Raw genomic sequence first — 72,089 nt, 5'->3', positions numbered from 1 at the left:
AGAAACAAATAGAAAGCAACTTGACGCAAACACCAGATGCAAACTAAAGTCTAAAACGCTACGTGTTTTACATCTGGCTAAGTTTGGCCTTTCATGCTGAGCCCGCCGCAGGCTCCACCGGATGCGCATTTCAATTACAATTAATTGCAGTAAGTGACACATCGCTACACGCCTCTCTTGGCTTCACCTTCGGAATAAAACTGCAGACACATTAGTTTTGGCTAAAACACTTCCACTTCCATTCAGATACCACTTCAAACCACGAAACAGAATGAGGCTTGTTCTCTTACGTGGTGGCCAAGTCCTGCAAACCCCCAGCTTACATCTACATAATCCTACGTTCCCTTTGAGAGAACATCACAGTAGCAACTCTCAGGCACATTTTCTAAGTGCAGGATTTAAAAATGGGAGTTTGCAATGCAGTGTCCCCAGCCCAGCGACAACCCTCACAGTTTCTAGCGATGGAAGCACATCCTTCCGTACAGCCCCAGTTTTGCGGAACTGAGACCGCACGTTGTCGCACCACGTGTGAAACAGAAAAAGTGGACACAAGGGGTTTACTTGAGTCTAAAAATTAAAGCCCCCCAACAAATATTGATCAACATCTCATAAGTTTGGAAAATTTTCCAGGCTTCAGTCAAATTTCTGAGCTGTCCTGGACTCCTCACATCCTGCTCATGTTTACTGTCAGAATGACCAAGTTTCTCTCAAATCTTTTCCTACCTCTCTCTCTAAAATAATTGATTTTCGCAGTTATCAGAATACTGTCCTGTTCTCCAGCAACGTCTATTAGCAGTAGCTGGACAAGTCAGCTCTTCTAGGTGGGTAATGGCAACTACAAGTACAGTCACCCTATATGACTGGATTAGGAGTAGTAATTCTATTTAAGGCAGCCTTTGGTCACCACTCGAAGCCAGCAGCTGTGGCTCCAGGCGGCAGTCCTGACCTTTGATTTATATAGCGATTTCTGGCTTAGACTTCCAGACCCTTGGCTGCTGTTTTGGTTCCCGTCTGGCTCCAGAGCCTCAGCTCTTGAAACACCATCTACAGCACGGTTGCCTATAACCCAGCCCTTCACCTCAGCCAAAGGATTTACTACTTCTTCCTGGGAGTTCCAGTCGGAAGAACGGTTTTGTCCCACTCACTCACTCACAGTGTTTTGTTCAGTTACTATTTTAAGTTAGAAATCATCAAAGTTGCTTCCATTGTCTCACGTTCTGAAGATTTATTGTGTAGAGTTGATCTGATGCAGCTGACCTCACATTTAATAAAGCCCTGAGCATTACTCAGTTATGGAAATGCCACAGCTAAAGTTCCTAAGTTCTGCATATAGCATTGCATTAGTGACATGGTCCGAAGGTGCAACTCCAGCCTCTGAAACCTAGAAATGGTGTAAAATCTACAAGAATAAGTTACTCACCTCTGTTTTTCAAGTTTTTTTAAGTGCATTTGCATTGCTTCTAACCTTTACTGTACAACCCTGAGTACTAGAAATGTAATTGAATCAAAGACCATTGATGTTCACACTCACACATTTCTAGGAATTAAATTGGGAACTACCCACTCACCTTACTTATCCCCAGAAAGAACACTTCAGAAAAATCTGTGCACTTTGCCTCCGTAACGGACAACAGAAAGTACAGCAGTACCCTGGATATTTAAAAGGAAACAGGCACCTCTTTGAAGAGTGCACTGTGAGCTCCCTGGGCCCAAGCCTTTCCCGTCTTCACCAGTGATGGTATTTCTACAGTTCAAAGTTGTCTTTCAGGGAAATTTTCATTCCATGAAAAATGGAATGATGACCTCTCGAGGTCCCTTCCAACCCTGGACATTCTGTCATTCTGTGAAACAGAGGTAGACCATGGCTACATGGTTTAGAAGTTAATTCTTCAGTGGTCTAGTGTGGTATCTACGGTTTAATACAGAATGCGAAGAGGAAGAAAGGGGCTTTTAAAGGCAAATATTTCAACTTTTTTCTTTTGTATGCCATGAAGCATCAAAATGACTGCTACTCATATCCTTCTGCAGAAGCAGTTAAGAATACTGCTTCCTCCTTCTTTACAAAACAACTCTCTTACAGCGTTCTACCGCAGATTAAGTCGTGACAATATAAACGCAATGGAGTTCAGAGTCACGCTATTGAAATGAGGATTCACTCCCCAGTTCAGCGATGACAAATGAGCTCTATAAGCTGACATTCCTAGCTTTTGCCAAAAAGAAAATCAATAGCATCTTTAATGACTAGCAATCCTCTTTAATCAAACCAAACAACTGGTTGAGAACCCTCCTGTGATAGGAAAAGGGCTCTGTTAATATACTAAAATATACACTAGAAAGTAGAGGAACAGCTCTGCAACTCCTGCTCTAAGGAAAAGCTCCACTGCTGCCGAAGAGACAGCTGCCGTGTGTTAAACTGCAGAATAGGGAGCTTTGAAGGCTCGGGATTCAGTTTATTGTAAAAAAAATTAGTAATAAGATGATAGACGAGAAGAGAAAAATCACACTCTAGTTTAATTTTTTCTAAAAACTCAAATGCAGAAGTAGGTAAACATGAATCTCTATTAAATCCCTATTTTCATATTTTCCAAATCCAGGCTGTAAGGAAGTACAGAGCGGAGGAAGTGGGTTTGGTTAATTAAAAAGGAAGCAATACAAAACTGCAGCTGTTCCTGCTTAAGCACACAGCTTCAGAAAACTTTGTTCAGTTTTGCAACCTTGATCTCAAGGCATTCCATCCTGGTTTCCTTCAGAAGAAGATTAAGAACTTGGATAATGTTCTGCAACATGGTTAATCTTTCATCCAGAATATCTTTTGTGGGTTTTGTTTTGTTTCAAGAAGTGCATTTTAAAAAGAATTTTGGAAAAAAAATCTGGTATATAAAAACAGATAGCTGCTGGACTAGAGTGCCAAATTGCTCCGACAGATTTTTATTTTAGGATTCAGGGGTGCTAAGGAAAAACTGTAAGAAGTAACATATTGCATCTAGATTATTTTAAGCAAACAAAAAAAAGAGTGACTGTGCCTGGTTTATGTGGAATCTAATGAGTGTTCTTAATGCAAAGGTCTGTGCAGGAATCCTAAAAGAGCAAGTATCAAAAAACTAGTGAAATGTGCAGCCCAGTGAAAGGTTCAGCATCTAATGATACCAGCACAGCAGTGACTCAAAAGCAAATAAATCCTGCTAGAATGAAAAATCAATGAGCTTTGAGAACTTCTGACAATGAAAAGGTCTCTTCTCCCTGTGAGATCAAGTGGAGAAGCCCCATTAGCAGAGCAGCCATCTGCTTTTTCCTGCTTGTTACATCCTGTACAACCACTCGGGCTACTTTCTCCTTCATCGATATGAGAGGATTCGAGATTGAGCAAGTTGGCCCAAAACTTGGGGAAAAAAAGAATCTTGGCTGATGGAAAAACACCTTTAAACCCAACCCAAATCTAGTGCAGTATCTGGAAACCAGAGAAACACCTCCTTGCTGCACAGCCACCAGCCTGATGTACATCCTACCGAGAAACTGATTGTCCACGTGCAGAGATCCAATGGGTGTATGAATTCTTCTCTAAGAGTATTTGGCACGGCTGGCAAAAAGCTTAAAGAAGCTAACAACACATGAGTATGATTTCCCTGCATGCTGCTGAATAAACTTAGAGAAGAAGGACAAATCTGCATTATTTATTGACAACTGCCTCTCTGGAGTCGTCTCCTTTGATTCCACGCCGTGTTAGGGTCTTTCTAGACAGGCTCAGTGTTTCTATTAGAAGGGAAATAGAGGAAGAAATTTTACAAGAGACGCCACCGAACAAAGCGGCAGTAGATAATGTAAGTTTAAAAGAGAAAGGAAGTAAAAAATTCTACTCTCTTGAAGAGAAATTTGGCTCCAATTCATTCCCCCGAAGGTGACACTCCAAACAAAACCCAAAGCAACAAGTGGTTTGGATTTGGGGTCTGTTTTATCAGCTGATAGTTGAAATCTATTTAAGAAAGGAAACATTCTGGTGCCATTCATGGTATTCTCTTGTTGCTCTGCATGACTTTCACAGCAACAAAATAGATGGGAAAAAATTTAATAAAAGAACTACAAAATAGAATTAACATTCTGACATCTGCATTTACCAAAACACCAAAATAAAGTTTGGTTCTTAACCAGAGTAAATCACACGGACTGCAGAGGAGTGCAATGAATGTTTTGGCTAATTCTTTTCAGTGAATAAATATATTTGCTTTAAAAGTAATGCAAAACATATATTCCTTTCCAAATTCCCCAAGTGCCTTCTTTTCTTTTCCCCTGTCCTTTCTGAAGGGCTGTATTTAATGGACAAACATTTCTCCAATTTAGTTGTCTCACAGCTAATTAAGAGGCCATGGGAGCTCTTTACCACCGGAATTCAATCTGTTTCTCTTCAGCAAACCATATTCTTCATCACAATTTATACTGGAAGTATAGTATGAGATGACTGACTTTGCAAAATGGCTCTCGAGTTTATGACACAAGAAAAAAGTTTTCCCTATTATTATAAATTCTAACGATTTATTCTAAACCAGTAAAATGTGGGGTTTTAGCTCCACTGGTGAACTTACATAGACGATACTGATTAATCTTTTAAAAAGCATAAGTAGCGCAAAGCATCAGAAAAACCAAACCAAATCATTCACCAGTTAGTGGCACACTGATTCTACGAGTTGAAATAAAAATAACCTTATTTTTATATATTTTTCTCCCTCACAAATATCCTAGAATGCTAAAATTTGGCACAGAATATATATGTATATATATATATGCACCAGGCAAAACAGTATTTTACAGCGATAAAAGGCATGACAGCAGTTTAAGAGACAATAATGCCTGCTTGGGTCCCAGAAGAATGAGGTGCAATATCTTGGGAGGGTGGTGCAAACAAAATGGCATTTAGTCAAAAAAATCCCAAAACGAACTGCTCTGTAAACTATGTATTTCTTATTTTTAAAAAGAATGCACAGTACTATCATGGCGTACTATGATTTCTCAGATGATTTCCAAATGTTTCATTACTACATAGTATGGGATACAATTTCTGATCCAGATGCTTAAAGGAACAAATCTAACAAAGAAACTTAATCTGAGCTAGACTTGGCAAATTTTCCAGAAAAAAAAGTAGAACGAAGTTTTGGAAGACGCTCAAACAAAAACCAAAATGGAAATATGCCTCTTTCAACCATACCCTAGGCTGCTGTTAAAAATAAAAGGACACTTCAGTTTCCACAAGTGCGAACTGCAGCTGAAGTTTATATAATACAAAACTTAGATGTCAAAACTGCCCAAGCTTCATTCTTCACTTTTAGATAAAGCTAAACCAACCATTTTCTACCCTGCAGTAACAAAAGAGACATAGAAATGACAGTTCTTACATACACAGAAAGGATTCTATATCAATTAGAATGAAAAGCTTCATTATTTTTAAATTATTACATCTCACAAAGTAAATCACAGAAGTGTGTAAATGGTGGGAAAATGACACAAGTCCCCGAAGCTCTAATAATGCACGTGTCTCTATAGACTTGAATCTGATAATTTCAAAGCACCTAATGAACATGAGCTAAAAGGCTTTTCCACCTACATACTAGGAAGCCAGAGAGCTCAAATACGTCCGGAGTCACGTATGATTTCTGTGAATTCAAAGGTGCTGAGGTACTGCTTTATCTGATAGCCTTGTTCCTCCGCTGAAGAAAGACACGGCTAAATCTTTGTATAGCCGCGCATCTACCTATAAACACCATCACAATCGCTAAAATCTTAGCCAATTTTTATTATTATTATTATTTCAAGCCCTTCAGAGAGAAGAAAGAAACAAATTTATCCTTGGCTCCACTTCCTTCAGGCAAAGAATTTGGCCAAATGTTTGTATTCCATCAAGAGCAAGAAACTATGAACTTCAACAATAAAAATAACCAATACCATACACAAATTACACAGGGGAGAATGGTGGTAATTGTCTGTTTTTCCACCCCCTACCTTATATTATTACTGTATGGTTGCAATTTAAGAAGTAGAGAAGTTCCCAAACCAGAATTCCTACAGCGAGCTAGGCAGACATAACTGCTCCAGAGATCAGGCTGCGTGCTCTGATACACGCCACGGAGCTGAATTATGTAAATCTATAATACTGTATTCACGTTACAGAAATCGATTTTATTCTATTTGCCTAGAAAGGAGGAATGGCTTACAGAACTCAGAGGTATCTGATTTAGAAAACATCTGCAACAAATCTAATTCGCTCTTTTGCTCTCCTACAGCCGTGCTTGGCTCTCAAAGTGTGAAAAATGGCTATCGCGTAGTAACCTAAGTGTCAGAGAGAGTACACTCACTTTAAGAATAAAAGAAAAGTTAAATTACAAACGTTCTTACTTCGACTGCAGAGTTACGTTTTATAGTAGAACAGAAATCTACAGGAAAGGAGAGTTCAGCATACAAAAGTAACGATGTGAAGGTTAGATGCATCTAGTGAATCAAAGTTCTACAGCATTCGGATGCTTTAACTGCCTCATGTCTATTTTAATTACGTAACAAGGTACAGTAAAGCACGATTTCAAAAAACCACTTGAATGCCATCATGTGTACATGACATTTAGGCTCCTGTCAATGCATCGTGGAGCTTTTTAATTTTTCCTGTGCACGATTGCTATTCTGTTTAGAATTCACACCCACAATGGCCAAGATATTTCCCAGACCGATAACAAAGAGGGGGTTTGTTACTGCTGATGGAGGGGTCAGTGGCAGCTGGACGATGTGGCTGACAATCACTATAAAATACTAGCCTGCAACAACGGCTGCTCAGTAGAACATAAAACAATCAGAATGCGGAATCTCTGATTTCAGCAGCTGCTACTGTACGTTTTCCGTAACTTTCAAGCATCTATCAGTGCATTAACTTTCTGCGTCTTCGCACCCCAGATCTCGTTTTAGGGATATAAAAGCCGTTTGTGGGACTGTAACCACAAATCAGATGCCTGAAATGACCCAGGATAAAAATAATCCCACAAAAAGGGCAATATTCTGAATCCAAACCATTCCAGAGACGTATTTTGCAATGCAGCTTCTCAAAGAGTTGCCCTAACGTAGCAGAGGATCAGATCGAGGCAAGACCGAGGAGCAGGGGAAGGACAAACTTTCCAGCTCAGCCCAGCCAAGTTGCCCTGCAAAGATAACCTTAAGGTTATATAAAGCAAAATTTATTTTTACATCGGTAGAGCAAGTAAAGGAAGCAAGTAAAACGATTGCATTGTGCCACTCACAACTTCAGTGAGCATTGGCCTTGTCCAAAGAGCAATCGCTTGATTACCAGTACCAGGCTGACAAGAAATCCCAGTGCTGGTGACTTTCTCAGCACTTGAAGAAAATTTTAACATATGTTATGTAAGCCTAACATTAGTCTTTTTTCTGTATTTTTAAATCTCTCTCTAAAAAAATATTTAAAGAAATTACATAAATGGCAACGCAAACTTCAGTAAAGTGGAATTCAAGTAAGCATGATGACTGACCTAGCAGAATTTTTCTAGCAGGAAGAATTTTAGCATGAGCAGGGAGGTAGGAGATTTAATTAGTGCTTCACTTATCCATCTAAAAAAAAAGAAAATAAAAAGACTATATAAAGTGGCTTTGAAATTACAGCCTTGAATTTAAAAAATAATTAGCTTATGAACACCAAACTCTTCTTCCTCTCCTGTACAGATTTTCTCAGAAGCCACTTTAGCAGCAGACTCCACGCACAGACACACTCTCACGCGTGCCTGGAGGCTGGTTCCCAACCCAGCCCAGTCCCTTTTAACAGGGCAGTCCTTAAGCGACAGAGGCATGAGATTACGGACACAGCATCACATCTAAACGGCAATAACCTCGCTGCCAGCACCAATGATAAAAACCACCCTCAGCTGAGAGCTCCTCCTGTTAAAAGCATGTTATATACCAGGTGCTATGAAATCATCCTACAGTACTGAGGGGAACCTCACAGCTTGTCTCTAACCCAGACAACAAAGGAAAGAGCAACTTCCAGGTTGGAAAGATAACGTATTAGTACATTTACTGGCTTCCCGTGCAACCGCTCGCACTCTTGTCTGCTCTGATGGGCAGCTTTCTCACTCACACAGAACATCTCCTGGCACTCGGCAAGCTCTAACACGGCTGGCATCAACCTGCTGCAGACCTTGCAGATAATATCTTCTTATTCATCCTCCCAACAACACCCTACATACATGCACACACTTCTGGTTAACGTGAATTAAACTGTGGAAGGAGAAGGAATAGTACTTTATGAATGTAAAAATCGGGTTGGGTAAGCACTATAAATCGTATAATGCGAATATCCAGGAGAAAGAATATATTTGAGGATCTAGGAGTTAGCTTCATTCTCGTGCTTCACACTCCAGTTTCTGCATCCCTCCTTGTATTGGGTTCACGGGGCAATACACTCTGTAACTAGCCCACAGTTACTCAAGAGTTATCCCTTCTTGACAGTGATCACAGAAATCTGCAGTTGTACAAGTAAGCTCTTAAGTACCTGCTACTATAATTCAAGAGAAGAAAGAAAATTCACATCTTAAATCAAAAGCCCTGGTAACTACAAGATGGCATTCAGAGGTTGACCTGTATTTCTCACTGAATAGGATTTACTACTGCTTAAATGTAGCTCTCAAGGAATTAAAGAATAAAACATACAGTCTCTGACACCTAGAGCTTTCAGTCTCATCAAAGCATAGTGTACGCATGGGTATGACGATCGATCCACTGAAGATTTTGCAATGACAACATGGAATACACCAGCATCCACAGAGCCATTTGCTAAAGCACCTTCTTCACAGAACTATAAACGCACGTTTTCTTCTCTCATAAGCAAACAGCACTCACACAGAGTCTGCAAACAGTCCCTCAACGAGAAAGGCAGAGTCCACCTGCGAGTGCTCGCAGTGCGTTTCCCACAAACCCCAAAGCGGTGACCAGGGCGAGGGTTCCCCCCTCGCCGCGAGAGAAGGAACGGAGGCAGTTTGGCCCCGAGAAAACAACCACAGTCAGTGAGAAGTGTAGGTAAAGCAACTCAGAGAGGTAATTGCTGGGAGGGGACCGATTCTGGCACCAGCAGAAAGCAGCAACACAAAAGGCCTTTTCCAAGGTCATCTATGGCTCCTCCCTTCTGACAGTTTGTGTACAGACTCTCTGAAAACCTTTAAAATATTTAAACTTAAACTTGGGTGCCAATATCCCCTGGCCTGTCAGTACGTTATTTCTTGAGAATTCTCAAGAAATCTCACACAGGTGCTCAAGACTTGGCGTGGTGGGGGTGCAATTTTCCATATGAAATAAAATCACGGACTGAAACTAACACAGATTAGATTTAGTTATGATTATTAACTAAAATCCATAACTAAACAGATCGGTTAAAGTAGCAGGGAAATAAATAAGGCAGAACAGAAAACATCACTTCATAGAAATAGAAAAATGTGGGCTGTGAAGCAAAAATGCCGCGTCAAACCACTGCAGACACAAGTGCTTTGCAGCCTGATTTAACAATTACCTGCAACCCTTAAGCATGCTTTTGTACGAAGGAGTGTGTTTACACGCACTTGTTTCATATTACAAGCACGCTCCAGTGTGCAATATTATCACTGAAAATGTAGAAAGCATTTATCAAAAATTACGATAATCGTGGTTGCAGAACTTCTCTATTAATGGTACACCTGTGGCTGTTCATAGCAATATATTCCCAGTCATCTCAAATAATCCAAAGAAAATAAATGATTATTTCTGTAAGGCAACACCAATTTTTATCAGTCAAGTGACTTATCAAGTAAATATCCATATGTCTAACAATGCAGGGAAGAACAATTTCATTTTATTTTTTGGAAGTGTAGGATATGTCTGTACTTCATAAATATCCAGTAACTATCTATTACATGGGGAATGCTTAAAGAATATTTTAGAGCTAGCACGCGCCATTTATTGTGACTCAGATTGCACAAAGCCCTCACTGCATTTAAATGGGGGTGTCAGCTGACATCAGCAAATATTTAACACCAACCAAATGCAGTCAGACTCTAAAATCATTTAATGTAACTAACATCAGATGAATGTTCTGACCCCCTTAACTCTCAAAGATATCTGTTTCGGGGCTCGCCTGTAATAAATAATTGCCAGTCATGACTTTTCTTCAGAAATAGTGGCTCTAACATTTAGGTTATATTGTCAACAAACAGCTGATGTAATGGTTTTTGTGGCATCTTTTCGACAACAAAGCTTATATCTAAGATCTGACCACTCACAATTTCTAAACCAGATTATAAAGCTAAATCCACGCAAACCCTTAACGGATCAGGATTTTATTTCTAGCGCTGCAAAAACTTCAGCCGTGGCCAAGTCTTATCAGCTCCAGTGGCAGACAGATTACAAAAGATGTGCCATGGATAAGTACGAAGCACTACCAGCTTAAACCAATTACACACTTAGCGCAAAGTTGTCAAACTACAGATGAATGCCAAATCCTAACATGTAATTTCTAGCCTGCTTACAAATTTTCAGGAAAATTATACTGAACAGAGAGCCTGTCAGATATGCAAAATGTAGCTGGGAAAACATATGGTAGAACGAACAGGATTTGGAAATATGGAAGATTTTAGCGGTGTGTAAATAAGGAAACCATACCAACCCAAGATTTACTATTTCAAAATCTACAGGATTTTTTACTAGAGTCCACAGTTCAAATTTGGCTGTATCTATTCACTGGCAGACATATCTATTAAATTATTTGCCAGTCGAGAGTCATTTCCTTTACAATACGAAGCGTGGGGAGAGGTAACTACAAAGCAATCCACGGCTGTCCTAATTACTCTTTAGAGGCAGGAAAACGTGTGATAAAATGCACGTTTTGTGATTCACTTCCTCTGGTTTACTTGCTTCGGTACTGTTAACCTGGAGCTTCTGATGGCCTTCTCCAGTGCTCTTAAACCATATGAAAAAAATCGAGACAGACAATCACTGTACAATTTAAGGCACATAATTAGCAATTATTTCATGCACACTTCACAATAATAATCTGTTATGTACTAAAGGAAAGAAACATTAATGAGCTACTTCTGGTGCTGCTCTGTGTACTGTGTTTGCATAATAATGAGGTCCAATCTGCTGGAAAACACATAAAGGACAAATTAATAAGGTCGTCATTTTTGTCTAATGATGCTTAATACAGTTTTAGCAATCTGCTCAAGACAAAAGACGGTCACTCAGACATAGCCGATTATGCATTCGCGTGGCAGATGAAATCTTTATTAAACAGAATGATGAATCTGATTAACATGCGATAACAAATATACAGTCTGCGAAAATGACCGTGCCACCTCCTGGAAGCATCCCTCACGTCGACTATTAAGGCTTTACTCAGATTGAGGTCAGACTGGTATTCCCGATAGGCGCATTAAGATAAAAGTTTGCCAAATGTGGCAACATGATGAACAAAACAATATCCTGTTATATAAAAGCGACTGTCTCAACAGCTGACTGTCTAATCGGTTATAGCAACAACTCCCTAATAAGTTTAAAAATTTAATTGTCAGAGTTTCATTCACCTTTTAACAAATGAAAAGACAATTTATTGCATTAGCTAAGCTAGATCTTAATGCACCCTGAGTCCTCTGCATTTATCGTACCAGAATATTTTCTCTAAGTGCCAAAGTGCTGTCTTCTACGGAGTTGTTGCCCTTTCACAGAGAAGGCTGCGAAGAGGAATAGATGATTATTTAGGGTCTTTTAAGGAATGGAAATAATAATATTAATTTGCATGCCACTGATTTCACATAAGCCTGAGTAAGTTAATGGAGGTTTCTAGGTCAATGGCAAACACAGGATGTAATTGAATTTGTAGAAATGTAGCAGTGAATGTAAGAATCCAATTTTCGATCTAAATGTATAATTGATAAAAAGTAGGTTTAAAAAAGACGATTTACAAAGTGTAATTTGTTAATCACACCTCAAATTTAAGTGGTGAAAATACAGAGTTACCTCTTTAAATGACTACCAAACCTAGAGGTAAATTACAGATATTAAATCCAGTAATTCTATTTTAAACTCATTTTGCTATAGCAATGTGATTTCTTTTAAATGAGCAGTTCCTTGCCTTCCACAACCAACTGTACTTGATTTACAGACAGCACACGACATGAAGTAATTTAAGATGACACAAAATACCTCACGACAATGTACAGGGTTTAACACAGGGGAGGTAGCAGTAAAGACGATAGTGTAAATCGATTTTATCTCTACAAATATATTGCTCGATAGCAGTAGGATCTTGTATTCAAGAATATACAACGGGGAGCTAAAACTGACATAATCACAACCTCCTTACTTCAATACATGTGTTTGCTTGGGTATATGATAGCATACAATAAATCATCATTTTAAAGTCCTTTTACTCATTCTGTATGTCTTCATTTCCATTCACACATTCCCAACTACAGGGAAAAAAAAAGCCATTTGATTTAAAGCAAGGAGATGCTACAAGGAAAACTGTATTTACACCTCTACTATCATACATGCCAGTTCACTCTACCTTTCTAAATATGTAACATTCTTTTCACACACATACAAAAAAAAAAATTAAAAAATAGTAGCTTCGTTCCTCACTCTCACAATTCACATTCAAGCCATCTGGCATATTAATCTGGTCCTGGGATATCCGGTTTGCAACGGATCCAAAGCAGAGATGCCAGGTCTGACAATTCTTTCACAGGTCAGCTGAAGATGATGGGATGTATTTTTCCTCTAGTCTCTCTTGAAACAAAGACATGCATTAAGAGATGAGATGTCTCCCTACTGAAAGCCACTGGCTTTCAGAGCAACTCTCCAAAGCCAGATGTGGTCTTTTTTAGCCTATGTTGTTCTTCCAAGCCTAGAAGTTTACTGAAATTTCTTTCTAGTGGGTGGAGAGAGAATATAAGAGAAGAAGAGGAACGAGAATCCCATAAAACCTGCAACAACTAACAGCGTCTGTCTAGCTACGAGAAACAGAAGTTAAATCTACAGGCAGGCTAAGAACATAACACTTGTTTGACGCTAGGGAAAACACAACACTCGTAAGCCTCCCAGCAGGTGATGGCACATTTATACCTGCTGCACCTGGCAGGAGAGAGAGCCAGTGCCCCCTGACAGCTGCCCCCCTGCTCGCGGCAGGAATAAAACCACTGGCAGCGTTTGGTTTGCACGACCAGGCCTGGGAAGCAAAAGAGCAGCGGAAGACAACACTGCTGATCTGCTGGCAATGCTACCAAGCCCCTTATTGTAAATGTACAGAAAAAGACTGTTAAAAAGACAAACCAAATCATTTTATTATACCTCAAAGGATGCCATTATTTCATATTCTTTCAGTACACATTCCCTCAGTGTAACATTTCATTACCTTTGATATAAAATGAATGCTCAAGTACCATGAAATGTTAGTAAGAGAGTGTGAAACACCAACAGCACATAATGCTTCAAAATTTGTTCCATCCTCACACTGTCATTAGATGAATCACATACAGCTCATCTAGATGAAAAAAATTTTTCATTCTACCTTTTACAGAAATGGTATTTTAATATTTACTGTACAAGTCAGTCAGTAATAATTTTAACATACAAAATAAACTAATTTGACTTACCCATGACTGTACTTTATTACTGAAATGAATAACCTCAGCTCCTATCAAAGGACACGGAGAAATCAACTGAGTGACACAGCTCCTGCACTGTAAGTAACTTGTCAGAGAATACTCCTTTTCATTCCAAATAGCATTTAAAGATAAACTGGCATTCAAGTCTTGCAAAAAGAAAGAAAAAGTGCTTTACAGAGGCATTGAGAGATATTTTAAAATAAGTTAAAGATCACAAGTTGCACTTCACATTTCTAAATTTAACACTCTTATTTTGCCAGAAGGTACCACAGTAAAGAATGTTTACTGATCCCCACAGACTCGGTAACTTTTATAACAGAGTCCTTGTGACAAAACCCACGTATGCTCAGTTGTGCCGTCCTAACACTGAGCTGCTCAGACACAAACAGGAGTGAGTATTTTACATTTGGTCTCTGTCACCTGAATGCTGCTCAAGGGCTACACATCATAGAATCCTAGACTGGCCTAGGCTGGGAGGAACCTTAGAGATCATCCAGCCCAACCTCCCTGTCATGGGCACGGACACCTCTCAACTAGATCAGGCTGCTCAAGGCTCCGTCCAACCTGGCCTTGAACACCTCCAGGGAGGGGGCAGTGTTCGGGTGGTCCAACACTGCTGTTGCATTTAATTTATAGCTAAAGGACCTGACAAATGTTACGCGGCATTTCTCCCTCAGATTTACCTTCGCTTTTCACTGGCAGCTGATAAACTGTCAAAGTTTCTTTAAGATGACCAAGACTTGCAGCATCCGAGATGATCACCATCATATTATCAAGCTCTGAAATCGCATCTAGCTCACACGTGCAATTATTAATGGATTCTTTCCTTCTAACTTGAGTATTTCTGAAGAGTTTCCAGATTATTTGCATTTCGCTATTAGTGTAGCAAGCTTTTCTCAAAATTCCTACAATTTAAAAAGTGGAGTGTAAGACATATATATACATGGGTTTGAATACAGTACTGTTCAAACATTCTGCAGACTTTCCACATTTACAAGATGGTAATTTAGGCCCCGATCCAATACCCACCAAAGGCAGTGAAAAGACTTCTATTGATGTAAATGCACAGTGGAAGAAAGCCTTATTTAAATTTTTTAACATGTCCAAAATTTACTTTTCAACGGATGATTTTCCCCTTGTTATTAGTCCCAAATTGACCAGTGAGTTTGAATCCACTTTGAATAAAGTAATTTATTTCTCATTTTCTCCAAACCATGGCAGATTTTTAAACTTTCATCAATCAACTGCCATCTGAGATTCAGTTTAAACAGCCTAAAACTTCTCGCTGACAACAGACACCTTGGAAACTGCAGGCCTTTAAGCACCTCAGTGATTCCGAATGCTTTCACTGAACACACAGCGGTTCCATGTCAAGATTCTATACCAAATTGCAAAGACATGAGGATGCTGGTTATGAAGGACATGAATGAAAACCTGCTGATGTGATTACACAAGACTTAAAGGAAATACACTGCGGTTGTTGTGGGAAAACAGAGAGGCAACAAGTGGCCTCCCTTCACCCGGCAGGCAGTGTGGACTTTGCCAGCTGGCGTACGACTTCAACAGGTCCGGAAGCAACAGGGATCTCTCCCACCCTCCCTCCGCTCAGGTTTGGAGTGCGAAAAGGACTTGTGCTTTCTTGATTTCATCCAGCCTAGATAACGAGTCACGAGCCGCTGGCACGCAGCTCCTGCCGACTTCCTCACTCCTACGGCTGAAGAGGATGGCTTTGAGAAGGTTCAGGTTTTTTTCTACTGTCACTTCTTTCATACCAGCTCATCACTTAATGGGCTTTTGGGGCAGTGGAAGGGACCTTAGAGAAGGGGAGGGGATCTTTAAGGGTCCCATAGCACAGGGGCTGCCAAACAAGACTCTGCACTAGAAACAGGACTCAGCTCTGTGTCTTATGCACACCTCTCCATCAGTTTATGGAGCTACCATATCCAGTGGAGAAATTGATTATTCTAAACTATCCCCCCTCCAGTCTCCAAACCAAAAAAGAATGGCCAGATACATAGTTCTTACCCTCTGCTTTTGGCAGTATTTCAGCTCCACAGACAATACAATAAAGCCCTTTCTTGCAAGGCTCGTGGTGATTTTCCTTGTAACAAGGCAATACACACATTCTTGTAAATACTAGTTTGCATACAGTAACTATGTACATCAAAAGCATTTAAATATGAACATGAAATACATTAAAACTGCTTCAGAGAAATATACTCCCTGAAATGCTCAAAGAAATATATTTGAATCACTGCTTGTAATTTATATTAGCTAATAATTAAAATATATATTATGCTAAAAATGCTTAACCTAACTTAAACAGAAATACTTTCATACAAAATATAAGGTATTTAATAGCCTATGACACTCAGGCTATTGAAGACATAATTTGCAACACTGCAAAGGAGCCTAGAAAGGCAGGTGCCCAACTCTTGCCGAGTTTCAGTGTGATTAGGTTCTTACACATCGCAAGTCCTGCCCTAGGAACTGCGTACCAGCCAGAACGTGGAAGCACTGCCTGTACTGAAATAGAGTCACACCCGTAATGAGCCACGAGGTGGACTCTGTCGGCAGCCCCTACCTGCAGCTTCTACCTGTGTCAGCAGGACTGGGAAACAGCCAGCTCTTTTGTTGCAAGAGCAAAGGCATCTATCGAGTGTGTAAACTGCAAAGATCTAGAGCAAATCATGCAGATCATGAATAAACAATGTCACCTGCATTACTTAAAAGATTATTTCCCTTGCACTTTAACATTCAAGAGCAGCCACTTCAACAGGCACTGCATTCAATATCTGTGGTACCTTTCTTCCACGGGCGCAGGCACTCTGCCTAACTGAAGCTCTTCTTCGTCTGTATTGTCTCTGAACCTTCAAACCTTTAATAAATTCAAGATGTTATGATTATTTTAGACAGAAGATATCTTACCTAGCATACCTTGAAGTATGGGAGGAACTCTTGATAATTCAGCTTTTATAAACTCAGCAAGTCCAGACCAATAATTCTAGGAAAGTTTGTACAGTGACTTCCCTTCTATTTGTAGGCTGGGGAGCAGAGTATTTGATTTCATACTGGGAATCACCATAAATACGTTAACTACAGCAATAAAGAATATTCTTACCACTAACATTAAATATCACAGTTAGTTAGATATAAAGAAAAATTAAGATTGAATTTACACAGCTTTTACACTGAAGGAAACTGTCCACCCCTCACCACCAGCTCTCCCAGAGCCCCAGCTGTAACACAAGGGATTATTGTCCCTCAGTTGTCCAAGCAACACAGCTACGGTCAGAATCAGGGAAATCTGTAGACAGAGACATTTCAAGAAAAATCTAGCATCTAGCAGACTAAATGCTGATATTTCAATGTGTATTTTAAAGAATAATCGTTCAGGACTAAGTTTATGTAAAATGCAGACGTTGTAAATTAATGGAAAATATTTAACATGAAGAAGGCCAAGTCTTAAAGGATTTCTAATCAAAGCAAGGTGCAACACAAGATCAAGAAAGGAACAATCTGCTCCAGATAAGGAAAGGAAGATGGATTTTCTTTTTTTTTTTTAATGTTACGGATTTAAAGACAGACAAATCTTCTGCAAGACAAACAAGAGACAGTGACCTATGAGATGAGCAGACAAGCCACAAAGCCGAAGTGATTTCTATTATCCATTTAGATATACATGAACATAAAAAGTGCTTTGGTACAGAAGATGTGTTTTAAGAAAACTGAGCTATTAAAGACTCCTGAGGAGCTACCACAGGCTGCCTCAGCTTTCACTGAGGGAGAGTTCTAGTCCAGAAGCCAGTCACAAACAGAACCATGCCTACCCCACTACAGCCTGATAATCAATTACCTAAATCTAAATTAAATATTTTTACATTTAGATGTTTAAATTGCAGTCACTACAAGACCTTGCTTCTGCCCTTTATCAACCAGTTCAAAACCATCGGCTCCAATGATTAAGTGAATACCAGGAAACCTAAACCAGGAAAACATGACCCTTACGTAGGATCCACATTACAAAAAGTTCAAACAAAAGCCTTACACTAAGCACCACAAGACAAGGCTTGTTAAATAAATTGAACAGTATTCTTGCCATTCTTGCAAACAGAGCACCTAATTTTATAAAGATGCATTTATTGTGTAAAAAAGGGTGCAATTAAACCCTATTGATATGAACAAAACCATTTAGATGAACTGTGGAAAATGACCAGATAACAATATCATCTCTGCTCTCAGTCAAAATATATCAATACTTACGAACCCATCATAAAATTATAAAAAATCCTGCATCTTCATATTAATATATGATGGAAATCTTGGAAAAATCAGGCATAGCATGTTTTATTACAGCAAAATCCTCGCTGGTTTGATTGCAATAAATGATGGAAATGTTTATAATACTTCAAAAAAAGTAGACTGAGGAGGATTTAAGATACTTTTATATACAAATTTACATTCTTGGATATTGCACAGAAAATGTGACTTGTAGGGCATACAAATGAGTACACGTTTTGATAGGAAAACATACGGAATCTGAGGAAAAGAAACACAAAAGAAAATTTTAAAGAAATCTCAAGCTGGTATAAAACAAAGAAAGCCCTCTGAAGGCAGTTCTCATCATCACTGAACTGTTCAAATACTACTACACTGCTGCTGCTACTGCACAGCTCCTGACAGACATTTTGACAAATGAAATTTGAGGGAAACAAAGTACTGAAGAATACATCTATTTCTGTATCTACCATATTACTCGATCTGCAAAGGCCTAACAAACACAGAAGACCATCATTTTATTATGTGGGTGTTTTGCTTTCTGAGAAAAACCTAATTTGTTTGATTGTATTTAATGGCAGATTAATTAAATCTGTAATAGACAAACCTCCTCAGCCTATAATTACCAGTCAAATGCTACTTGGGCTTCTAGTCAGAATTTCCACTCGTGACATCCTTTTGCCACACAGTTAGGATGAAGAATCTTAATCACACCTATAGAAAACTGCACGTTGAATAATTTTCACAGTGCAAAACCAAAAAATGTAATGAAAAATCAAGTCTGATAGTTGCCTATGTTAAAAGAGAACTGGAAAGCCCTCGCTGCTCTAGCATGAGGCTGTGCTGTCAAGGCTGCTCACTACACTTCCTCGAGCAGCTGTCCCTATGCGCTAGTATTGTTCAACAGAAAAGATGACACACCTTTATTTCGTGATCTGGAAAGACTGATTTTCCGTTTTTTGGTGTCCATCTCTTGAGATGCTATCTGCTCTGCTTCTACTCCACTAGTCATCTCTACATTATTAACTGCACTATTCTTACTCTTCTGATTTTGCATTATTCCATGTAAGCTTGTGCTTCTGCCCTCATCCTCATCAATCATTTTATTTGTCATATTTAGTGTTTCTGAGGCGTTGATTGCAACAAGATCATCAGCGACTGTGGAGTTTCCACATTCAATCCGCTTCTCATCTGGACTACAGGCTGGAACCAGAGGTCTGGTTTTCTCTTCCTCTGATTCTACATCATCATCATAGAGTTCTGGTGTGAAGTAGATACTTTCATCCTCATCTTCAGCTTCTGTGGAGACATTTAACACTGGAAGTTCAGATTTCCCTCCTGCTGATGGCAACTCACCACAGGGCTCAGCCTGAGCCTGTAGCTTATCAGGATGCTCCTCAGCAACTGGAGCCTCAGTACTTGTAACTGGAAAACCAGTTGTTTCGAAACACGATTCTGGTACACTTGGTTTATGTTCTGAAATTAATGATGACTGGCACTGATTTATACCAGCAGTAAGTTCACCAGCCCTATTCACATTCTTTTGTTTGCTACTCGCTGTGGACGTGCAGTTCTCGGCGACAGGCAAAGGTGTTGAAGCCAGCGGCTGACAGCAGCGCTGCTCTTCGGTAGTATCAGCATTAGTCCAACCAATCTTCTCTCTCTCTCCTTTAGTTGCTGGCATTTGGGGCGTGGAGTCCAAATGTTTTCTTCTCTGTGTTACATGGTGAGAATGACTCTCTACATCAACGTTCTGGCCACCTGTGAGAAAAAAATAAAATCACAAAACATTAATTAATTGTATATGCCTTCCCCCCACTGATTTACAGCATGTGTAGCACATCAAAATTACGACTGTTTTATTAGGTTTACAGTTATTTTATAATACTCATTAAGACCCAATACAAACAAAAGCCCAGATGTTACAACTATCTTTGCACACGAATTGCCGTAATTAAATTAATAGATTAACTGGCATATGTAAAGGTAAAATACAACTGGATTTTAAATTTGTTATTGTTTATTATTGTGCTTTTGTATTACTTACATCTCTCTTGCCTGAAATGAAATAAATAAGCTTTCCTAAAATTTAGGAATGGATAGATATTTATACTTGGTAAAGCTGGTTCCACAAAAGGTTATATGAAAGGTGTCTCACACCAACATTTAAACAATAGCTGTAGCTTGAATCAATCTTGCAGCAAAGCTAATCTTTATGTGTTTCAAATATATTTTAAATTATCTTCATAGTTTTCAATGGAAAAAGAAATGTAAGTAAAAACATTTTTGATTGCACTACAAAGTTATCAAATATTATCAATCGTTTCAAGACAACCGTATGGGAGAGCAACTCATTTCAGTCTGTTGAGCACAGCTCCTGTCCATGTGTGAATAATTATCATTTTGCACCATAGCATTTCTGTATTTTTAAATTTTAAAAAGCATTTGTTTCTTCAAAAAAAGATGCAACTTCACATCTTTAAAATCGCAGGAAGCGAACATACTTGGTTTCGTTGTTTCCATGCTGTTACTTGGCTGATTTGACGCTGTAGGATTAACTGAGCGTACGGTTTTAGTAAAATTAATTTCCGAATCCAAATTTGGCTCCTCACTTTTAGCAGGAACATCTGGTGACAGATGAATAGTTGCCTCCTGTTGAGAGGCTTGTGGCAGGTCTTTCGAATTTGAAGGTACGTGGAGAAACTCACTGCTGCCCTGTGACGAACAGTCGATGCCTTTCTGGTTTCTTAGCGCAAACTCCTGCAAGGACTCAAGTGCGCTACTGAAATTTTCATGGTGCTTGATTTGCTGACGTATCCATTTGGACAATCCTAAGGAGAAAAAAAAAAAAATACGAGTGCGACTACAAAACCATATGATCTAGACCAAGTGTTCCATATGAGTAACCAGTACCCCAACCCTGCAAACGCTCTGTACAGGCAGGTTGGTAACGAGTTCAGGCAGTTGCTGCGACAGACCCGTGAGCAAAGCGGTTCGACTCCCACTGCAGCAACCGAGCTCCACCTGCTGCCCGGCCCGCAACATTACCTGCGCACAGCGCCTGCCCAGCTCTCCTCAGCAGGGCAGGGAAAACGGGAACGTAACGCACTCCTAAGCAGCTGCCTGGAATGATTTAGCTTTACCTATTGATTAAGATAGTGTGCATAACTTGGTTTATTCTATCTGCATTTATTTCGAGCCAGTATAAAGCTATAAATAGAAAATACGTTCTGCATATTGAGCATTCGGTGGTTCCAAACAGCACAACCTTCTGCTGTTCTTCCTTAAAAGGTCAGAATGTTAAACTCCCATTGCTAATCTTAAACATTAAGGCTCCCTATAGGCAGAAAGTATACACTGACTTCTCCAAAACCCCAGTAAAAATCTAGTAACTGTTTTTTATACCTACATATATATACACGCACACATATGTACACATCCATTATACATTTAATACACAAAGATTAAGAGTCATTATTTAACAAACGTGCCATACACCAGGGTGCATTTTAGAGTTTTCAGTTTCAGGGGATATATTTCATTATGACCTTTCCTACTCATCTGGATTTGTATAACTATATTTCTGGTATCTTGATTTTACATTATTTGTTAAAATTAGGAACTTTCCCAGAAGGATTTTTACACCGTACCAGTTATGTACTTATTTGGGTTATTCCGGAAGCGGTCATCAACTAAAATAAGAGCACCCCAGTCATTCCTATGTCTTATACACCTGTAAGTGAACAACAAAAAAGAGTGTAGATATCATTAGAGTGCCTATGGAAAAAACCAAACCCCACAACTGAGGATCAGACAACAGGAATTGTAATGAGTCAGCTAGAATATACAGAAATACATAGGAAATGTTCTCCTACTGTTTTGCATTAAAAAATTGTTAGAAATGTCATGGCAGCTTAGTTTTCCTTCAATTTTTGAATTTACTATATGGAAACAGATAAATTACAAAATCCCCACACATATTCAGCAGTTAATCAAATCATGTCATCTGTTTTCTGCTCTCAGCTGGGAAGCATAAATAGTGATAAGAAAACATGTCACAGTTTAAAAGAAAAAAGGCAGATGCCACTGCAAGCTGTTTTTTGAATAACTATGTACTTTTTTGTTTCTAACCCACACGTTGTTCCTAACTCTCTTTAGTAAAGAAATGCTACAGATCAAAGTTGTGTGGAATCCATAATTTCGCTGTTAGAGGTCTACAGAAATAATCCCGCAGTCACTTCACATGCATTGATATTATTTCAGACATTGGTTGGATTTCTATACTGTCTCATGAATAAAAATATTGAAGACTAGTGATAAAAAATGAAATACGGAAAAGAATCCATTGGTAGTATTTTAGGATTAACAACTTCATTGCATACGAAGAGGGTAACTTTTGAAGAAGATGTTTACAAAGGTACGTAAAACCACAAGGGTATCAGAGTCAGGACTTAAAATAGGAGTCACGAGGCTGGCTCTCCATGATAAGAAAAGCTATCAAAACATCTTTAGGAAACAGATTTCTTCTAACTTCTCACTTTTTCATTGCTGTAATAAATGTTCTTTCAGTTGCTTTAATAAATGTTCTTTGAACTCGCAGTTTAGATGAATTCTGCCCACTGGACACACACCCCACACTTTTAGAAAAAGTAGTGCTGCGAGGAATTCACAGCACGAGCGTCACCTGGCCACACACACCACCTGCCGCTCGCCCCAGGCTGCTGGGTCACTTCCTGGACCTGTGGTGCTTCAGGTGATGTAACAGCACTAAACTAAGAGAATAGTGCCAGACAGGAGACTGCCGTGCTCCTGTTCAGCTCTGCAGTAGGCAGCTTGCCTCTCTGCTGTGGAACTTAGTAGATTGTTCTGGTTTTATAGAAGTAGTCCTCGTACGCAGTCCTCCTTCACCAGAGCTCCCTTTAGTAAGAGCTTAGCCTAATGGCACCGCGTACAATTTATGCATTTATGTCAGAAGAGAAGTCTACGTTCTCCATTTAAGTTTAGACTAACAATTTCATTCAAATGATAAATTATACAATAAGCAGTTTTCTAAAGTCAGATTTAATACTTATTTCACAGCAACAAAACCTCCAATTAATTTCTTACTACCACTATTCCACAACTCACAGATTTTTCTTAACAAATTTCAACGAAAGCTCTTACTCTCCAATGAAGAATCTAAGAGATCAGACCCGTAACAAGAGGTTACAATGAGATTTTGCTGTTGCAGACTATTTTCTCTCAATTTTCTTTCTAAACCTACATTTATGTCCTCACATTAGTATTAGGTCTAATTCAAACGAGCTTCCAGCTGATATTTCTCCTCTTGTCTATAAACCTGTGTCTGCACCTCTATCTATCTACAACAGATACATGGCATCTATGAGAGAACGGGCCAACAGCTAGCTATCTCTATCTGTGTATGATAAATTTTGTTGGAGAAGGATGAATTAATTCTATCCCGTTGATAAAATTTTGGGGGAATTTTTCCATTTGAGAGAGGAAGCTACAGCCCTTCTTCTAAACCTGGAAAGAGATCAGTGAGCATGATAATTGAACTGACCTTTGCAAAGGTCTGAGAACCCCCCCTGCTATTTCTCCCTTTCAGAAATACGTGTAGGCTAAACATCGAACAACTGTTCTGAGCCCACCAAGAGTCTGACCGATTAGTACATTTGAAAAGACCTAAGAATTTTCATTTGGTTTATAAGCTCAGGAAGTATTGGTCTCTGCAAATGCTTTCCTTTCTGCCTGTCTGGACTACAAGCAATAAAATCTGCAACCAAACCGAAGTGGATTTTAAATGTAAAACAAAAACTCCGAATTATAACAACGCTCCAGTTCACAACAGACTTAAAACCAGGCAGTTGCCAGTACAGAGGAGGTGAAGACCTGATTTCTGCAAAATGATTTTGCGGATCTGATTTATCCCCTTTGTGTTAACAATGAGCAATTAAACCCTAAAGATGTCGCAAAAGAAGTTCTATAAGTACATGTATTTTTACTTATGCTCAGTTCATCTCACCTTCCCAGGGCTTGGTTCAGAGCCCTATAAGCCTGAATTTCGTACCACTGACTGCCTGGTAAAAGGCCTCTTGTATTTTTGTGCTGGTCGTTGTACTTCCTCTTTAACTCAACCTAAGAAAGAAATCATAAAATAGTGCTTTTAATAACGACACTGAAAAGAAAATACTCTAAATATTGGAAAACGAAGCAAACATTGATTAAAGACATGCATATCTAAAGTGTGCTTCAGTGTTCTGCCTTTGTATTTTGCACATGAACCAATTACAGCTTTCATGCTTCTAAATTCATTCTTAACATGTGAACTATGTCAATAATTTATATGGAATAGCACAACCACCACATATTTATCCAAACGTCTGTGCTACCAAGAGAAGGATAAGCTGATCACACAAGCAAAAAACCCAGATAGAAGCAAATGGACTAACTAGACCACAGTTTTATTTGCTCATCTGGAAGTAAACAATACGATGGAGATACTTATGGGTTCCTTTATCACAATGCTGACTCCTAACCCATTGCTGGGACCAGACCACACTTTTCTCAAGTGAGGGTTAAGCAAACATAACCCCTTGTCCTTCAGAAGCTAAGAAAGTGCTTTAGGGACAGAGTGGCCTCGCCAAAGTACCAGAAGCCAACAGCCCCTACTCCAGGCTCGGCATCACCTTCAGTGGTTTGGAAACAAAGGCTCAATGTGAAGCAAAGGCAGCAGCCAGGGCTTGCAGGCCCATGGGCTAGCGCAAGGCAGACGAGAGCACGCTCCTCTTTTCTTTAACAATGCTCCTTCCTCGCTGCTGCAACAGCACATCTGATAGCAGCTGCAGAAGAAATCCTCTGCCTCCCTTTTCTAATCATATGGATAAAAACACGTGCAATGACTGATCTGAAGTTGAACATGAATTCGTATCTGGGCATTATACACGGTTCCAACATATACCAAAGAATTTGTTATTATTGAGAGGGACGTGACTGAAATGATTTTTTTTTTAATAAACAAACATAAAACAGCACCAAAAAGGGTCCTTCAGTTGCTCTTTTGTACAGTATTAACCTTTCTAAACTGACAAGTGAAAGGACACGCTTCAGGAGAGAAAACAGCAGACTTCTAACCTCTTCTGACAGGTAACTTTCAAGTTGCATTTGGAAAAGAAATTTTATTTTATGTACTTATGCCCTTTAAATTGCCTGTCAAATTTACAAATTCAATCTTTACTGCCAGAAAGGAAATTCATTTTGATTTCACAGATTTAATATTTGTTCCAGTCACTCAGAATTTACTGACTGGCACGTGAGGTTTCCTTTGTAATTTTCAAAGCAGACGACTATTTCTTCTGAACATTTTATGAACATTAAAACTATTCCTTAAAAAGGAACTTAAACATGTCTATGCATTTCTACAAAAGGAAATACAACCTGGAGAAACCAAACGATACTCCTCGCCATTTGAAATGAGGTATGATGTTGGAAAACTTCACTGAAGTCTTTAAAACGTAATCAATGGCCATATGCTCCCGTATATACTTTGCATTTGTCTTCTAGTCCTGGTAAGTTCTCTAACAATTTCCTCTTGGGAAGAATTTCCATTTTCAGTAAGATTTTGGCCAGTTTTGACAAAGGTAGCTTTACCACCGTTTCTTTCTTCGCTAGCAGGCTGCTCAAAACGGTATCAGAATAACTAGTTGCGTGTCTTACGCTGATAAAAACTACAAAATCTGTAATTATGTGCATGAAACCACTGAAGTAACAGGAGGAAACAAACAGGTTGGACCACCTGCAGTGTACTGCGTTACCCTGTGAACAAAATACAGTAATTCTGCATTCTTCTAATACATGTGAGCATTACGCAAACAGACACGGGTGTACAGAACATCAAGGATGACATTTTATTTCTCCAATTATATAAAAATCCCTACCCTCTCAGCCAAGATGTGTAATGTATCTTCAAATCCCTCCTTTTCTCTCTTAATTAAAAAAGGGTTAACAGAAAAGAAACGTTCTGTTTTCTCACTTAAATGATCATGTCTCAGCACGAGACAACAACTTGCGTTGCCGAGAGTTCAGTTTGCATTAGAAGCCTACTAAAGGTAAAAGGCCAGGGCATGTCATTTTAATGCAATCAGAATCTATTTCATTGTATAACCCTTACATTATCAAGCATCAAATCAACGCCCGATTCAAAATGACATGTTACATATGTGAAAAAGCCAGTCTCTCCTGCTAGCAAATATCCTAAATGTGCAGTAAACCACAGGCTAGAAGGGATTAGTTAAAATGTCAAAAGACAGCCTTTTACTTTTACCTGTTCATCCTTAAAAATATACTCTTAGCTATCAGGCATGCTTTACAGACAAATCGCTTCAGCACGCAGCAGCAGAAGGCCCGTGGCGAGCTCTGCCATCTTGTAGCTGTCAGACAGATTAGTCTTTGATCTATCTGGGAGGTCACGGTCACATTCGCATTAACTGGAGTCTAACAACATTATACCTGCTAACCGCTCGTTCTTTTAATGCTTAATTAGTTCGACATCTTTCGCTATGGAATATTAAACTGAGAAAGAGCCACCAACAAAATAAATGCCACAAACAAAACGTTTCTTTCTATGACTCGGAAAAATATTGTCAGGCAGTTTCTGCCACAGTTCAGAACTTTGAAGTGTGTTTTTCAAGCAGGATTAGCAATGCGGGTTTTTCTTCAATTAAAGAACATTCACTATATTAGAATTTAAGTGATAAATCACAAAAAAGTTACTTGTGGTAACATTGCTTCACAGGAAGAAACCCCGACAATTAGCCTTCAAGTGATATATAAGTACATAAAGTGGATTTATACCGTGATTCCCACAGACTACACAAAGCTCAGAAGACTAGCTCAAAAGCTAGAGCTTGTGCGAGCCTTAAACTACCCTGCAAATTCACATACAGAAGCCTTATTAGCAACACGCCAGGTTGTACCAGATTTATTCCAAATTAAAAAAAAACGGGGCTATATTTAACAGCAAGGCACACAAATAGCAATCTATTAGGAGATAATTGATTCCACAGGAAAAAAAAATCAGTGGTTGGACAATAAAATTAAAGCACCATTTTCTCCTTTAAATTGAGTTCTTTCTGTAACTACAAAGGTCTGTAAAAAGCTTCTTGTTTTGCAGTCGTAACTGCAGCTGAGATAAGGAAATCTGAAACACAGTTCCAGTATATTTTGGGTATCTTCAGCTCAACGTCTGCACAGCATCACGCAGGCTAATTTATCTGTGAAGAAGTTTTAAGGAGAAAGCATTTAACCTGCAAAGAATAAAAATTACCATGCTACACTATTAATTACTTTTTTAATGTTTTCCTTCAGTAAAAGCAAGTTTCAGCAGACACTCCTCCAGATTCGTTTTGTCTCAGCCAGAGAACAAGAGCTCAGATCTCGAGCGCAAAGCCCAGCAGGGCTGGAGAACGTGCATTTGGGGCATTTACCCCTCAGAGTCAGAGTACTGAAAACCTCTTTATCAGTACCAATATCACAATGCAAATGTTGAATGGGCTAAATCACAGCACACAAATTCTTATTCTAGGTGATTTAAGTCAGCAAAATAAACTGTGTTTTGTTTTACTTCATCTGGCAAAGTTTCAAGATTTTTCTAGATGCATTATTTAGCCAAATGTAGTGCTCTACTTGGCTTCTTAAAAACACACAAACAAATCTTAAGCTGTTCCTAAGAGTTAAAAAGCCAGGCCCGTTCTTCGACAAGACATCACTTCACAGACATCTTCAACTGTCTCCTATTTTCTCTGGTGGATTAAAAACCACCTCCCGTTTGTAACCTGTGGGATTACAAACCAGATCACCCAGAAGTCTAAAGACAAAAAACAGAAATTCATGAATACAATGGCACTATTGTGAGCAGTTAAACTGAACACTCATCTAAACCCGCAGTTCTCTTTGCATCAGCACGTCGCAATGTTGTGACAGCCCAGGTTAAAGAGAATTTCTGAAAGGAAAAAGGCAAATAAACTTGGAACTGTGTCAGTACATGCACGCACACACGCACACGTAGGTAGGTACATCGACACACGTGTGTCAACTCATGCCCTTCACTCCTCAGCACTCTCCTCCATCTATTCTCCATGGAAATAAAAGTCAGAAAACGGAAATAGATGTTTTCTGGAATTCCACTGACTTGTTTCTCTGGTTTTACGAGAGGAAAAATAGCAATGAAAACAAAGACCACTGTTCATATCATCCAAAAAACTTCAGAAGACTCATTCTTATTCAACCTCCACTAATTCTCCACCTCCTAAAAACAAACAAGCAAAAAATACCAGGTGGTCAATTCCCTGCTTCCATCCCCCTTAAAAGACATAAAAATGGTTTTTAAGCAAATCTGCCATCCTAAAAATCTCATGTGTCTAGTTAAGGGTCTCTCTTCCACCTGAAATAGCAATAATTAGAATTCTTCAAGAACATACTTGCCATCTACTTTCCTCCTGACGAATGCCAAGGAATCATAAAAGTTCGTAAGTACGGGAAAATAAGAGACATGAAAACTCATTTCTTTTACGTCTGAAAATCCTTAAATGGACGCAGCATTAAATAGTGCAGCATTAAACTTCCCCCACACACACTTCAAAAGCAGTAACAACGTCTGTGAGATTTAAGACTAAATAAAGCACGTGTAAAGATCTGGGTGAGTCACAGAATATGCTTCAAACATCCTCGCTCCTCAGCAGACCTGCTAAAAGTTGTATCTAAACACAAGGTCTCAATTTATTAGCCCACAGGAAAAAAAAAAAAACAAAACATTATGGCAGGCTGTTATCTTTAAATGCTCCAGGCATTCCAAGTTCAGTGTTATTACATACAAACCAATATGAAATACGCAAATGCTGATTACCCCTTATTTATCAAACTAGAATCTGTATACGACAATAATTCAAGGCCATTCTAACCACCTCATATGCCTGAAGATGGTCACCAGATGCTTAAACAGAATACACTCTTCTGCTTTCCCAAATACCCCATTTCCTTAAAAACCAAGAAAACACCAAAACTGTGAGCACAGCAATACCACATATACTGTGAATAAGTCCTTCTCAGCTAGAGATATGCTCAGTTATGGTGAAGATGCTCTGTTACACAGCTCCGTCCCACAAGAATCTCTTGAGGAGATGAATCACTGAATTCGGCTTAACTCCACACCCACCACCCTATCAACTCAGATCCACATTTAAGCCTCAAATTATTTGAGCCTCAAAAAAATATTCGAGGCTATCAACTCAAATCAATAGTTTGTGCATCAAGGCCACGTAAGCTTAAAAATAGTTCAGGTGACCTTTTCTGCCTGAAAATTTCCATGCGCGCTTCAAGATTTGCCTTCCTCAGACAATACTGAATAAAATAAGGGAACAACATCTCTGCGGATCAGACTAGCTGTATCTGGCAGAGTGTTGCCCTTGAACAGCACACCTGAAAAGATACAGGGCACCAGTGGAATTTAAATGTGTGTTGCCTGAATAAAGATACAATCAAAACCAGGAAAAGTTAATGAAAGTGGGGAAAAAAAGAAACCTGAACCTGTGAAGGTGGCAAGAAAGACACTCTACATGGAAGAACACTGTTAGCTTGTTTCCCCATAGCCCAGAATCTTAAAGAAAACCAGTAAAGCCAAGCAACCCAAGAGCAAAGCACTGCTCATCAGGGCCTGCTCCCTGGCCTATACTGCACCTTCTGGGGCAGAAAACCAGCACGACCACGCTCCGTAAAGCCGTACGTCTGATTTTGAACTCACAAGGTATTTTATGACTATAGGCTTCCCCGGTATTCTCACTCTTTGTCGAGCGTTCGAGAGATGGGAAGCTTATGTAACGTTGCAACCGCTGAACACTTTTAGCATTGTCAACTACACCGCGCGGCATCTCGGAGATCAGGAAGTTTTACGGTTTGACAAATCTTGTAGCACATTCACCCCAGGCCCATCTACTCATCTCAGCCTTGTAAGCTTGGAGGGGCCGTGAACAAGTGACTTGATTAAAATCTAATGCAACCAAAACTCTCCTCTGAAGAGAAAATTCAATCCATTTCCAGTGAAGCAGAAGTGAAAAAAATCAAACAGCTTCCCTTGAGGTACGACGCTGCTGCATACGCTCAGCGCTACCGCGGCTAAGGTGAAGTGTAAGTGTCAGTCATCCTTACAAATCCCCAAGGTGATAGCTTCACTTTTAAAGCTTTCAACATACTTTGACAGTAAAGTAAAAACTTAAAGGTCAACACTACTTGCTAAGGACAAGCTAAACCCAAGAAAATCACTTTGGAATTTTTTATGGATCAGAAAAGTAAACAATTAAACGTAAAGGAAAAGTTTTGATTTGCTGTATTATTTATCCAGAGGCTTCACTTCTGGGTATATTCGGGGATGAGTTCTGTGATCTGCGCCAACATATTGACATTAGCCTTGCCCAGGCAGAACAGAAATGCCATCCGCTAGGCATACCCGTGCAGCTGAACCAAAATGTTACCTTTCTTAGCGACAGGAATGCTGCATTCCATGGGATTCTACAGCCACTCCCACAACCTAAGCCTCTGCCATCAATGTAGTGAATGAAAGAAGAGCGTGGACTTAAAATCATTCTTATTTCTGGAAAAGTAAAAGACTTGAGATATCTTACTGCTTCAAACCGATGTAAGAAATTGCCAGATAGCTATATATTTATGGCTTTTTGCTCCCCACTTTGTATTTCTAATTTTTTTCACAGTAATAGAATGAAGAAAGTAAAACTGGCTGAGGTTTAGGCAGCCATTAACAGACAATCAAACAACAGCAAAAAAAAAAATCACTCACTTTTTACAAACATTTAAATCACACTGCAAATGATAGCACATAGAGCCTCAAAGCACTTACAACGAATGTCAGATTGGACTGGAAAGTTGTGGCAAAGTCGCTCAGAAGCATTCAGTCTGCTCAAAACATCACCTCCATAACAGAATAATCAGTCTTAAACCTCAAAAAAAAATCTTAACTTCACAGGGCATTCTCAAATTCTACTAAAGACAAACGCAACAATATCCTTCCCGTAAAACGTAATTTTTTGTACCAGTCTGTCCACACTTTAAAACAATATTTTCCTGTGAATAAGAAGTGAAAATAGTTTCTAAGCGATGCAAAACTATGACAAAATCCATCCTGTGTATGGTATGTTTCTCAAGCCTGGTTAAGCAGCTAAAATAAGAAAAATTTTCCTAGGATATAGTATGCAAGAAATTAATTATTTCAGCAATCACTTACCTAGCACAAGGTTCTCTTTCAATAGAGAAAAAGCATATGGGCTTAAAAATTGCCACAAGGACTGGAAATTAACTTAAACATTCAGAAAAAGGCCATTATTCTGAAATGAATCTCAGTTTGCTGAGCCCTCAAGAAAGGACAAAGAAACTTCAGCCAGACGGCTGTGAACTCTTCCTATCGTTAAGTTCCCTATCACCCAGAAAATTGTAATTGAAATGTTTCATTTCACAGATTACGTTACTGGAAACAATACAGAAGGTATTTGCCACTGTAGTTCATGTTCCCCCTACAGCAGCTGTGGGAAATACTTCTCCTAAAGGGCAAACTCAGTTCTCAGGTGCTCTCCCTGCACAGGAATCCCAGCCTTCAAGTTTATTTTCCTCGCACAGCTACTGATGTAAAAGAGTTTGCCTGCATTTTCCTCTGTATTTTGGTAGAGTTCTCTTGGCCGTGACACGATTAATACACTCGACTGTACTATGATCAAAAGCATCTGGAAAGGTGGAAGTGAAGAAATGCTCTGCGGGAAAGTTAGCTTAATGCTTGCACTTCAGAGCCACCCATTATCAACAGTTCACAGCGAGTTTCTTTATTTTCAGGTCCCCAAAGTAAGAACAGTAAATTACGACTTGAACTAAACAAGTCACACTTGGCTCCAAAATCAGATTTTCCTACCTCTAGTTTCAGGTCCCAGAGGTGGGCAGAGGAAATCCTGGTCACAGCCAAAGAAGCCGGTTTTGGCTCTGAAATAAATTTTCCTGCTTTACTAGAGCCAAACCCTACCACTGAGAGTACCATAGCTTTAAGCAATACTTGAACATTTCGTTTATATATTTTGCTTTAGCAACCTGACTCTTCAGCAATATGAAACCGTTTCCAGTAACACAGCTTTAGGGTTTGGGCCTCTCTTAAATCAGTATTTTTTGTTATCAGGAACACTTCTGAGCATTAATCGTTTCTTTCTCCGTAACACCGACAAAGCGGTTTAGACTCTTCTCTTTGTGCATGTGGGGGAACATAAGATACTACGTGCCTGAAAGCAAAACTAAATGATACTCTTTAAAGGTTCTACAGAAACTAACTTATAAAAACTTAGAGTTTTACTTAAAGGAACCAAATACTTTTCATTTAATACCAGAAGTTGTGCATATAGTTAGCAAGAACATATGGAGAAAATTGGATATTATACACCACACTTGACAATGAGTTTCTTGCCCAAGTAAAGACTGATGTCTGGATCCAAAATGCTGCGATTCAAAATATGTAACAGAAGTTAACAAATAGTATGTTAGCATCAGATAGCATGTGTGTGGGATTACACATCTTCTGCTGTCACATTATTTGCGTTCTCTAATATTACAGTTCACTGGTATTAGCATCAAGTCACAAATGATAAAATATATTTAGAAAGCAGGTTGGACACAGACAAGTAATATTGGTGGAGATGAGCCAACATCAAACTGCCCACGTAAAATAACGGGTCTCCGAAGGTACAATTCTACAAACACTTACGATTCCGCACAGTTCTAGAAGTACTAAAGGGATTACTCCCACAAGTAAAAGCTTTTAGATCTGACCACAGAGGTAGGGCTAGAAGGACGGATGGCACGAGCATCACTTAACCCCCTGGCAATTGGGCTGGTGACTTTTGGACTCTAACTGCTAATGGAACTGTAGCACAGCCAGCCAGGCTCCAACAGGTTAGTGCAACAGGTTAAGGCTTAACTGTACAACATCAGCTGTCTATAATGACTAAGTTTTCTGTCTGCATTTCTGGTAATAGTTATAACTATCTGGTACACGACAGCGTGGTTTATAGGCATCCATTCCAATCCCTGTCAGTTTCATGCTTTTTTTCCTTCTGGCCAAATTAATATGTCTTCAGTTCTAGGAAGTTTTACTCCCTAAAGGTAACTCCAAAGCATTTAGAAGAATTATAATAAAGTGTACAGGAATAAAACTTCATTTTTCCTTTCTAATGTGCAGGTAAGGTCTGTTGGTCTAGAGGGACTGAAATAAACAATAGTTTGCATTTGTTAATATACACAGACTATTAAAATTAGGTTTCACATTGGTTTTATAAAAAGTTATCAAGTTTTTTTTAAATATAGCATTTAATTTTCTGTACCCTTTTATGATACCTTTGTTTCATTCCATTCTAGAAAGCAATACTACCAACAGTTAGTTTTCCTTAAAAACGTAATTCCAATTCCTCCAAATTTCTTTTGTATTTATGCTTGTGTTTCTACAAAGCTACTAATCTTCAGCAAAGGGAGAGCCTCTCCTTCACGCTATCCTTCTTCACCCAGCTGGTGAAAGAAATGTGCGTTAATACAGAACTTTCTGGGGTATCTGATAAACCTAAAGCCTTAGACAAAACAAAACACCATTCAATTTAAAGGGAAGTACTGCGAGCTGGATATCACTTTGGATCCAATTTCTCGAGCAATAGACACATTTACAATAAAAGCCATTTCCTCCAGCATTATTCTAGGAGCTCTGCCATGCGCCAGACAGCTCCTCAAATGTGATGCTGAGAGACTGGTGCGTGCCCTTCTCTCATCTAGAATTGATCACTGCAGTGCTTTGTGCATTACCATAGCTAAATATATACACTCCAACCTTTAGCTGCTTGCACTTTGGCAGCTAGTGTTTCTATCCCTACTTAAAAATTTAGAGGTTTTCCTCTGTCTAATTAAAAAAATAGTTCAACACAACACTGATTTTTTTGAGTTTAATTATCAGTACCGGGATGTATTGCCTGTGATTCCATTATATTACATAGTTGCTTGAATTCAAGGTAAAATCAAAACCACTATTTTAATCTTAAGGAACATAATCCACTGTGGAGATAACTCACTCCTCACACATTCTTTTCAATGTAAGTTTGTATCATCTAGAACACAGAAATCCAGACTTTCTGAAAATCAGAGCAAATTTTAAGAGTTCCAGGCGTACTACTGAGCATGTAGTTCTAAAATATCATTTCAGCATATGCTTCTAATACAGAGCATTTTGAACTCGAGCAGAGTGCTAACTGAATGTAAATCATTTTATACTCAAGTATAAACCTGGGTAGAAAGTAACTCAAAGAACCCAAATGGGATTGAGGGGAGACCAACAATAAACGTTTATAAAAATATTTTGTGCATATTTGCCTTTTAAAATATGACATAAAAATAAAGTACAACTCTTTCAGTTGATATCCTACCTGAAGGTCTTTCACATTTGGAAACGGAATACCTATGGTTATAACTGCACGGGCATTCTCATCACAGAAATCCAAGCCTTCGCTAACTTTTCCTCTGCACACAGCTATAAGCAGTGCTCCATCTAGAACAAGCCAGAGAGGAATATATAAATTATTCCCAGTGACAAACCGAATATCAGAAGAAAGCTTCATCAAGAGTTAGACATAGTATTGCATAATATATTGTGTATCGGTATGGAAAAGGAGAGCTGATAAACAAACACAGACTTCTCTGCTAGAGGGATGAGATTAACTCCATTTCGATCAATAATATTGCGACTTTGAATACCAACTAGCAAAATAACTTTGCACTATACAATACAGTGGTACTTAACTGTGCAATAACCCTACGTACCTACAACAAAATTCTAAATTTCAAACATTAGATTTTGCTCTCCAGAAATTGTGCTATTTATGTTTTGACGTACTATCACTCTTCATATTAATATTTAAGTGGTTTTGAGGAGAAGCCCTATAGTGGCTATAATGTAAGATGGTAAATCACGGTTATGTAATGTACTGTACGTTGGATTCTTTGAGAAGCCACTCTGCACCTTACTGGACACACAACTGCCTAGTGAGGCGCCTCTCCAATACCACTGTTAGGATTATGCATTATTCTGTATTTCCTTAACTACTCATGCAACGCTATAAATCGCAGTTAATGTTCCTCATTTATAACATTAACTTAAGCTAGGGTTAATTTAATTTTTTATCCATACCTTATCCTAAATGCACTTTAAGAACCTTCTTTTTTTAAACATGAAGAGTCTGTATCAACCATATCATGTGTCTGAAGAACGTACCTTTTTCTCCTTTACATTTTATTGCATCATAGTATATTTTCAGCAGTTCATCAAAGTCACTCTTTGCCCCTCCTTGAGGCTCTGCAATGACTGTCTTAACCAGCTCCAGGTTCCTCCACAAGCCGGTGTGCATCCAGCGATCTTTCAGTTTGTCCAACAGCTGAAAACAAACAGAAAAATCCAGAAAGGTCAATGAAAGGTCCATCACTAGAACTGTTCAAATAAATGACACAAAGGCACTTACTGGAGTGAAATCATATTATTCAGTTTTTGTATTTATGAATACCAGTTTCCCTACTGTACACTGTTCCCCTGCTATGCAAGACTTCGTAAACATGATGGCCATTAATTTAAATACTTTATTTCACTCCTTTTACCGTTTGGTGATCATTAGTGTGTCACCAACTGTTGTGCAGTAGAGTTACCGAGCTTCGTACGCACAGAGATTTTAAATTCACAGATTTCTGTAATAAGGGTTATGCTCTTAATTTATCTGGACTTCCCTCTGCTCCACTCACTGAAGACTTCCTCTCTATTTTGCTTCAGGCTACATAAACTGCTCCATCTGGAACCTGTACTTACCCCAGTTAATTCCTCAAAAAGCCACAGTGTCCCTTAACCCCAACCCACTTGCTTTTCCTTGCACGCCAGCCAACATCTCAGGACCTTGAATGGTTAGATAGCTCCAAAATTAACCTGTTGCACGTCCAAATATGGAGTTTATGTATTCCTGTGAAGCAGGACTAACGGTAACCAATTGTTCTCACATTCAAGTTTACAGGGAGAACACTTGCAAGTTTCTAGGGAACTGCTTGTAAGAACCTTTGTGTACTTTGTGTTCTGAGCATTAAAGAGCTGCACTTATTCTTTGACATTAAGTATTTGGATCGGTTCCTTTTGAGGTACCTGTGGTTCAACGGAGAAACAAATCCTGTGTTATTCTTGAATTTTCACTAGCTCTGTTCAAGCCTCTGTTCAGGGAATTACACTCGTTTACACCTGATGTGATGCTATCAAACGAGCACAGAGCGGTTTCCTACACATATAGATGTTCTTGTAGAATAAACCATCTCTTCTAAAAGTGTCTGTCCTACTGTTGGTCCCTTTCTCTACCAGCTCCGTCATGTCCTGGCAGCAGCCTGTCTGCAATCTCTTTATATATAAAAGGTTCTAATACTCCAACTGAGCAATATCCGCCCATCTTGCCAGCCTGCCACTACACCTTCAGTTCCTGGACACGATATGGAGAGAATTCTGGTAAAGAAAAGAATCAAACAAATCATGCCTCTAAGTACATCCCTTTGGGTTCTGCTAGAGCTGCCAGGGACTGAAATATTATTAGCTTTCCAGATTTCATTTTTCCATGACACTCCTGTCTGCCTGGGCACTCACTTGGCAATCTACACTAAATTCACTTCTAGCACTGCCTGCTGGGTCTCGGCCATGGCAAGAGGAGCCCAGTAAGAGAATACAGACAGGATATATTTGGGTATAGCTCAGTGTGACACATACAAACATGAAACTATTCATGCTTTGACTTCTAAGGGTCACTTGCCTCTGGTTTTCTCCTCCTCCTCCTACAGTCTAAGCTACTGAAATCGACTGGTATTTTTCACAAACACACCCTTATGAAATGTTCTCAGCATAAAAATTATTTCTTATTTTAAGAGAACCAAAGTCTGTTGATCAGAAAGGGCACAGTTCCTTACAAAAATACTTAATTCTTGAATTCCACTGTATTTCTCTCATACTCAGAAGAAGTATAACTTAAATTCACATAGTTGGAAAGGCTGCAGTAGAAAACCCTCCTCCAAATCCTTAAGAAAACCTCCTTTTTCTTTTGTGGGTTCCCCAGCCCCCCGGGGTAAGTTTCTGCCAGACCATAATAGATTCAGGGTTTTTTGTCTAATTGACAGCAACCATTACAATAGAAAATCTACAAGTTTTGATGGAAACATGCAAATTATTCATTAAAGTCTTTGGCAAGAATGGCACAATTCATTTAATTCACACAAAAGCCATTACCTATTCCATTTAGTGGAGTTTGCTGGATATGGAAACTTTCTTCTACACAGGAAAGTAGGCACCAGCCCAACACCCACGCTACAGACAGACCCACTAAAACAACGAGAATCCCGGACATGACTGAATACAAATAAATAAAATATAGAACACACACAGGCCTCCTAAGACCAAGGAATCAAGTGCAGGTTTCTCATAAAAAATTATTTCACTCCGGGTTGAAAAAGTGCAAATGGGAGCAAGATATAATGCCAGGAATCACAGGAAGCAACCATTAATGCCCACAGCCAGTCACTTCTTCTACCCGAGGGAATAATAGTTCCCGCAGTGGAAGGCGGTCTGCGTATATTTTATTAAATCCCTTAAAAATGGATTCTCAGATGGTTTATTAACAAATGGTCTTCCTCCAGGAGAGCAGAAAATCTTGTTAGAAAGAATCTGTCATCTTCCCATGCACTGAAAGATGTTTACTTTGATAGCTTTTTCCTTTTTTTCCTTTCTGCAATTTCAAGACACCTGTAAGCTACAGCCCAGAGCAACTATGAGCTCAGTGCTTAGCTTGGCCCCTGCCTTGCACATGGTTGCTGCCGAGAGCCAGCGTTACTCCCGCTGACATGCTGTGTTTGGCTCACTCCTCTTCCTTCTGCTACAGAAATGCGCAGGTTCCCCTGCACGTGGGATAAACCGCCGTGGACCCCGTACTAAATCCTGTCGATGCTGTGTGGGTCTCTGTCAGCATCCCCCCTCCAGGCAGCTTTTGAAGCACTCCTGAAGTGTGGGAATGGGGAAACTGTTTTCTCAACATCTCTTGCGTCCACGAAGGAAGAGCTTTGCCCCTTTGTTTTATGTGGTGCCAAAAATTGCATTAGGCGTTTCCCATGTCGTGAAGCAAGACCGGAGATTTGTTTAATGTATTTTACCCTAAGGCAAGCTCACTGTAATTTCCAGGATCTTACCAAAGTTGAGAAGTTAACTTGCAGCAATCCAGTTGCTGGGGATTCACTTTTTCTGCAGTACTCACTACCTCCTGAGAGGGATTTCTGAAGTGGCAATTACCCCAGATGAGGGAAGGTCTAACAGAAAACACTGTAATATGATGAGATTCTTCCTCTGGTTTCCAGTTCCCCAGCTCGTCAGGCTACAAGCACCTGCTACTGAATTTCTTTACGCAGAATATTCCTGAAATATGTTAGCACTGATTCACATAATGAACGGACTGCACCTTGGCAGCAGAGTGAAAAAGCATCACAGAAATCATCCCTCCATGAAGAAGTGCTCGGGGAAGCAATGGAACACTTGAGAATATGAAAGTACTTTCGGGAGCGGGACAGACCGAAAAGGATGCTGACCTAAGCAGCACCCGACAGCAGAGCAAAGTAACCCTGGCTTTATTAGCTAGTTTAGCAAATATTGACAATTTAATAAAAACAACTTTCAGCCACATGTTCTCACGCACCTTTAAAACTATATGCTGCCTTGTTACCCACACACTGATATCATCATCATCATGATGGCTGGGCTTCACAACAAAGATATGGGAAGGGCTCTACCCACACTTGCTATAAGCATGCTGAGGGCTAAAAAAGGCCGATGCAGGATAGGCAAGTCCAGCTGCCAAAGGCACAGCGGAAAGTCTCCTTAGGCAGCGTTGGTGAGGCACGCACGGTTCCTTCTGCATTGTCTTTTCTCCTCGAGACTAATTCTACGTGCGTTCTCAAAGGAGGCAGCAGCGTTATGGCTGGTGTGACTCCACGTCTCCCGACTGGAGGCCAGAGTGGACACTGGTGGCAGTCAGCATGGCCAGAACTGAGGTGGTGTTTCAGAGAGTCCTTGTATCTCCTCTTTGGGGCTCCTCTGTTGCAGCAGCCACCTTAGGGAGGCGGTGATCCTCCATCCTGGAGACGTGCCCTGCCCAGCGCAGCTGCATCCTCAGCAGCATGGCCTCAATACTGGTCCCCCCGTCCCGTTCAAGGACAGTGACATCAGTCACGCAGTCACTCCAGCGGATGTTCGGGATTGTACAGAGGCAGAGCTGATGGAAGCGTTCGAGGAGTCACAGGTGGTGGCGGTAGATGACCCAGGATTCAGACCCATATCACAGAGCAGACAGTACAATGGCTCTGTAGACACTCATCTTTGTACTTTTCTTCAGGTGTTCTCTGCACCAGACTCTTTTCTGGAGTTTCCCAAAAGCTCTGTGTGCCTTTGCTCACCTGCTGTCTATCTCTTTGTCAATCTTACCATCCGAGGAAATGATACTTCCTAGAGAGTTGAACTGCTGGACTGACTCAAGCTCTGATTTGCCTGTGGGCATGTGGGGATGAGGGGAGACTTCCTGAGGTGCAGGTTGGTAAAGAACTTCTGTCTCCTTCAAGTTGACTTCCAGCCCAAAAAGCTCAGCAGCCTCTGCAAAGCAAGATGTTAAGGGCTGCAGAGCTGCTTCTGTGTGAGCAACGAGGGCGGCATCGTCAGCAAAGATCAGCTCGTGGACAAGGTGATTTAGGGTCTTAGTGTGGGCCTTCAGTCGCCTGAGGTTGAACAGGTTACCACGGGTACGACAGCGGATGTAAATGCCGTTATCTTCATTGAGGTCTGCCGTGGCCCTTTGGAGCATCATGCTGGAGAAGACTGTGAATAGAGTTGGTGCAAGAACGTAACCTTGTTTCACACCATTGGTTATTCCAAGGTGCACAAAATTTACACAAATAACCCTCTTAAAAGTCTGACATTAGACATTAAAAATTCCACTTCTCCAAACTTTGGTATTTTTCATCTTGTTTCTACAAATATTTTTTTAATGATACGAATTTCCAGTTTTCCTTGTTATTCAGATATGAAGGGCAGCTGAGGGGAGGAAACAGCCATTAGATTTTTCTTAATAAAAATCAAAATATTGGCATCACCATTAGTGCAAAAAGTCAGAGACCCCCAAGGGACTAACACTGATCTAAAAGCCTTTTCCCAAGCAGAGCTCTTCACGTGTTTGCTACCAGAATTTTCTTTTTGAATAAGCACTGCTTCAAATCAAAGCGTGTCTCCAGTGGGCTGGAAACGTGTTTGAAGGGTCACATAGAAGTTCCACACGCAGTCAGCATAAAACTTCCGAATTGGAAAACAGACATCGACGACCAGCCCAGAGGTTGAGCACCAGGACTTGCTTCACCAGAGTCTGTTTGGTAGAACTAAGAGGGCTGTGCTGCGTTTGGGACCAAAAAGGAAAATTTTTCACTTTCAGAAAACAGGGCTGGCGTCCAAGCCACCAACACGTACAAGCGACACACAAAGACGCTGAGTGCTGCGACACCCGTGTACTCGTGTTAAGCACCAGTCCATTAATGCACGTTCTACATCCAGCACCAAACCCCTGGGTTTTCATAAAACCGAGTCGGGGAGAGCCGGTGTTAGATCTGGAGACAGCTACAAGCTCACAACACAGACATGTACCCTTTCATTTCAAGGCTTACACGGTAGCGTGGTTTGGATTTTTTAAATGTAATCTAGACGTGCATCTCAAGATCATTTCCAGCTATGAGCTGTGAAACCTGGAAAGGCTGGCCTGAGCCATTCCCTGCTGAATACCCACAATTACAGAAAAGTAAATACCTACAAGTAATTACAGAAAGCATTTGCAAAGGGAATCTGGACTGAACTAGAACACTACAGATGTGCAGATTATGGACTTGAAACACCGAATAAAGGGAATCCCCTAAGCTCTAGCAGATGGAAAAGAATATACTTTTACATCTACGAAACTGGAATGCATCATGTTATTTTCCTAGTACACAGACTAGGTAAATTACAGATTATCTCATTAAACAGTCTCTTTTTCTATGTAACTTTGGAACCATCCTACAGATCTATTCTTTTTTAACTGTGCAAAAACATTTTAAGAAGCTCCAGCTGGGCATCTCTCCACATACAGGATGAACAACTGTTTCAGCAACCATAATTAGATTCAGAGAGAAACAAGAGAATCTGTCAAATTAAATTGTGCTCTTCTAGCCCTTTCACAACCTTACACTGTGAAAAAGGACCTAAGCTCTCCTCCTACACAAAATGAACCACACAAAGTAAGGAAAATGTATCCAAAGGCGATTCAAACCGCCTAGGAATCTACCTAGAATGGGAGAACAAAACTAAAACCTACCGATTTCAATAAAACTTCTCCCTACACATGGCACTCTAATTTGAAAATTAGTGCTTCTTCTGCTCTCTTGAGTCAAACTTGTGAAAATTAAGTGGGTATCCCCACATATTTTAAACATACATCAATAAGTTCTCATACTTTTCCAAAACAGGCAACATGCAACGTCTTACCAGCATTTCAATTTCAATAGCACATTATAATAGAGAACAAATACATCATAAAACAGACCATGGGAGATGCAAATCTGCAACTGATGGATATTGTGGTTCAGTAACCCCAAAAGGTAAATAACCTAGAGACAGTTCTCCAAACATCTAACAATAAAACTTAGAAGTGTTAATTTTTCTTTTCTGTAAAATCTTTTAATTGAAAGGGTTTTGTTTATCTTTAAGAACGTGCATGAACTAAAATCTTTTTAAGACAGATCTTACCAGCAGTGTGCTTGACATTTTAAATAGCTTTTCTTTAAATTTTATACTAGATGTAAATATAATCTACACCTTTATCAGTAACAGAGGATATGAATTTCTGGATATTTCCTCTCTTCCTCTTCCACTGATCTCATAAACTTCAAGACACTGAGTAACTCAGTCCTTCGGTGAGTGCTTTTATCTCATTAAGCAACAGGAGGCGGCAGTGGAGGAGGCAGACGAGTGCAGATACCACATTTATACATGGAGTTTTATCAAATATTTTCGCCTCAGTGCAGTGCTTGTATCTTGACAGAGAAATAGCAGGTGTCAAAATCAAACAAATCAGAAGTTCTTTTTTTTTTTTTTTCCCACCACATCTCCTGAAAATCCTTATATTCAGAGAGAATGTCAAGAAGAAATGCGGTTTTCTTGTCTTACTACAAAATGTTTCCCACCATTCGGGCTGCCTGCAAAAAAAGGCACGGCAGGTTGCTTCATATATCACAGGACAACCCACACCTACATCAGATGCCTCGTCTTCCTTTCAGCAAAATAAAAAAATAATAATTAAAAAGAAATCTATACACTCTTGACAGATTCTTCTGCAAATCTAAGCTCTTAGGATGGAGGGCATCATATTTTCCACTAAAGTAATCCTCTGCTGATGTCAAGACCCAGATGTTTTTATAACGTATCTAATTCCATACGTATTGCATTACCTTTAATAAGCTTCCAGGATGATGCAGTTTGCGGAGTCAGCTGTTACTACAGCTCTAACTTTTTGTTCCCATCACTCTCCCCTGGTCTCAAAGCTCCAGCCTGTTCAGCACGATGGTTAATTACCTGGCTGAATGTTCTACTGCCATTATGAAAGAATGAAACTGTCTCCATATTAGTGATAATCCCCAAAACGTATTCAGCCAGTAAATAAACGCATTTAGAATGTCGCTTAAACACTAGTGGCCTTAAATTCATATTATTTCAAGGAAACCCTGGAGAATTTATCTGGCCAGACTCCACCCACTTCTTTCACGTCACTCACATACTGGTATTACAGGCTCGTATTACACTTTTCAAGATGTTTTGGGAAAGTACAGAATTAGCAAAAGTCATTTGACGGTTCTCTGAAGCTATGGGGTTGCCAAGCCTCTGCACTAAATGATGCAGAACCCTACAGGTACCTCACCTCCAGGGCTACAGGAACTCCTCCATTTCAGAGAAACAAGTGTACAAAGCCAATGTGGTTGCATGGGATGAGCAATTAATTCTACCTTTGATTAAAAACAATACAAAATAAAACCAAACAATGACGACAACAACAAGAAGCTATTTGAGGTTAAAAGTGAACACAGAGGAAACAGCAGGAGGACGAAAATAAACAGAGTGAAGGTACATGCAGAATAGGCTGAAGGGACAGGAGAACTGCCTGGAAAGATTCGTGTGAAAGGAAAAAGCTGAGCTTCTTTCCAAAAACAGGGGGTAAAATATTTGGGCCAACTAACCAATCAAATCTAGTGCCTATTACTCAAATCTTTAAAATAAATTCGGAATAGCACTCTAGAAGTACTATAAAAAGCACAAAATCCCTTAACACAAATAAAAGGTCACATGTATTAAAAGAAAGCAATGCAACCCAATAACATTTACCAACATCGCTAAAAACATGACATGCTTTCACAAGGGCAGAAGTAATATGCACCTTCCAGCCACAGGTCACTCAGCATCATGGCACACCTAATACACATTCCATCCTTTTTCCTTCTTGATCAACCCATACAGTTTTTCAATGTTGATTTCATTCTTAATTACTTTCCCCATCAAAAAAGAAAACTAAACAAACCTCAGTGTTGCTTGACGCCCAGACACTGGCACTGCACGAGGCTGGGCCAAGAATAACGTAGCCCACTGAATTATTTAAGCAGTTGTTTGCACTGAATTAGGTTTTCATGAAAGGTTGAGCAATAGACTGATTCACAGAAACCTCTTCATGTTTAGGGGAGGTAATACGTAATAGAAGGAGGTATTCAGCATGACTAAGTTGATACAAAATACGTATCTATTCACACAAAAGGCATTTTAGGCTTCCAATTCCTTTTTCTCCCTTTCAATCCTAACAGATTTTATTAACAAGACTTCAACAGCCAGAGATGGAATCCAGGAAGCTGCGAAGGGACCTCGACCCAAGTCCCACATTTCTTCTGGCGCTTTACATTTCTTCCAGACTTATGAAGAAAGATCAGAGAGGCTTTTCATTTTCCTAACAGGTGGTCTAGACCGTGGAGTCTTCCCTCAAGCCATCTCCCAGGAGAAAGCTGCCCTCAGCTGGAAATCTCTATCACTACCGCACGAGCTATTGCAAGAGATTTTTTCACTTAGACCTCTCTTACCATTTCTTCACAACAGAAAATGGGATGGAACTTTAAAACCATGTAAGCGTCTGTGATTTTCCAGAACGTGTTCGGGGAAAGTGTCTTTTTAAGTTTGGAAACAGGGTACTTATTTTCTCAAGGAAAACTTTCAAATATGGAAGAAAAACAAACATTTCAGACCAAGACTCATGTTGAGATGCCTCCACATGCTAGGAAGTGTGCAGTAAAATCTGCGTTAGCCCACACAGGCTTGGCAAACGCACTGTGGAGTAGGGGGAGGAAAAAAAAAAGAAAAAAAAAAAGGAGAAAAAAAATAAAGCTACAATGCAACTCAGCTACATAATTAAACTAAACTTTGAACATGGTGAAAAAGTCTGTATTATGAACAAGATTCTGATCACCATGTGCACACCCCAGCACAATAAAAGGTGAATAATTCATAATCATTTTCGAAGGAAAAGTATGCATCACTCAACTTGGGGGAAACACAGGGGATTTCACTGGTATGATTTTTCTTCGGGGACAATGACAAAGTGCCGCTCACCAGCAGGAAACTGAAGCACTGAACTGTGTTCCATGTGCCATAAATCAACACTGCAGCTTACAGGATGTCTCTCTGGTACCAACATACCATCAATTTTTCAATAACCTCCTTAAATAATGGAATACGTGAACGGCGACAACAGTAATGAAAAATGAAATGTTTTGCACGCCAAAGACTCTAGAATAACACGCTTAATATGTCGCTTCTACAGTTAAAGAAGCTTTTCTATATAAAAATCTTTCCCCTCAAAACCCGACATGTTTTACCACAAAACAATCTGGAGAGCCTTTGAAGTACTCAGGCTTCGAGCTCCGCTGCAGCTGTTTCTAAACAACCTGGCTGAAAATAGGGTTTCTTTTGTGGTTTTAAAATTAACCAAGACAACAGCTTCCCGTGTTACAAGAACTGCTTGTACATTCACCCTAGGCTATCAACACACTTTCACGTTCCAGTGAGGAGGCAATCCTTCACGCAAAGAAAGCTCTCCGGAAAAAAAAATAAAAATATTTTAATAAGGATTGTTTAGATCCTGGTTTAGAATCAAGCCCAAAATTATGAACTGTTCGTAAAGGCAGCATCCTAACCTGGTGTACTCTTCTTCGTCAGTCAGAAACCACGCTCGGTCATCTTTGACCTCTTTTTTTCCCCCCTGAATAAAGAGGGGGAAAAAAAATTTTAAAAAAAGACGAAGTTCTCTTAGTGGCACATCAGCAGTGAAGGACAGACCAGCTGGGAAGCCTGATTCAGAGAGATGTGCGGCAGAGCCCGCGGCACGAGGCTGACCAAGCCCACGAACGCTCACAGAGCAACCGGGGCAGGCAGGTGCCTGTCATGGGAACCGACTCCGAGAGTGGGAGTGTAACAGGTTTTAGCTTTTAATCTTCTATTAACACTAGTAGAGAACATTTTTTCTTAAATTTATAAGAAGGCCTTTTACACCTGTAGTTGTATCATTCTAAGAAAGATTAATATTTTCTTTACTTTCTCTGAAATGTTAGTCGTTTTCCTCTTGTTATCCTGCAAATCAGCATACACAAAAAGACTAAAACAAGTTCTCAGCACAACCGTGTATTGGCTTTCCAATGAAGTAGAATTTTTCCAAATTTAAAATAGCCCAAGTATCCCTTTAAATACATCTAATATTCCAATTCTTGTATATGCTGTTACGTTGCTGATACAGAACATGTCACCTGTATATATGCTTTCAAGTATATTTTATCTCCTATATAGTGTTTTCCACACATGAAGTAGTCATTTCTCCCCAACACGAGGCAGTGAACCTCTCGGAAATGCCAAAGGGACCAGGAACTCTGCGGGTTGCAATTGTTTGGAGCAACAGGAATGCTGAAGTAATCTATGCAAGATACTCCTTCCGGCTCTAAAAATAATGTTGTTTATATATATTGTTCCCTATTAACTACTACTGTTTTCCATCCCTCTTCCCCCTTCATTTAAAGCTTTTGAGGAAAAAGACACATCAACTACTTTTATTTACTGCCTGGATCTGTCATTCACACAGTGCAAACTTCTTGACTGTGAAAACTTATTTTCAGCGCAGTTACTACCTAAATGGTAGGAAGAATATGCCAGTAGAAAGTGTTAATTACAGTGGAAGTTGGAGCATGTGTTAACTGGATACAACAATTCAGCTTGCAGCACTTTGACGAGTCAGAACTCCGAAGTGAGAAACAATAATAGATTTTTAGTTTATTTTCCTGATGCTGTATGCTCAGGGTATTTAAACTAACAGCATAATAAAATATTAAACTGCACAGCTCTCGGGGTGTGAAATTCACAAGCGAAACACCCATCTACCAGTATGGCAGATAATTTTTTTAGACACAATACCCAATAATCTGCCACAGACTGTCGCTACGGATTTCACTTTATCCGATGTGCAGATGCTAGCGGAGAGGCTAACTGCTCCATGTAAAAAGCAAGTGCCACAGGGCACCTGAATAATTGCACAGCCCTCGCCGGTCACCGCAGCAGCTCAGCAAGCCACAGAAAGCGTATTTGTTCTTTCTTTGCAGCCAGTAATTCAGAAAGATGCGATAGGACCCAACTCACACCTAGCGATTTCCCCTGAGCCAGCAGCACTGAACCGCGAGAACATCAAAGCAGCCGGGCGGCCGCGTGCCCGGGGAGCACCCACGTGTGAAACCCCCGACTGCGACCGCTTGTACGCAGAGGGGGCAGACAGCTCCTCCGTGCCCACCCGTTCCGCGGGTTTCCACAGAACGAGAAGTCAGAGCAGTTCATTCCTTTCATATCACCTCACCCACATTTCCATTCACCCAGAATATTCACCTGAGTAACTCTGCAGTTCGGTTCCTACGCGGCACAGGCAGGCTCGGATAACAACACTGCAATTTCATACTGACAACTTTATAATATAGAGCATCTTTCCTATAAAAAAAAATAATCAGAATTTCTAAGTCAATAGCTTTATCGAGTGTCATATTAAGGTCAGTCACAGGAAAACGTGATTTGAAAAAAGCGCAGCAACGTTTCATCCCTGCGACTGAGCTCTAGCAGTAAAAGGGATGATCGTGCTCCCTTCCTTGAGTGTGCAAATCATCTCTTCCCTTGAGCTCTCTCTGACACTTCTCTGACCTCCTGATGAGCAAACTCAGTTCATAAGGACAGCAGAAAACTAACCAGGAGAAAAAAGAAAAGAAAAAAAAAAAAGATAAAAACTTTTCCTTCGTTCTGGAGATCTGAATCGGTTGGCACAAAATTCAGAGTAGCACAAGAAGAATCACAAGGAGAGTGGGAAGAAGCTCAAGTTGCTGGGTCACCTCCTCTAACTCCTCTAAGCATATCCAGTGTTTGGATTATCTCTAAATTCCCAGAAATCAGCAAAATTACTCCATAACCAGTACATATATCTAGGATCCTGTGATATTATTTAAGGGAGAAAACATATAAAATTTTATCTATGTTGTAGCCCAACAATTTTCTCAGCCTGCTTTGTAGCATGTGGTCCAAACTAAAATTAGGCACTGGTAACCAAGTCGTGGGGGAAAAAATCAGCAAAAATCCCCACAAAAAATGCCCACAACACCAAAACAAACTTCAAACAACCAGAAGTTAAAAAAAAACCTAAGAAAAAATGCTAATAAAATTTACAATTAAAAATTTATAATAAAATTTATAATAAATCAAGCATGAGCATTAATAGAACTTCATCTGTAGCCTCTAAAATTACACAAGAAACGACGTTGCTCGGGTGTGAACTGCCAGCTCCATCTTCAAATTCACTTTGTCAGAGTAACTTGATGGAACTGACGACACGGAAGGAGGCTTGCCAGCGTCATGTGAGGATAAAAACTACACACCGCATTATACAAAAATTCTCATTCTCTCTGCTGCTGTTCTCTATCTGAGCCTGTCCCATCACAGTGGTCTGTAGTGGCCGAAGCAGAGAAAAAGCGCGTTGTGACAGAACGGCTGCAGTCTCCCTGAGCACGCCATCATTTCTGCATAAGTGTCTTTGCTGTGCTCAAGTCAGTGGGAAAAACAGGAACCGCAATCTTGAGAAATCACCTGAAGCTGTACAGGGCCTGCTGGAGCTCTCAGGAGACACCTCAGAAAACACACACCAAGCCCGAAAACCGATGAATGTGAGCACCTCAGTAGCTGGCGTTTAAATGTTTAAATGATGGAAAAATGGAGTCTAAAACTGAAAGTAGATATTGTATATGATTAATGGGAGAAAAAACCCCACAAACATAAACCATGAAGTAGCTGAGATGAAGATCAGAAAGAAAACTACCAGTGCAGGGTAAGAGTGAAAAACAAGGAATGAAGAAACCATAGCGGATAACAAGTAAAACAAAATTCTGTCTACATCTTTTAGGTACAAATGTTGAAATACAGAGCTTTCAAGTCATTAGAATTCGGCTTTTTTAGATCCCAAAACTATGCCCCATTAGAGATAAATCACTTTATTAAGGTTTTGATCAGAGTAAGGCAAAAGACGCAGCTTGAGAGCCCGGCAACGAGTCTTTTCTTTTCCAAGCACGGGAAGCAAACCCCAGAGGGTCCCTGCAGCGCCACGAGCCTGACCCCAGCCCTCGGCCCCAGCCACTGCCCAGCTCCTGGGACTTCCAGGGGACCCTGCGCAGCCAGGAAAGAGACCCGGAGTCTCTTCACGTGGGGTTTAATTACTCTTCCATCATTTTGCTCTACTTTTATTGTTAGGTACTTGCACATAATTTGAGATAGCAAGGATGACAGAATTCTATTCCCTCAAGTCTTTTCTCGGTTTTAGGGTTTCTTACATGCTGTAATAGCACCGTTGCAGCTGTTTAGCTCAGACAAATAAGGCTTCTGGAGTAAAAGAATGCCTTTCCCTTGAGAGCAGAAAGCAAATGCTGTGCAGAAAGTGAGTATCATTATTAATTTACAATTATTTCGTAACTTACCCCTGATATGCCAGCCTGTTTAAAGGCCTACTTTCTCTGCAGCCCAATGCACGTGATCTTGGATATCACCTATGGTTAAACACCTACAGCTAGGTGGCACATCTATACGTGCTCTTTACCATATCACTTTACAGCTGTAATGGTGTAAAATACTTTTTCTAGCCTTAAAATTATGCAGAAACATCATGTTTACGTAACTTCAAAGAACAAATTTCTGTCATAAAACACACGTGGTGTGAACAGATCCCCACATCTTGCAAGTATTTACACACAGGAGTAAACATCTTCCTCCAAGTATGCCTACAGCTGTCAACAGAAATATCAAGGAGAATATTATTCTTGATAAAGCATTTGTCCCTGCACATTATCCCTAAATACACCTAACAAAAATTTAACCAATCTTACAGAACCCACCTGAAGTTACTACAAAATTCCTCCCACAAGCACTCTGCAATCGGAGCAACCATCTGTGGTGCAAGCAACTATTTTGCTATTTAATTTCAAATTCACCTTTCAACTGCACAAACCTAATGGCTCCCAATTTTTCCTCCACACACACTACAAGCAAAAAGACACTGTGGAATGTTTATCTCTTATCTGGTTATTGTCATTTTACTGTCTCAAACTTCTTAAAACCAGCTTTTCGCTAGGGAGGAAATCGGTCAGCATCAGACCTAGTGGGGAAACCCTGCACTTGCTCAATGTCTGTGGCTCTTACATAGTTCCAGATGTTCAGAACATTAATAATGCACTAACTCAAAACCTCTTTTTGAAACTTTAGAATGTGAAAATTGCATTAAAACCTCTTTGCCCTCATTAATGGTATTGTTACAATCCCAGTACTCTGGAAAATGTTTTTTGGCATTTGTTTAACTTTGTGATATTGCCATTTACTCCTTTTAACAGCCAGTGCTCAAATCTTAATGCTTTTAATAGGCCTGGCTAAACAGACTACCATCTTCTGTAAATTTATTGAAGTAATCTATTAAATAAGTAAAAGTTGTCTGAAAGGCAGTGTTGTTTTGTTTTTTTATTGATGGCAGAAAAAATGAAGGGTTTATTATAATTTATTTACAAAACTGTTTCAGGAACTTTTAAGAAATTAAAATATTCTGTTCTTTTTTCAGTGTTATGACCAGTTAATTTTCTGACACAGACTTCTTCAAAAAAAATTTCTACCAATCTCAGCAAGAAAAAGGGTCTGGCTTAAACTAAGAAAAGCCAGACATTCAGAATGAATACTGAAACTGTATCCCTCCCTCAGCCTGTCATATATAGGGGTGGCACATTTATGTCCAAGCCAATAGACAGAATTTTTAAGGGCTTGATCTCCTACCCAACGCAGACCCGCCGCTGCGCAACAACGCAAGAGTGCAATAGTCAGAGGTTAAACTGAGGTCCCTCCTGTTTATTCCAAATAACTACCTCGACGGAACCTGACGACTCTCAGTCAGCTTGAAAAGAGCACAAGTTCCATCTATCGCCACGCTCTACTCTGCTCACAGGGTTAATTAATATTCTTAAGACCTGTTTGCCTAAAGTTGGGTAACGCTGGCAAGAACAGCTCGTCCACAGAACAGCAAATCGCACTTGCCTGCAGCTCCACTGCTGCTGGGGCTGGTACCCTGAACGTGGAAAGGGAGCCAAGACCCTCCCCAGAGGGGTGCCAGTCCAGGTGGGTTTGCTGTCACCCAGCCCTCTCTGTCCTCACTGCTGAAAATGTGATCAGCTAAGAAAGCAGGAAAATGGGACGAGATTGACAGAACTTAAACTCGGAACTAGCGGCTCCTAAAATTATGAGCTACGCAGAAACTCAAATGCGAAATCCAACATTTACTTTTCGCACGTGACAAAGGTTAGTATATACACGTATCATCATAACCTCACCCCTAAATTCTTAAGGGAAGGAGCAAATGCAGCATTAATTACTCTGTAGCTACATGTTAATAGTCCACCTTCCTAATTAACACAGTACATCGCAACGCCAATTGATGATGAAGGGTTCATTAGTAGTAGGATTGAGCCTGTCAAATATATTCAAGACCGGATATCGAACAGCTTGGCCTTAGATTTATTGTACGTCAAACTCGTGACATACTTGTGTGGAAAAGTAACAACTAACTGTTATTAGAGCTGACTGTGTTGCAAATATTTACCCTTACATTTAAGTCTCAGGTTCAATAAAGTGATAAAGTGACCAAAAAAATATTTTCTTGCAACTTTGGTTGCACTTTTTTTTTTTCTACTTTTGCATTATTCTCCACTAAACTATCCTAAAAGCATTAATTTGATGGAAATTATACAAACAAAAAGAAGCACTGAAGAAATGCTGTATTCATTATCTTTTCCATTTTTACCTTCATTACTTTTGTAATTAACTACTCATTAGTAGTCATTAACTTTTGTAATTAACTTCGGTAATTAACTACTCATACAGCACCTAATATGTAAACCTCAAACAACTGTCAGTAACACAACTGGCGTGAAAAAGTGTCTGACTGAGAGACATGTGAAGACAAACACTTCATAGAGTATAAAATAATTTTTAAAATGCATGTTTAGATCATTCAGCCACTTCTAAGAGGTTCACAAGAGAGACAACAAATCAGTTACTATTTCTGTCTTTTAAGGCTACTATTTCTTGAAATTCTCATCATTCTTCCAAGACATTTCCCTCTGTGAAACTATTTGATACAGTCCAATACAAATTCACAGCAATACCGGGCAACTACTGAGTAAAACTGCTATTTGACCTCTGAAGTTAAAGTTCTGTAAAGGAAAGCAGATACAAAAGAAACATGATTCATCTGAATTACTGGAAAAAACCACATCTTAAGGGTGTAGAAGAAGAAGAACAAAGTAGTAAATCTTGGATTCTCAAGCAGAGAATACTTCTCAGTTCCTAAGTTTTCCTATTGAAAAGAATCATTCCAATCCTTTGTAGCAGCTATGTTCTTTTAAAAATTTTACTTTCAGGTTATGGCTTAACAATTAGCAGATAAAAATTAACCAACAATGCCTCACGGAAAAAAAAACAGCAAACAAAACACAATAACAAAAGCAAACCAAACCAAAACACCAATATTAGCGTTATTGTCCAAAGCTTATTTTGTAAAAAGCTACTAAAGAAAGGTCAGTTAATTCATCATGATGGATTACCACTAAAATTTATAAGCATTAGCATTTTCCTCCTTGCTGGATGCCTTGACTTTGATATGACACATATTGAATGAATCATCTAAGATGCAGGCACCAGGCAAGATATATCTTAATGCAGACAGGTCGGCAACATGAACCCTAATGGTCCTTATCTTAATCTTGTTTAAAAGCATCTTAGATTTCTGAGTAATCTTTTCACCTTCTGATATTCTCTTTTATAGAGTGTTTTTGTCAGAGTTGCTACTGATTTTCACATAAATGAATTTTTGTTGCATAGTATCACCGGGTTCAGGAGCCCTAAAAATGATCCAGGTTTGCAATTTCATAAGTGCTAAGATAAAGCTCATTTTTCAAAAACTCAGTGTGCCAGAATTCCAATAATGACAACAAAAATTTGTATGTTATCGTATTCACTGCTTGTGAAACATGGCATCCCAGCTGTTCATAAACAGACACGTACCAAAGGTGATGTGTATCTGCTGCAATGTTTCTTCTCGCCCATGTATTTTTGGCCATACAAACATTTTAAATAGTTATTCTTTAATGAAAAAGATGGTTATTCAAATACATGACTAAGATAAAGGGAAGTTTCTCTACTATTGCTTTTCTTGTATTCACACTGCATCTAGTAATTCCAAATTACACAGATAAGATAACAAGGTGGCAGACTTCTCCCTCAAAACTGCACTCAGCTCCTGCTGTTACAGCTGCTTTTACGAAAAAAAAAAAAGCAAAAAGAGAAAAAAACACAACAGGGGATGGAGGGGCACAGAGGAAGATATGAGGTGAATTATTTTTAATTCAGATTTTTTTTGCAGTTCATACGTTAGGTAGAAAGGTCTTCAGAAAGTACCTGCTCAGCCTGATAAAGTATTTTTTCTTAAACTGATGGTTAGGGAAGGACGGAGGTTTACAATGTTGTGGACTTCAAATTCTTTACAAAACAGTCGAATACGCTCTACAGGTTATAAATTGTTAAAAGGGGCACTTCACAGCAAAATCCAGGCAAATGAGTACTACCTCTTCCTGGCAGTGGGCAGCTCCTTCAAAGAAACCGAGGTTCTCTCAGGAAACAATTCACCTGACCAAGCTACCTGACAGAGCAAACCGTAACCATTAACGGATGCGTTTTGCACGCGTTCGCACTGGAAGGAGTAGCGACTCAAATGCAGCTCCTACAGCACCGTGCTCTGCTGACATTTGTAACGTTCACCTTGGATGTTCTACAAGCAGCATCCAGTTTTCTCATTTTATGATTAGGTTAATGTGGTGACATTTAGAAATTTTTACTTGCCCTCTATTTATTCGCACATGGAAACTTTCTAGGAGGTTGGTATCTTCTAGGTGAGTACAAGATATTTTTCTATTATACACTTCAGAAGTCCAAAACAAATCACTTAAATTTCTGCCAGAGTTTGTTTCTCAAGCTCTAGTGTCGATACAGGGGCCATCACTTTCACCAAGTATTTAGCAATAAAGCAAAATAGTGATAACTGTGTAAGAGGTTTTCAGGCCAAACAGGTGAAAAAATGCAGCATAAGTGTTGAAAGTGAGGTATATTTCCTTTGGTGAGGTACATAACCACGTATATTAAACAGATCTTGATAGCCTTGAACCATTTCTTGAAAAGCTGCAGTTGTTTAAACAGACATGGCAATTTCCCCATGAAAATCTCTGAAAATCAGTTTTGAAAAGCAGATGTGCAGATAAGCAACGTTCTGTATGACGATGAAAGAAAAATATCTCATCTTCCCTGTACTAATATGCTTACGCTTACATTATGCTGCGTTTTCAACATATTAATCTCAGACTTAAAGGCAACTCGATCCAGCATAAAAGTGGAAGAATGAAAAAGGGCATCCGTAGAAAAATATTGGCAATGTGATTTTAAAATATCATCCTTCAATTGTCTGCAATTTATATTTATCAATACTTTCGCTAGGATCATGGAAGTGTTCCCACAAAGAAAAAAAACCCCACTCATCGTGTTTAGCTAGATGACCTTTCAGTAAAACAGAAGGGCAGGGAGAGGGGGAAGGGGACCAGAGCTGTCTAGCGATCTCTTTCCTTCGCTACTAAATGCCATTACAAAGTCTCTCCATACTTTCGATTCCGATTACCATTCTCACACAAAACTTTCATAAATATTCGTCGGGTCCGTACACACAAGATCAACAATCACACGTTCAACCCTCTACACTTCGGTAAAAAAACAGTGAGGATACTGAAAGCTGAAATACGTTCCCATTTAAATTCTTAAATAAACCCAATGTAAAAATCTCTTATAATTAACTTTGCATAGAAGCGCACAGTTTTGTGAGCTTTCTTAAATAAATTTGCAGTCAGTAATCTGCGTTTTCCAGTGGCTGTACATTTCCTGGTCTAATGTGGTCACCTAATGGTTGCTGTCAGCAATTGCACTGACTGCAATTCCTTATAGACGCTGAGCTAGGAAAAGCTTCGCTCTGCAGCCTCCTCAGTTAAATAATCAAATTAATATGAAGGTTTTGTAAAAAAGAGAATCGTTTTCATTTCATTTTTTAAAATATTCTCTGTTAAGGAGCCTTAGAGATGAGGGAAACGGTCTGACACCTTCCGCTACGTTGGGGTTTTTGTTCATTTTGTAGGATTCTTGGGTTTTGAGAGGTTTTTGATTTTGTTTTGCTTGTTGAGAGGATTTTTTAAAACCAAATCCCATGGTTTCAAACCTAAAAAGGCACACCCTTGCAAGAATTACAAGAAAAATGGGCATGAATTAGAGAATTATATTGCAGGTTCATATTCCTGTTGCTCCGAGCTGACCACAAATAACAATAAGAACTAATAAAGAAGAGAGCAGAACTCCTGTGAAGTACAGATTAACCATAATTAGATATCTGTTGTCAGTGAAATTAGATAGCGCATAGTTTGAAATTGAGAAATTTGACTCCTTTCAGCCAACGCCAGTCAGCAATTCCCCTGACTCAAGAAAAATATACTAGAATCTCCAATGCAGCCAAATGGAACAAGAAACAAGGAATGAAGAAATTAACTGGATGAATACTGCATTCAAGGAGCAGGCAAAGGTGTTTTTGCTGCCGAGTTACACACATCAACTGTTCTTTCACGATGTGCACTTACATGGAGGAGAGTTTTCTGAGTTTTTTTTATTTTTATTTAAACATTCAGTGAAACAATTTAAGTAAAAACTGCAGATCAATCTGGCTCTTGTTTTTTTCATGGTAAAACCAATCAAAACAACTGTACACATTAACCAAGGTACAGGAAACTGCTGAAAACAAGTACGAACGTGTTTTTCCTGAAAAACTTGTACACCAGCCTTTAAGACATCCAAGAAATTACAATAGGATATAATCACAATGTGTTATTACATATATTTTATAAATATGTGTATATGTTGATGCATAAGGCAAAAGGTTCCAGCTTATATTTTCAATCAGAGCAGCTGTGGTTTCAGAGGATGAATACGAATTGACATTTCCTTACCTTATAGGATGGCAAAAAGCACAAAATTCCTTGGCCAATTGTTTGACACACTGAAAGCAGAAGCGCTCCCACCTCGTCTTGGAACGCAAATGTCTCTGCGTGCTGGAACGTGGCACACAGCTTCTGACCGTTAGGGCCTGCTCCAACGGTGCCAACCCAAACCTGGTGTATTTCATAACAATAAAAAGTTAAAAGGCTAATTCTAAAATGTGCAACAGAAACTGGATTAAATTACATTAGGTTAAAGAATGAAATTTTAAACATGAAGGAGAATATTGGGATATTTCTAAATGCGTTAATTCCAGTACCTAAAAATGGAAGAGAAAGGGCAATAACTGATCTAAGACAGCTATGCCTACGGTTTCACCTTTTCCAGGGAAGTACTAAAAATTGCCCCTTTTGTCACTTGAAAACACACTTTATAACTGCACTAATCCAAGCAACAGTCTGTTCTTTTTTTTTTCTTACAGAATGGGTTTGACATCATTTTTATTTGCATGCTATTGTTTCTTTTAGATGGCCAGCACTGCACCTCAGGAGAGGGAACTGGCAAAAGTTTACCTGGGAGTTGCGAATAATGTGATTTGCTTCCAACTGAATAGAAAACTTCACGCCGAGCTCTGAAGAAAATGAATCCATTGGAGAGAGCGTACCAGATGTCAGAACAATTGTTCTAACATCATTCAAGTTTGAAAAAGCCTAGGTTGGAGAAAGAAAATGAGGAATTTAGAAAATCAATCCCTATAAGGTTTGTTATTGCTCAAATTACTTAAGGTCGCCTACTTCAGACCCAGCTTACCACAGCAGGATTCAAGCACCAGAAATTAAGCACGTGGACTGCTGTTTTCTGCCGCAAATTTCTTTTACGCTTGGGCTGTGTAAAAAAAGCACTTGTATCTGAAACATCAGGCTGGTTTTCATTCATCCAAGCGTAAGTTTGTTGTAGAGCAACTCTGTAATCTTCTGCAAACCTATATAGACATATAGAAATATCAATAAAAACTACAATTCAGCAACCAAACTGTAAGCATTAAGCCCACACACAGCGAAGACCATGTGGCTACAATGCATTTACAACTGGAGTACAAAAAGTTTTATACTTTTTGAAAAAACAGTGAAACTTTACAATAATTAATATTTAAAAATAAGGTTTAAATTAGAAATTTTTAGTAACTGCTGGCACTAGTAATCAAGATATCAAGACAGCCAAATGACAAGTGCTTTGCAGAAAAACAAACCCCACATATACTTAACTTGGCAACACATCAAGAAAATTAACACCAAATTTTCAAATAATTTCTTCAATATTTGAATTCATTTACAAATGAAAAAGATAATTTGGTAGTATTTAAATCCTTTCCACATAAAGATTTTTCCAGAGCTTTCCGAAATATTAGTTTTGCTCAGAAGCCAGACAGAGTAACTGAGGCAGTTGGGCAAAGCAGCTGAGCTCAGCACCACCACACGGCTCGGGCTGTGTAACTGCACTGACCTGCTGTTATCTTTAAAAAGACACCACAGAACCATGAATAACCCTTTCAGCATCATCTGAGTGGCAGGGCTCACAATCGGGATCGTAACAAGTTCCTCTCTACCAAGCACCGATATTTTTTCTTCTTTTTCCAGGACAGTAGCAAGATGTTTCTACAAGAAGCAAAACGACTTCCACATGAACAACATTTTAAGTATCTTCTCAAAACCAAAGCTAACAGAGACACAAGCCGATCAGCACACCGCTTTCAAAGTTCTCCTAGGATACCTGTCAAGGCAGGCTGAGGACCGAACTGGAAAGTAGCAACACTTTTAACATATTTGGCTTACACAGAAAGAAGAGATAAACTTGAAAATAGGGTAAATACATTTCACAGTCAATAAAAATGCAGATGGATGGAACAGACAAAACTTGCACTGATTGAATGGTTCAATCTAAATAATTGTACACAATCAATTATATCCTTTAATACATTGATTTTTCACAAATTCCAGTAGCTCAAGTGGATTACTCCTGGTTTTCACCAGGTATCATTTTCACACAGCTTTTCAGTATTGCAATGTAGTAAAAGACCTGTTAGCATTTAACTTACGTACATTTTAAGTTGTTTAACATCATCAATATTATGCACTTTGGTACTCACTTATACAGCATATAACATTACCTGTAAAATGGGAAAAGTAATAACAGTTATTCCCATGTTGTGTAAAATCTCGAGCATTTCTTTTCCGCTCCAAACCTTACAGGAACTTTCATACCCTCTTTCTACTAGTTGACTGGAGCTCTCATGTAGCCAGCTGGAAAACAAGAGAAATAAGAAATAATTTCAGCATTAATTTTAAAGATACTTTGCAGGTACACCCCAAACCTCAAGAATTGCACCAGACTTCTATGACGATGATAAATACTTTTATAGACAGATTTTGCTTTTCCTTATGCCAGTTTTTCACCGTTGAACTCACTTCTACGGAATTGCTCGATGCAACTCACTGAAGCGAGAGAAAAATTTTATCATAGCTTTATAATAAAGAAAGAGGATTAAAATAGAATCTCATCTTACAGTATAACACATCAGGCTCATTTAAGGAAGATTTCTGCTGTACTTTTAAAGCCTATCACTGTTACTCTGATGCAAGCTGGCTTGTTATCTCTGTTAATCACATGCGTTCTTATTAAGAATCTTCGGGCACGCGAGTACTTCTAATATTTATACACATTAGGGAAAGGTAAGGTGATAAAAAGTGCATATTTTAACCTACCTACAGGTATTTGTAACTTTGCTACAATTCGAAAATTACATAGAATTTTAATTGTCCTGGCAACACAAAATGCGATAGGACTTTGTGAAAACATGATCGGAACATGCAGGCTGTCTCGTTTATGGCAGAGCTAAAGTCATCTCTAACCGAACGTGTCCTTCATCATCCCTGCAGTTTTAGAAGACCTTCCCTCTGTCTAGACAAGCAGGCAAGCTTCCTCCCTCGCAGGAAATGCCGAAGCTGTCTGTTCCGTCAACCAGCAGGAGGCATCAGAAAGACAGCTGTCATTTCCACAATCGTCCAAAATATTGATCTGTAAAACCAGTTAATCACTATCAAGTAAAGCAACAAGGCTTAGTGACCGTTTCAGTTCCAGATTTCCTGCACTGTCACTGCAAATAATCTGATCAATGGAACAACTGAAAAAAAAACAACTTTCATTTTGCTGGGTTAAATGCACCCAAAATCCCATAAATATAACCATGACAATCACTTCCTTGGTTTTAGTTTATCGTATTAGGGAACGACGATCACTAACACAGGCAGAACTTCACCAGTGTAGCTCGCTGCCCCACGTCAAACGTAACATCAAAAAGACCTGGACCTCAAATTAGGGAAAGGCCACTATGACAGAAATCAAACAGATTTACAACAGATAAAACATTTCAGGAAATGTAAAACTGTTTCCTTGTCGTGAACTTCAACCACCACCACATACTTTTGAAATGGTCATGCAATAAAAGTAAATACAAACTTAACACAAACTTCCCAATACTAAAATAAAACAAAAAGGTAAATCCTAGAATATCAATCCAACTAAATGTAATTTTAAAGCATTTACTTGAAATACCTGTTAATTCATTTTTAGAGTAAAGCAGTAAGCATAAATAAAATTACATTGATTCCCGGAAAGTATCTATGGTTTTAAGGTGAAAATTGGTGTATGCAATATTTGCCAGAAAAGACTTAACAAGCTACAAACACGCCTTCAATTCCAGAAAGTGTATTTGCTCCTTCTCTCCCTTCCAGAAAATCCCATTGTTGATGCAGTTTACTCCATCGAACGACGTCGCTTGTCCTGGTAAATCTGCACCTCATCAGAAACCCTCGCCAGCATACCTCTATCACTATATCTTCAAATTCCTCAGAAAGGTCATTTTAGCACCTCTGTGGCACTAAGCCCATGCCTAAGTGCTTTCTGAAACGAGGACCCAGGATCTTTATAGCTGAAATAAGATTTTTTTCTAATTACCCATGCATTTGGCAAAGCCATGCCACTATGCAACAGCATTTTACCAATTACTGGCCATTTACACCCAGTCTTCTGCTTTCCAACAACCACTTTTCATGCTGTTGGCAGATTTGCCATGACAATCAACCTTAGTTTTTCTGATAAGGTTAAAAAGCTTGAGGCAATCAAATCTCCAGCCATGTTGTTCTCATCTTTTACTAAAATTTAACATTTGAAATATCCACGGTAGGGGAATTAGCTTCTTCAGAAAAGAAAAACAAAACTCACTTGTCCGAATAGAAACAGGCTAGGAAAAATGAACTACTTGCTGTAGTGACTTCCAAGTGTATTGCACCAAGCACGAATGCAACCAAACGATGATCTGACACGCACTGAATCAGAGTCCAGCTAACTTTAAAGCCAGCTGTATCATTATTCACTTTTATGCCGCTGACTTCGTTGCTCAAGGTTTCATTAGCAGTGCACTTCTGAACTCTCAGTCCCTGAATCCCAGAGTTCCAAAAATGAAGGCTGCAGAGTTGAATTCCAAATTCTCTAGTAGTGACAGATGCTTCTGACATTATTTCAACTTTCCCACATTCCCATTTCACCCAAAATCCTTTTGCTCTTGAATCTTCTTTCTTCTCCTCCTTCCTCAGCCTCTGTCCCCAGTCCATTAGCTTCCCTACTCATGATTTTCAGCTTCTGCTCACGTCCTCCCCTTTCAATTCTGTCTCCAGAATTTTATCCCATGCAACACAGTAACCAGTAAATTGCACCAACAGAAGGAATTTAAATGTAATTTAAAAAACCCCAAAAACTGATATAATGGAATTAAAAAGAGTTGCCTTACTTTGTCAAAGAGCAGCACACAGCTCGTAGGGGCTCATGATCCTTCTGTCTGATGTTGCTGTTGACCATGGAATCGAGTTCTTCGCGAGCAGCTCTTAGTTGACTTTCTGTAACACTGTAGCTCACTGACTCACGAGCGCAGTCCTCAATATTATGGGCTTCATCTAAAATGACTACCTGGCCTTTTAGGTTAATTTCCATCTAAAAAAAATAATTTTTAATTATCTAGTAAAATAGAGCAAAGGATGTTAACAAGAAGCAGCAACTAACAGGATCTTGTTAAAAAAAGTGTAGATTCTGCATCACAGTGGAAGCAACAAGAAGTTTTCAGCTTTTTTTTTTTTAAAAAAAAAAAAAGAGAGAGGGGAAAAAAATCTGTAAACCAGAAGTTATTTTATAGGTAATATTATGGATAAAAATTGGATTTCAGTTGACTGTAGCCACTGAACACTATGTTTTTAACTTCCTTTTAACTTCAGTTATTGCAATCTCTTTCTTAGAAATATACTTACGCTCTCCCGTATCTGTGGGTCGAGGAGATAATTGTAAGGACAAAACACAATATCTGCGCCCACCATTAATTCTCTGGCTGCAAAATATGGACAGGCACGAAGCTTCTTTCCCAGCCTCACTAGATCTTCAATGTCCCAAGCCTGATACATCCCATGTGCAGACTGTAGGGTATGGTGTTCATCGAGTTTATGAACAGCATGATAGTAAAGACAGGACTTGCCCTAAAAGCAAGTAAGGGCAGATAGTTAGTGGTTACAAAAAATCATGAGAAACAACTAACCTTAAATCCCCCAAGATGTCACATGCATTTCACTTTATTTCCTGGAAACATTTCTAACAGCTACTTTTTATGTCAGACCATAATGGAAAACGTATCACGTCAGTAAGAAGACAGACAAAGCCAGGTTCCTAAAATGCACATCAATAAAGGACACTTCTTCTTATTCATCTATAAAACCAAAGACAGTATAAGTCTTACTGAGAACATGAACCTAACAGTCAAAAACATTATTCCTATCATCACAATTTCTTTCAGTACTGATACCACATTTAACATTTTCTAAGAATGAATATTTCATTTAAACCAAACTACCAAGGGGCATTTAAGTAGCACAGTGTAAAGAAGTACAAAATGTTACTCATTCAACTACCTTCCACTTTAATATGCTGAAACGAGCGCTCAGTTTCTGAAACAAAGTTACTCACGTGTTTTCCTTCCAGCAGTTCCACACACATTTCGTTCCTGCTGCTACTACTGGATACCATCGGATGAATACAGGTATAATCCCGGCTGGAAAGAATTGTCATAGGGACACCGGAATACGCTGTTCTCTTCAGCTCCCTGGTAATCTGCGATATTTGCTTGTGTGTTCGTGTTCCAAAAAATATTTTGGGAACAAATAACTTATCTCCATTTTCTTTCTTCTTTGTGTTACCAGCATCTTTATCCGCTTCTTTTCCAGATGAGCAGGAACACTCAGTGCAAGGGCCAGAAGACTGCAACCAAGGACAAAAAAAAGATTAACAAAATCCTACCCTAAGATGAACATGTTAAATCTGCTTATGGTCTACTTAGAAAAAGTCCTCTAGGATAGTTCAGCGGAGCCTGTTAAATCACCAGGTTGGCCTATCAGACTGTAAAAAGTTTAAAAATGATAAAGCCTGCACACCACATCCTCACGCCTGAAAATCTTAAGAAACTTGGAGCAATCACTAGATACAACTTCATCATAATCCAGTTTTGCTGGAGTGTCCACATGTGTGAGTAATGCAAATGAACTTTTCACATATAAGTTTCAGCATGAGGACACTTCTGTTACAGCGCAAGAAGCATCCAGAACCTTGAGACTAGACACCTAAATTAAAATACCAAGAACATTTTTCCTTAAAGGAGGCAGAAGGAATCTACAGTTTAATGAAATCTGTTTGCACATAAAACAGACTACATCATATACTCTCCATCAGAAACATTTGCCATGCCATTATGTCAAAGGCCATCCAGTAGCTATGAGAACAGAAGACACATAGGGATTAATTCTAAACAGAACCTAATTCTCCCAGATATTTGTTAAAAGCCATTTCTTTTCTTCCTGAGAAGCACCATCTTTCATCATATAAAATACTGGAACAACTGTAATGAAATTGCAATAATTGCAAAACAAATAACTCATGAGTAACCACGCCCACACACACCTCTCATAAAAAATAACAAATTGTTCCAGTGTAAAAGAGTATTTGTTTTTCAAGTGATAGCACAAGTAACAACGCATAGCTGCCCACTCAGCTGCTCCTCCCTCCCCTTAATTGTGATCAGTAAGATTATCCATTATAAACAAATGCTAAGTCATGCCGTGTGTTACACCACAGTTCTGGGGATCAAGCTGTCTTTTAGCCTCCACTCTGAGGAAAAGCGAGTTCGTGTTACCCTCGGTCCCGCTCAGCCTTGTCCGCCATTAAATATGACAATACGCGAGAGGAGGCATGTAAATGTAACCCTGCTGGAGCTGTCACTCACTGGGATAAAAGGTTCCCTGATGTGCCAAATAAACAGGCCCTCAAAGCAGATAAAGTTACACCCATGCTGGAATTGTTACATTCCCCTCTCAGGTTGCCAGTAACAGCAGATTTCATTACGGTGCGCTGCCACATTAAATAGCCAGTTCCAAATATCCTGCCTTCTATATTGAATAATTACTTATTCACTGAAAGGATAAAAAGAAGAGTTATGAATGGGGCTCTTGTCAACAGCGAAGCAGGAAACAGCTGACACATGGTATATGTTACATACGTGGCAACGCTCAGCTCTGCTTGTACTCACCCAGAGAGCTGCAATGCAAATTGTACCTTGATTTTTTATCATCTATATTCTATTTTGCTCTTTGAAATAACAAAAACCACATTACTGTGCTAACAATTAAGATGACTGCTGCAGTTACTGCGGAAGGCCTTTAAGAACATGTTTATTTTTTAAGTCCAGTTGTTTTTTCAGAGGTGAAAGGAGTCCACAGAAGATTCCCAAGCTGATACTGTATCACTAATGCTCCATCGCTAATGCTAAGCCTCACATTTAGTTTGTCAAATAAAAGTAATAGAAAAAAAATTATGACCAATCAGGCAGCTATTTTGCAAAAGTTGTTCTCACAACAGGAAAATGCGGTTCAAATAAACGTATACATAAACGCGAACAGAAGGTTCTTGTATGACGGTATTAAAAAATGATATATGTCTTTTTTATGGAAAGAATTAAAAGTGTTCTTATGTATACAGAGTTTTTCTTAAAAAGGTTTGAAATTGGCTTTAATTTGTTACCTTTAACTTTGAAAAGTTTTTGTTTTGTTTTTTAAAATAAAAAAATCAACACTGAGGAAGCGGTAAACTCAGACTCATTTTTTTTTAGTAAGTAGTAAAACTATAAAACTGCCTGCAGTAGTCATAACATTTCTGAAAGCCACAGACACCATCAGCCCAACACACATAAATAAATAAAACCTTTTTAGAAGATCTTTATAATGAAGAGAAACTTCAAGAAAATGGTTAGAACATAGTTTAAAAGTCAAGTTCTTTGCGTTATTTGCACATTATTCAGTTGTGTCAAACTACACTTCCATTCTTTGTTATCCTTTAGAAAAGCATTTGGCCATCTTTAATTCTTATTTAAACCAAATTATTTTAATTCTGTATTTCTACAAAAAGAATTTACTGTCGATATCGCATAGGGAAACCTAAGGTGCTGTTAATGCCCCATTACCACAGCAAAAGTAGTAAAGGAAAGCCAAAGGAAAGAGAATGCTCTCCAGCTGAATTAAGTGCTAACTCCAGTAGGGCAGTTTCCATAGCAGCGTTGCCTCAAAATACAAATTTAAGACTCGTAACACAGATACTGGATAAACTATGATAAAAATAGGAAATATCTCAATTGATTTATGAAGGAATTAGGGGCAGGAGGGCTGAGTGGAAGTCATTGATATTAAGGCAAAAGAAAACTATTTCATCATATCCTCTGGCTTCAGAACTAAACCTGTTCTCAGCTGTTTGAATCTGGGATAGATTCTCATTTGGGAGAGGGAGAAAAAAAGATCCTCCACTCCTTTCTGCGGTACTTAATCAGAAACATCCAGCAACAGAACCTGTTAGAGATCAGATACCAGATTATATGGACCTCAGGCTAATCCAGCTTGTTTTTACTTCTGTCAGGGAGCAGATAAAACAGCCTATCACATCAATATTTATATGGCAAAAAACGTGGAAGACCGATTTGAAAGGAATAATCAAGTCCGCCAACCTGTCCTACGCATAAAAAGGAGCTAAACAAACACTGAGGCTATGATCTTTGAAACACAAAGAGGTAAGAGGAGTTCTTCATATCTTCATCTACATTTCCCGGTTACAAAGCCACCTAAATGATACAGCGGTGAATACCTCTTGTGTGAAATATCACACAAGCACAATCTAGTAAGATATCAGCAGTGACATTACCAGAGCTTTTCAACTCTCCCTTTATAAGCTCTCCAAAAGCCCAGCATTCTGCTGCTGCTGCAGCTTCTTGATTAAAGCACACAAAGCAGCTGTTTATCCCCTCACAGTAACCAGCAGGTGAACCCGGTTCAATATTTATCACAGGCTTTCACAGATCACTGCTAGCCAAGCAAACGTTTTAATTAAGCTGGAACTTGCTTCAAAGAGCTCATTCAAAATGTCAATCAGCAGAAAAAGGATCAGATACGGTGTCAGGTGAGAGCGTGTAATACAAATCCACAACTTTCTTCATCCCATCGTGGTAAATTAGCCCATTCTGGAGTCCAGACCCTGATTGTAACAGGCTGCCAGTCTCCTGGAATGTGTAACAGAAGTCACTCAAACTCCATTGTGCAGGTTGTAAGCAATATGTTAAACTGCAATGGGCTAGCACATTAAGATAGATTCTTTTCACAGCTGTTTTTTGATACCCCGAGTGTTTGTTACACTACTCCCCATTTACTGTTTACTTTTTTTACCCAGTATAAATGGGGATTCCTTAATCCAGCTGCCCCAGTTTCTCAGACCGTATGCTTTGACAGAAGTAATCAAGAGAGTACCGTAAGGGTATAATTTCTCATCTAAACCCACACTCGAACTGTCCTCTCCTGCAAGAATTAACAGCAGAAGGACAGAAATCCGTTCCCAGGCTCTGGACAGAACACAGAGAAGCACAGGCAGTCACCTTGGGCAGAGGATCCTCACCCACAGATCTACAGGTGTTCTCCCGGGGCAGCAACGCCGGGCAGTACCTCATGCTCGTACCACAACCAACCCGTTCGCTTTCTTGGGCTATAAAAAGGACTTGACATGAAACTAAACTTGTTTTAAGCACAGAATTGCCTACAGTAAAACACAAGTTATACAAAGGCAGTGTTATTTCAATAACTAATACATTTTTTTGCATTATTGTATCATCCTAAATACAGAGTCCATTGTAAGTGTTGAACATAACCTCAGCTGACTTTATTTCCTAAGCTAGACTAGAAAAGCATTTTTACATCTAAGTCTTAAACTTAATGTAGTTAAGCCACATAAACACTAATGATAAATAAGCCTTACTTTCTGCAATTGTTTCTTGATACCAAACAAGTTCTCAGTCTGCTAATGTAAAAGTTCATCACAGGAAAATAATACCTTATCCTTTCATTCTTGAAAAAGAACTTCTTTTTATTTTAAACAAAGAAATAAACACTCTTTTCATTCTTAAAAAGACACTTTAACAGTAACATTTTTATTTCTTCCTATGTTACGTCTTTCTAAAGACACAGTAAACAATATAGTGTTTAAACTTTGAATAGTATACTGTACTATCTATCTGTAAAATCAGATCTATGGTAACACATTATAACACACTACTGTTACACAAATGAAGTGTTTTCTTAGAAAATCAGACTATGATTCAGCTTGTTATTATTGAACAATTAGTTGCTCTATATAAAAAGTTTTCAGTTTTCTTCACTACACAAAATTTCCAGAAGTTGTAAATCAGGTTTCTCAGATACCCACACCAAAGCACCAAAGCAAATTTTGCAATTGAGGAAAGAAGAAAGATCTTTTTACGTGAAAATCAACAGCACACTCTGCTGGCCTTTGTATTTCAAATTACCCACTGAAGTTCAGTGGCACAAAGCATTTCAAATCCTACCCAAACATCTATGGAGCTTTCCAAAACCAATAAAAATTACTTCCCATCAAATGATCTAGAACATTGACTCGCATCAAGAAAAGATTTGGCTCCCAGTGTCTTATTAAAACAGAAACTAATTTAGGACGTACAGAAAGCCAAATGCTGTTGGAATGGGTGGAAGAAGAATTGAAACACTTGTTGAAACCAAACATATTTCTAAACATGCAAAAACCCCTCACGCCTGTACTCAGAAGCTGAGTTACTAACAGATGGGTACTACCATAAACAATATTAAAAAAATACACTGAAAATGGAGAATGTTCTTTGCCTTTTGAAAGAACATAGATTTCTGTACTGAAGAAATAAAGGCCAGACCTCATTCCTTTCTTATATTTGTTTTAAACATACAATTTTCCGATTTCATGGCATGCTCCTATATTTTATTCTTGACAAGAACTCTTCTGTTACAGCTTTTGACAAGCGCTCATGAGAACTCCATCGCTAATTTAATTTGGCATCTGACATTCAACTCTCTACTGCCTCACCTTTCTTCTACTGGTTTTGCTTCAACAAATTTGTATGTAAAATCAATAAGATTTAAACACAAAGAAATGCAGAAAATGCCTGGCAGAAAGCTGCAGAAACAGCTCCATATCCGTATCTCACTGCTTAATGTGACGTTTCTGCAACAGAAAGTGGCAATTTAAAAATAAACAAACCAAACCAAAACAAACCCCAAAAGTAAATCTATTACAGTAACACCCAGAATTTTTCTTCTCAATTGTGTGCAATATACATTTTAATAAAAACTGTGCAATATATCATAAAGATCAGCTTCATCCTCCATACTACTTTTTTGAGGTCTAAAGGGCACAATGCTGTCTTTTCTTTACCACATATGCCACAAAACAACAAATGGCAAGTTGAACAAAAGCTACAGACTCTGATGCCACTTAATTTCCATGGTGCTAGTTTAAAGTTCTTCCGTGACATCATAAATCTACTACAAACTGGCATGTAACACCCAAATTTACATCTGCTCTACAACTGCTGTCACATATTGAAAGTTTGCAGGCTGCATCGCAGAGCCAGACTCTGTGCTGCTGGCATAGCTTTCACAGGAGTAATTTACACCTTGCAAACTACACTGGTTAGGCAGCGCCACTTGGAGTAAAAGCCACCGCAGTTCTCACTATTGACAGTGACGATACAGTACTTTAAAGCAACTTACACACTTGGAAACATTTACGTTAGGCTGTAGTGCAGCCAGAAGCACGGTGTTTTCTGAAACTCGATTAATGAGATGCATTTCAAGGATAATATCTTTACAGTTATTTTTTTCATTTTTTTTTAAATTGTTCTTGAACTAACAATCCTGCTGTAAAAGCTATTACTACACTACTTACTGTTTTAGGAGAAAATGTAGTGAGTTTCACACTTTTTTCAGAGTGAACAATCAGCTCTCCGTTTTTTCTCTGATGATAAACTTCTAAGGCATCAACCAGCTGCACCCCTTTCGCAAAACAAGGACGTTTTCGAACCTGCCGGGGAAATAAAGGACTGTGTTCAAATACGCGGGACAGAGGCACGTGCTCACGCTGGCAGGCAGTGGGTTTGTTTCAGCTGCTTTCCACCGAGTCTGTTTCAGGAACACAGTGCATCACTAACACCTCTTACCAGTTTAACCAGATCTAAGCCACACAAAAGTAATTGGGGAAAGCTATAAAGTAACGACAATAAAAATCTGTAACTGGGAACAAGCTATAAAGTAACAACAACAAAAATCTGTAATCACTGCGGAGCTGCTCTTCTGGAATTTCCCTAACTCTAACACACTCACAGCATTATTTGTATTTCTGATACATATTTGCCAGATACTTTGACCTCTACAATCTCACACTTTGACCCAATACTACAGATTCTGTTGCTGAAGGCAGACTCTGATAAATGTGTTTTGGGGATCTTAGGTGTTCCAATATGCAAGATACAACTTAGGACAAGGTATTATGAACAATTCAGTGCAACAATGGACTCCTTTATAACAAGTAACAATACAAATGAACAAAAACCTGTCGATCTACGACATGACTCCACTATTCTCTGTCCTCCGAAATGCTGATTGGTATTGGATGGCTTTGTTGAGCAACACCTGGATTATTTTACTGCCAATAAGATTTGCTTACCTGCTGCTCAGTTTCTAGAGGCCGAATCCTTTTCCTGTCTACTCGAAAATCACCATTCTCACCATCACATAGAGACAACTTTTTTTTGGCAGACAGTTTCGAAGCTAGCGTTTCATTTTCCTTACATTCTGTAATTAAAAACAAAATAAAAGGTATGTCCACTACTAGGACTGAATTAAATATGGGCAACATTTAAAAAATAGTTTACTAAAAATACATATGATGCAGGAAACAGCATTAGACATTTCTAGACCGATTAGCCATTTTTGTCCAGATTTCCATGCAGGGCAGAACCCTGTAGTACTCTGCTATTTTGATGGTAAAAACAGTCCTAGAAAATAAAGAAAAACACAAACCATTGGCTACCTACTTTACTTCCAGAACAGATTTTTACCTGCCTATGCATAAAGTTACCTGTGTTTGTCAGAGGGCTTCCAGGTTTCACAGAACTTCCTGCTTCACAATTAATAACAGAAGAAGAAGCAGCACCAGGAGTCACACCTGTTGCAGCCTCTTCGCTCTTGGATTGGGAGTGACACGTGCAGCGACAGGGTGGCGAGGTCTCTGGCTTTCTGTCTTTCTTTTCACATGATGAGGTAAGCACTGATTTCTCTAAAAAACACAGTCATTTGTCTTCCATTAAAAACTACTCCAGGCTACACAGGAGAACTAGACTTCCAGAACAGTTAGGATGAAAGAAAGCTTTGGTTTAGGTACCAGGAATAAGCTTTGTGTCTCTACAAAGCCTGAGGAACGTACCGCTGCCCTTCGAAGGACGGCAGTGCAGAGGATTGTCGTAAATTGAAGAAACAGAAAATACACCCTTTTTCAATTCAATCTGCATCACTACAATCCACAAGTCTTTTCTTTCAATGTTCCAACAGCCATATAATTCCCTTATGATAACAGATATCTGAATCCAGCTTAGTATGACCAACCATTACTGGTTTATGTTGCCAATGAAGCAATAGTGGGCAAACATCTGGTTAGACTCCTGAACCCAAATGTTTAGAGGCTCATAAAAAACAACAATTCATTATAACCCATTTTGGTAATAAAAATGGGACAAACAGACACTAAAATAACTTACCATACAGAGCCTGCTGCCATGATAACGCAGAACACAGTAACGCCAAGCTTTTGCCACTTCCTGTAGGACTCTCCAACAAACAGTGTTGCCTGTTATTTAAGCCCTTAACAATCTTGAAGGAGTAGGAGAAACAAAAAAGGCATTAACAGAAGAAAATCAAAGGGGATGTCTGAAGCAATGCTAGAAATAACTTCTAAAATAGATTAGGACCCCTGCTGTCTTGATTAAAAAAAAAAAAAAATAACAAAAAAGCAGCCAAACAAACCACCTCTAAAAATAACAACGGGTCACCAAGCCTCAGCCGTATTTCCCTCAGGGTGAATGTGCCTCATCAGCAGTGCTCAGAGGTTCACTTCGAGGGCTGTGAAATACCTTCCTGCTAACTGCATAACTGGCTTGCTTTAGTCTTAAAAATCATTGAAAACATCTGTCAGGCAAGCAAGCCATTTGTCCCACAGAGAAAAAGCGTTCAGAAATGGTTAAAACTGTTGAAAATTGTTTACATGCAAAGTGTAATTATTCATTTTTAAGAACTTGCAAACAGTGAAAATTTACTGAAATATTACATTCTGTTTAAAAGATGGATGTTTTGCTAAGTCAGTCACTTCTCATATACATGCAAAACTATACAAAATTTTTACAGTATATTTAAATAAGCATAACATATAGCTTGCTTCCTAACACACATGCTCAGTAATCCAGAATGCACTCCTTCATCCCCTAGTCATGAGCCAAATATCATTGTGCAGCACAGAGAACAGTAAGTTATGTTACAACAGAAATTCTCAAGGTTTCGGAGGCTCTGAATTTAATACGTTAGTTTTCTAAATGCAGAGAGCTACTGGAAAACACAAGCTAATAGTATAGCAAATGCTAATATAAATGCTACTTACAGCATTCATCATAGCAAGCTGTGAAGGGTAAGCCTTGCAAGGGAATATGATCTTCACTCCCCCAATAGTGTATTCTGACACATCGGAAGGCATTGCCACTTTTTCCCTCCTGTTTACTTCAGGTTTTTAACTGCAGTAAAAAAAGAGTATTAACGAGTCAACACTAATAACCAGGCAAAGCCTGAAACAACGTCTCGTACCAAGCAGAAACTGCCAACCTGATAAGGGGACTAAGCAGTTCAGGATATCCACCGCTGGCACAGGGGAATTTAGACCAAACACCATCAGTTCATGCTCATTCCTTGTTACAAACCAGGGAAAGCTGCTGCCATCTGATTAGCAACATCAGCAATTTAAGCAAAGCTACGAATGGAATACACACATCATCTCAGATTCTGTTTTTCAGAGTGAATATTGTTGGCATAAGAATCGAATCCTTTGGGGAAAGGCGCTTTAAGATATTCAATAACTAAAAATAGTGAGTTTTGCAACCATGCAAGTCCAGTGACTTGAACTCCAAGACACCACACACGTCAAAGACTACTGCTCATTTTATAATAGCGTGAAAATAAAACTGGACACTGACTTTGCAAATGAGATGTCTTAAAAAATCATCTTTCTACCACTACTAATACAATCGTTCAGGGGAAAACGAGGTGTCATTCACTCTAATGTTGTACAAGTACTGTCTGGCATTTCCCTCACTCTAGATAATAAAAGAATATCAGTCTCCTTATCAAGTTGACATTAGTGAATTAAAAATATTGAAGAGACATTGATGGGTTTTAAAAAGGGCCAGTTTTGAAACGACACCCAACTATTTTTTTTTCTTCCAGATTTTCAGCATTTACAAACGAGCAATTTTAAACTGGCAGACTCCCCGGGATAAAGTAACTCACTAACCCGGGCCCTCGTCTGACTTTTAACGAGCACACCCCGCAAACCACACCGACGTAGGGCACGGCTCGGCTCCCCCAACTCTCCCCAAAGAAATTGTAGTTAAAAAAACCAGAGATTCCTAAAAGGAGTTTACAGCCTGCTTCCCAAAACGTAAGCGCACCCTGGTAAGA

At 39.2% G+C, this 72,089-nt stretch overlaps 1 protein-coding gene across 1 annotated transcript; it reads right to left on the bottom strand.

Annotated features, from left to right (window-relative positions):
- Positions 1-18,828: 18,828 nt before the first annotated feature.
- On the bottom strand, positions 18,829-71,112 carry BRIP1 (BRCA1 interacting protein C-terminal helicase 1). The gene is made up of 19 exons (XM_009866166.1): positions 71,020-71,112; positions 70,127-70,238; positions 69,451-69,648; positions 69,037-69,164; positions 68,260-68,394; positions 61,915-62,205; positions 61,209-61,430; positions 60,698-60,897; positions 58,019-58,151; positions 57,355-57,506; positions 56,662-56,833; positions 56,424-56,561; positions 55,863-56,024; positions 35,293-35,452; positions 34,448-34,569; positions 23,971-24,083; positions 21,596-21,678; positions 20,477-20,776; positions 18,829-19,706 (listed from the first exon to the last, which is right to left on the bottom strand). Exons 1-19 carry the CDS (start codon positions 71,110-71,112, stop codon positions 18,829-18,831), a joined length of 3,792 nt encoding a protein of 1,263 aa, XP_009864468.1.
- Between the last annotated feature and the right edge of the window lie 977 nt (positions 71,113-72,089).

This window comes from Apaloderma vittatum, unplaced genomic scaffold (genome assembly GCF_000703405.1).
Source record: "Apaloderma vittatum isolate BGI_N311 unplaced genomic scaffold, ASM70340v1 scaffold5060, whole genome shotgun sequence".
Taxonomy (NCBI): domain Eukaryota; kingdom Metazoa; phylum Chordata; class Aves; order Trogoniformes; family Trogonidae; genus Apaloderma; species Apaloderma vittatum.
Note: the sequence above shows the minus strand (reverse complement) of the source record. Positions and strands in the feature narration are given on the sequence as shown.

Bases quoted from the DNA above. Each gene is read 5' to 3' on its own strand.
- BRIP1 (XM_009866166.1), bottom strand. From the start codon at position 71,112: ATGCCTTCCGATGTGTCAGAATACACTATTGGGGGAGTGAAGATCATA. The intron at 61,431-61,914 runs GTGAGTAACTTT...ACTTGCTTTTAG, and splicing joins AACTGCTGGAAGGAAAACAC to GGCAAGTCCTGTCTTTACTA. The intron at 58,152-60,697 runs GTAAGGCAACTC...CTTGTTTTCCAG, and splicing joins GTGTGCTGCTCTTTGACAAA to CTGGCTACATGAGAGCTCCA.